The following is a 72,089-nucleotide window of genomic DNA, read 5'->3' on the forward strand; positions in this document are numbered from 1 at the left end:
TCATTTCAGAGTGCAATAAGACATTAAACTGCATAATTTTCATTAACAAACTGGAAACATTGAGGTGTGCTAAAAGTTTTGACTGGATGTCAACTCTTACAGGAGACTAGAAATGTTTGTGTTTGCAAAAAGAAATGTTCTTTTCTTACCAACCCAGTAAACTGAGAATATAAGAAAATAAAACATAAAATGAGGACAGGTCATTTAAGAGTCATGTCTCTCTGCCTGGTCTATAGTTGTGTAAACCATTCATGTAGTTCTTGTGTTATATTTGGCAACACACGTAAATATCATCCACCATTTTGCTGTGATACATTGTTTTCAGAAGTACAATAGCCAGTCCTTTCTTCCTGATATAGCTGACCATAGTAAGGCTGCCAGTAAATTTAAACTCTATGCTGTAAACCTCAGAAGCCTTGATCAGAGCAAGAATGTCTGCCTTGACCTATTGTAGACTCCGAGTTATAGTGTCTCCAGGACACACTGGGCAAGAGGAGAAAAAGTTATCGGTGATAATGTTTTGTCTTGTCATTCTGAGTCTACTACACAACGGTTGGATAGTGGTTTCCCACAAATTCTTCTAAACTAATTCCCCTGTTTATCTCCCTGTGTAAAATATTCCAAAAATGACTTAGTGGATGTGGGCATCACAATGTTCAGGCCATACGCATGTACTGTTCTTAAAGGGTGATACTCTATGTGACCCACAAAATATGTATTCCTGACAGTAACAGTTACTAAGAATCAAAATATTCCATGAAATTCCATGTGGGCTCTGAAGGAACAAATTACTGTATCATTAGACCGTGAATTTTTTTTTCAATAATAATAATAATAATAATAATAATAATAATAATAATAATAATAATAATAAAATATTATGGCTGTCAACGTTAATGTGTCCATCACAAATGACCCAAAATTCCTGAAATGTCTCTGTAAACACATTTCGGGCAGTTTGTCCAAAGTTTGTCCTTTCTGTGCTCCAGATGGGTTGATTGCGTAAAAATTTTTAATTTAATAATTACAATTAATTTAATTTTAATCGCATTAATCGTGATTATCATGTTAATTTTGAGAGCCCCAAAAATATTAAAAGATAATTTTTAAAAAGTTGAAAGGATAGGGTCTTTACTTTGTGTCTCTTGAGGACAATAATAAACAGCAGAGTCCTCTGATGTCAAGCTGCTCATCTGCAGATACAGCTGTTGTTTCCTTTGGTCATGGTAAACTGATGCTGAACTGCCGTGAGCTTAATTTCTTGCTACAACTACCTCGATCAAGAATTGTGATCCACTAAGGAATTCCCCCATTTATTAATTTTTTTGAATAAAGACACTTCAATTTGTTCAGCTTTGCTGATGTTTTGTGTTACTGTGGTATCGGGCACAGTAATACACAGCAGAGTCTTCAGGCTGCATGTTCTGTTGGTTTAAAGTCACTGTGTTGCTTGAAGTGTCCAAGTCAATGCTGAACTTGCTCTTTAGTGAATCTTTATAGCGAGAGTCCCCAGTGTATTTCATCACAATCCACTCCAGTCCTTTCCCTGCAGGCTGTCTGATCCAAGCTGTCCAGTAGCCAAGAGAATAAGAGACCTGACAGGTGATGGTCAGATGCTGGCCTGGCTGCACAATCACAGAGGCTGGCTGTGTCAGCTGTGCACACTTCACACCTGTGGAGAAAACATTGCAGACTGTAACAATAGTCTTTCTGTTCATAGTGATCACAGTGCTTCTGTTCATAGTGATCACAGTGCTTCTGTTCAGTGAGACTCACAGGATCCAGCAGCAGCAGAGCTACAGAGAACATGTTGGTACTAAAGATGCTCTGATGGGAGCTTCTCATCTTCTTCTGTGACTGACAGCATGATATCAGACTTTATATCAGCCTGTGAGGAAGTTTGATTTGCATACAAATGGATGCTGACAGATTATAAGAGAAAACAGATCACACTGTGGCATTTAGTATAAGTAGTAAGAAACAATTTTAGTACAATTAAAAGGAAATATTATTTAAAAACAAATATAGTGTTGGATTTATTTTTCTTAAAAACAAAAGTCCTTCAACTCTCAATTCAGACACAGAAGATAACAATATTTACATGTAAAAATCCACCAAAAAAATGAACTATACAACACAAAGGCTTAACAAAACCAACTTTATTGCATTTCTGAGTGTGAGGATTGAGTTAAATGTATTTTCTGTAATTTTGGGGAAAAAAACCTGAAATCAGTGTCTGACATAGTTTGATGGGTTTTTGTACTGAGTTTCTTCCTCTTGTGTCACTGTGGCTCTCGAGCACAATAATAAACAGCTGAATCCTCAGTTGTTAAACTGCTCATCTGCAGATACACCTGCTTTCTGCTGTTGTCTCTGGAGATGGTAAACCGGCCTCTGAATGACTGAGAGTTGAAGGTGATACTATCACCGTAGATCAAAGCAATCCATTCCAGACGTTTTCCAGCAGCCTGTCTGACCCAAGCTGCAGCAATATCACCGCCAAGTCCTGAGTATGTACAGGTCAGTGTGTGGGAGTCTCCAGGCCTTTTGACCACTGATTCAGACTCAGTCAGTGTTTGACCTTCAGTATCTAAAAGTGTTAAGAGTTCATTAGTGTAATAAAATTTTCCTCACATAGTTTTATTTTTCCAATTAATTTGTTTGTCCTTACCAGCCAAGAAATAAAACAGAAAAAGAAAAAATATTAAATAAAAAGGTCTGATCATTGTAACAGTTGTTGTTGTTGTTGTTCAGTCTGCAGAGTGTATGTTGAGTCTTTGTGTTTTGTGCTGCTGTATATATCAGAATCAGAATCAGAATGGGTTTATTGCCAGATGTTGAGGTTTACAACATTAGGAAATTGCTGCGGTGCTTCAGTGCAGACAATAAGAATTAAAGTGCTATGTAGAAAGAAAGATATGTGCATGAGATATACATGAGATATATACATGAGAATAAGAATTATGAGTGCTACGTAGAAAGATATATACATGAGTGCAGGTGGTGATCAGTGCCAGACATATAAACATGAGAGTAAGAATTATGAGTGCTACGTAGAAAGATATATACATGAGTGCAGGTGGTGATCAGTGCCAGACATGAAATGATGCAGTGACACAGCGTAGGGTCATGTGTTAGTGGCGGGGACAGTCATGTGGTTATTGTTCATGTGTCCAACAGCAGAGGGGAAGAAACTGTTCTTGTGGCGAGAGGTTCTGGTGCGAATGGACCGGAGCCTCCTGCCTGAGGGGAGCAGGTCAAACAGACTGTGTCCAGGGTGAGAAGGGTCAGCTGAGATCCGGGCTGCACGCCGCAGAGTCCTGGAGGTGTACAGGTCCTGCAGAGATGGGAGTCTGCAGCCAATCACCTTCTCAGCAGAGCGCACAACACGCTGCAGTCTTTGTTTGTCCCTGATAGTGGCTCCAGCGTACCACACGGTGATGGAGGAGGTGAGGATGGACTCGATGATTGCAGTGTAGAATTGCATCATCGTCCGTGTTGGCAGGTTGAATTTCTTCAGCTGCCTCAGGAAGTACATCCTCTGCTGGGCTTTCTTGATGACGGAGGTGATGGTGGGCTCCCACTTCAGGTCCTGGGTGATGGTGGTACCCAGGAAGCGGAATGAGTCCACAGAGGTGATGGGGGTGTCAGTCAGGATGATGGGGGGGAGTGGGGCTGTGTGCTTCCTGAAGTCCACAATAATCTCCACTGTCTTCTGGGCATTCAGCACCAGGTTGTTGTGGCTGCACCAAGACACCAGACGTTCAACCTCCCTCCTGTAGGCAGACTCATCCCCATCAGAGATGAGCCCAATGACGGTGGTGTCATCTGCAAACTTGATTAGCTTGACAGACTGGTGGGTGGAGGTGCAGCAGTTGGTATACAGGGAGAAGAGCAGGGGAGAAAGAACACAGCCCTGAGGGGAGCCGGTGCTGATGGTCCGGGAGTCCGAGACATTCTTTCCCAGCCTCACGTGCTGCTTCCTGTCCGTCAGGAAGTCAGTGATCCACCGGCAGATGGGATCAGGCACATTCATCTGGGAAAGCTTGCCTCGGAGATGGTCTGGAAGGATGGTGTTGAAGGCAGAGCTGAAGTCCACAAACAGGATCCTGGCGTAGGTTCCTGGGGAGTCCAGATGCTGCAGGATGAAGTGTAGGGCCATGTTGATGGCGTCGTCTACAGACCTGTTGGCTCTATATGCAAACTGCAGGGGGTCCAGGAGGGGGGCCGTGAGGGTCTTGAGATGGGAGAGAACTAGGCGCTCAAATGACTTCATGACCACAGATGTCAGAGCCACGGGTCTGTAGTCATTTAGTCCGGTGATCCTAGGTTTCTTGGGGACAGGGATTATGGTAGAGGACTTGAAGCAGGCAGGCACATGACATGCCTGCAGTGAGGAGTTGAAGATGCCAGAAAACACTGGGGCCAGCTCGTTTGCACAGTGTCTGAGGGTGGCAGGAGACACACCGTCTGGGCCGGGAGCTTTCCGAGCATTCAGACTCCTGAACTGCTTCCTCACATCTGCTTCATGAATATGAAGAGTTGTGGTCGGAGGAGGTGGTGTGAAATCCTCTTTTGTGTGGGGTGAGGGGGCGGGTGTTGCAGGTGAACAGTTTGAAGGTGGTGATGGCTCTATGGAGGGGGGAGAGGTGGGGGAATGAGTGTCCAAAGTGCCTCTATTGTTGGGGTCGTTGGAGGTGTGAAGGCTGCCTGAGGGCTCGTCAAAACGACAGTAGAAGTCGTTGAGGGTGTTGGCTAAGAGCAAGTCATCAGTGGAGTGGGGGGTTTTAGGCTTGTAGTTTGTAATATTCCTAAAACCTTTCCACACAGAGGCCGAGTCATTCTCTGAGATCTGCTGCTGCATCTTCTCAGAGTGCTGATGTTTGGCAATGTCCACTTCCTTAGTGAACCTGTACTTGGCCTCTCTGTAGCAGTCCCTGTCTCCGCTTCTGAACGCCTTACTCTTTTCCAGCCACAGCTTTTTGAGTTTAGGAGTAAACCAGGGTTTGTCATTGTTATAACTCACCCTGGTGCGTGATGGCACGATGCTGTCCTCACAGAAGTGGATATAGGAGGTGACAGTGTCCGTAAACTCGTCCAAGCTGTTAGAATATATGTTAGAATATATATGAAGTGACATTAGCAGTTTTGCATTGTCTCCTCCTCTTTTTGGTGGTTTTGTGCTATAACGTTTTAACTCATGGGGCATAATTTAAACTGACGATATCATGAACACAAAAGACACTAAAAGTCACATAATATGATGTCATAAAAACAATCTACAATTCATTCATGGTCTTAGAGCTCTCCCTCTGGTGATTTCATGGTATAACTGTTCAAGCACATTTTATGTGTGTTTTTGTTTAGGTCATGCTAAACACAGTTCTAATACAAGTAACCATGTGTAGTCTCCATGCTGTCAGTGTTTGTGCTCAATGAGACTCACAGCATCCAGCAGCAGAGCTACAGTTTTCTACAGGGAGCTTCTCTCCTTCTGTTGCAACCAAGTATATTAAATAAAGTCTTTATGTTAGTCTGGAAGGAAGTTTATTTTGCATACAGACGGATGTATAAAATAGAAAAAAGAAACTTTTAAAAGACTAACAGTTTTCAGAGGATTTTTTTTATGACTTCTTTAAAACTTTTAACACAATCATACAAAATGAATTAAAAAATTTCCACTTAAAAATAGGAAAACAGAATTAATCTTCAAAGTTCTTGATGAAGCTGTTTGATCTTTGTTGTTGTTGTTGTTGTTTTTAATGTGCTGGACATGCTTTGAATGGAAGAAAGCAAATTCTGACTTGGATGAGTTTTTGTACAGTGTTGCTTCTTCTTGTGTCACTGTGGCTCTCGGGCACAATAATAAACAGCAGAATCCTCAGTTGTTAAACTGCTCATCTGCAGATACACCTGCTTTCTGCTGTTGTCTCTGGAGATGGTAAACCGGCCTCTGACTGACTGAGAGTAGTAGCTGCCACTACTGTCACTCCAGATAACAGCAATCCACTCCAGTCCTTTTCCAGCAGCCTGTCTGATCCAAGCAGTAGCATAATCACTACTGAACCCTGAGTATGTACAGGTCAGTCTGTGGGAGTCTCCGGGCCTTTTAACCACTGGTTCAGACTCAGTCAGCGTTTGACCCTCAGTACCTACAGAAATGTTAACTTTTTAGTTCAATCACTTTTTGTTTTGTCAGTTTAAATGTTCAACAAAATGTGTCCTTACCAGCCAAGAAACAACATAGTATGTGTAAAATAACTAAATAAACAGATGTGATCATTGTTAAAGTCGTGAAAGTTGTTGTCCAGTCAAAAGCTTGTCTATTAGATTGAGTCACAACACTTACTCTACACCATATATAAATTAACTGAAAGAATGGGATTTGCATCGACTCCTCCTCCTCACTGACAAATACCAGTTTTCTCAAAGTAAAAACGTGAAAAAACAGAAAATTACAATTTTCTTGTTTTTGATTATAGTTTATTTTTACTTTATAATACATAAATTTTCAAATATTAAAACTTGAATTACATCAAAAGACTTATTTCATACCAAAGGTCTTTTTTTAAGATCTCAAACTCAGAAGTATTCAAAGAAAGTTGCCCAAGTTTTTGTGTGACTACTAATGGCAGGATTTAAGCATTTAGCAGCCAAGCCACTCCTTTACATAGAAAGCAGTATGTGCTGTGTTGTATATGACCCAAAATTGATGTTCCACTGGCAACATGCTGATGGTATTTGTGTGCATTATATGGATCCAGTCCCTGTAATTCATTATTTCTACTGCAGCACTTGTGTGTAACATGGGGACTTAGCTGTAAACCATTTATGTGCAGCAGTAGCTACTGGAAATCTTGGTTTCAAGGGCACAACAGTGCCATAAAGAGCCCTTAAAGTTCCTTTTAACAAACTGGTGAAGCCAAAAAGAAATAAAATCATTTCTGGACATGAAAAACACAACTTCAAGCCAGTCAAACTAACTGATAGTTGCCTAAATAACTAATAAAATAACATGTTTCCTTACTAATTAAAAGGTCATAATACCTTTTTTCACAACTTATTTCAATACCTAAATTTGCTCTGGAAAGTGTAATGGGGAAAAATCTAGTTAACCCTCACATTTACATTTAGGTGTTTATAACTTCACTGTAGGATTTTTGTATAACCTTTATTTGCTTACATGAAGTATGTGTCAGTATGACCTGCTGAAAAACAGCTTAGCAAAGCCTAAGGATGTTTCACGCTCAGAATGATGAACTCTCAGGAAGGCCAGCATCTGGGATATGATAGTGGGAGTCTTCCCTGTCCAGCAGCAGCCTGGGTGAGACATACAGAGAGTTTGTGTGATGTTATAAAAGGGACACTGTGACGCCCCAAGGTTAGAGCTCTTATGACTGTATAACCGTGATGTTTTGATGTGTGTGTTTGCTCTGCTGCATGCAGTAATAAAATAGCTTCACCACAACTGGTTGCAGACTTTATTAACACAAAAATCTACGACAAAAGCAACTAGTTAAGTTCAGTTACTGAATATCATATATTTAAGTCCATTTGCAGTATTTTCATTTTTTCATTGTCCTGTAAATAAATAAACAAAATCTTAAAGTACATTAGCTAAGTAAGATCATTTGGATTTCAGATGCAAAAGTTTGAAATATATATGAAGTGAAAGCTCTCTGTGGCTGGTGATTGATGATCAATTACTTTCGCCTCCAAGAAATCCCACACTGAGAAGTTAGATGGACGTTTTCTGTTACATCCGAGTGTTTTGGTCCAGAGTTAAAACTGAAAGAAGCAGGAGAACTGTGAACCTTTGTTGCAACAGTGACACCTGGGCACACAGGAAACTACAGGTTTGATGACTATCACAGTAAGAGACGTCATAGTTTCAACACAAAAAGAAACTTTGCATTCATGACTACAGAATTTGCAATAAAAAAATAAATATATTTAAAAAAAACATATGAATTTTATTTTGTATCATATTTGCTACATCCAGCGTTGTTTTGTGCAGTTTTTTGCTTTAAAATGTGAAATTTATTTAGATTTTTATTTGGGGGAGGAAACGCACTGATGATGTAGATGTCTCAAAAACACAAAAACACAAAAACTGTATGAATCGAATATGATACACTGGGCATTAAGGGGTTAAGAATTTGAGTGTTAAAACAGAAATGTATCAAAACTTAAACAAATCCAACTGAGTTGCTATCCTATTGGAAACATGTGGACCTATGAGCCTCCTCTGAGGTGAGTGTGAGTAAGGAACAACCATCGGGCTCACCAGCAGCAGGACTGGAGCAGGGTATTAGTACACACACACTGTATCACCCAAGTGCTGTAAGAATTTGTAAGGAAAACCTAACAGCACTACAGACACACTGCTTGACAGTCCCAGTATAAAATATCATTAAGATTAATCATTCACTTTCTCCTAAAAGGGAGAAGGAAAAGAATCACTGGATGTGATCAAACAAAGTCCTGTAATTAAACTCGCACAGTATGACTGAGTTTGATTTTTTTTTTTCATAAAAACAACACTTTTGATTTCAGAAAATATGTAGCATGGATCTTTAACATTATTGATATTTATGTGGCTACGTATTCTTAACCACCAGCCCAGCAGATAGTTAACAGCAGCAGTCCTGTCCTGTAGTCCATACTGTTAAACTGCATGTCCTTAACTCGCTGTCAACTTTACTGAAGTCAGATAAGTAGAAAAGAAATAAATCAGGCTTTTGCATCAATTCCACAGGAAACAGAAATGAATTATTCTAATATGCTATAAAATGTTCAAGTAAATATTAGTTTAAACCCTTATAAACTGTTCATACCATTCAAACTTTGACCAAGGTCCCATAATAAGTTTCTGTTATTACAAAATGTCTACCTGATTTTGATCTACATATCTGTTAAAACGGTGTAAATAGTCTGACCTCTGACATTAATAAATAATGATTAATCATTATAAATCCCAAAAAGTTGATTCTGTTCATCTGGACATTGCGTTTTCAGTGGACCATGGATGACAAACATTTCGTCACTCATCCATGGTCTTTGGTCAGTGGTTGTTGGTCAAAGTGAATGACTATTTCCATATAAATGATGAAGAAACTGATCTCAGAGCTCATTGTTTATCAGTGGTGCTAGCTTCAGTCATTGTGCAAATGTACTGTTTATAAGGTTGGGAAAACCTGCAGTCAGCTGAGACTGAAGATGTCACTGATGAGTTTCTCCCACTGAAAATGTTACGTCCAGATGAACAGAAACAACTTTTGGGGATTTCCTAACCTGGATGATTGAACATTTATCAAGACATCATCAATAAATGTTTCAGTGAACAGGGAGAATTTATTTAGGTTTAACAACACTTGTTTAGAATAAATATAACAGTGAGTGAGGAAGTTTGCTGACAAATTTCAAATTCAAATTTTAAAACTGGCAGTTCTAAAAATGTTTTGGTGTATGCAAAAGAAAATTATAATTCCCAACATTAGTTCTGATTATATTATTATTATTATGTTATAAAATAACATAGATCAAATGAGCACACACAAGATACAATATTTAATGATATGAGGTCCTGATAATCCCGTATTATTTCTTTCTTTCGGTGCGCTGATCTTTAATAATTTTTCAAAGTGAACTGCAGAAAGCAAACTGAGCATTGTTTTGTTTTTCTAACTTGGTTTGATGTGCTGAGTTTTTGTACAGCGTTTCTTCCTCTTGTGTCACTGTGACTCTCGAGCACAATAATAAACAGCTGAATCTTCAATCGTCAAGCTGTTCATCTGCAGATACACCTGCTTTCTGCTGTTGTCTCTGGAGATGGTAAACCGGCCTCTGAATGACTGAGAGTAGTGGCTGTCACTACCATCATAGTAGATCCAAGCAATCCACTCCTGTCCTTTTCCAGCAGCCTGTCTGATCCAAGCAATATGTCTATTATCACTGAACCCTGAGTATGTACAGGTCAGTCTGTGGGAGTCTCCAGGCCTTTTAACCACTGATTCAGACTCTGTCAGTGTTTGGCTCTCAGTACCTGCAGTCAAACAAGAATAACTAGTGACTGTTTTCCAAGCTTATCATTTCACTTTCACAACAATGTTAGTAAAACGACTGCACTTTCCTTACCAGCCCAGTAAATTGAAAGGATCAGAAAAACAACCATGAATTCAGGATGATTCATTGTCAAGGCCATTTGTCTCTGCTCCGTGTACAGTGGTGGTTAATCATGTATTCCCTGTCTTATATTCTGCATCATGTCTTCAAACATGGTAGAGATCATAGTTTGCATCAGCTCCTCCTCCTCAAAGACAAACACACATCCTCTCCTTCAAGTCAACACTCCACATTTTGAATTATTCAGGCCAACCTTCTGACTGCAGAAACTATACTTTTTCCTCAGGTCAACCATTCATAAAATTTTTAATAAGTTGACTTAACAAGGAAATAAAAACCTTAAGATCAAGGATCTCTTCTGAGAGATTGTTTTTCAGTGTTTGTCTGATATCAGACAAACACAGAATACTGTACCCAGTTATACCAGTTATTTTTTAATTTATTTTTATGTGGCTACGTCTCTTTAAACATTTTTTTTAAAATATGAAATAAAACTACATGATCTTATTTTCATTTGTTTTTTTTTATTTATAATTTATAATTTTGACTAAACATTAAGCTACGTACACAAAGCTGTGTTTGTATACGCACACTCAGACATGACTCAGGAGATGAACCCGCGGATTACTAAATCCACAACTGACTCCGACTGTTCCCCCCCCCCCCCCCCCCCCCACTAATTTCTTTTAAACTAGTACTGTATTAATATTCCTTACAGATGCAGATTTCCTTTGTTTGACCCAAAATCATAGATCTAAAATCCATCTGAACAGATAACATTCTCAATACTCTTTAAGTTTTGTTCACCCAATTATTTTATTCAAGTGTTTGTTACTCATCATTTAAACCCACCATATTTAAACAGTTATGAGACTACAACAAGAGTAAGTTTCTTAGAAAAACATCTTAAATTCATTCATGGTCTTAGAGCTCCTCCTCTGGTGGCTTGATGCTACAGTTGTTCAGGCCCTGAGAGGTTTTTGTTCAGGGGTCTTAACAGTTTGTGTTACTGTGACTCTCTGGCACAGTAATACACAGCAGAGTCTTCAGGCTGCATGTTCTGACCATTTAGAGTCACTGTCTTGCTTGAAGTGTCTAAGTCAATGCTAAACTTGCTCTTTAGTGAATCTTTATAGTAAGAGCTCCCAGTACTTTTCACACCAATCCACTCCAGTCCTTTCCCTGCAGGCTGTCTGATCCAGCCTGTCCACCAGCTAAGAGAATAAGAGACCTGACAGGTGATGGTCAGACGCTGACCTGGCTGCAGTATAACAGAGGGTGGCTGTGTCAGCTGCTCGCAGTTTACACCTGTGGAAAAAACACATTGAATGCAGTCAAATTAAAAGCGTGTAGTTTTCATGCTGTCAGTGTTTGTGTTCAGTAAGACTCACAGGATCCAGCAGCCAGCAGCAGCAGCAGAGCTACAGAGAACATGTTGGTGCTGAAGGTGATCTCCCAGGAGCTTCTATTCTTCTTTTGCAACCTGCAGCATTATATCAAGTCTGTGGGGGAGCTTACTTTGCATACAGATAGACGCTGATACATGATTAGAGATACATTGATTGTTCAAGCACTAATAGAGACTGTGTTTTTAACATTTTTAAAAGATGAAAAAATTAAACAATCTTAAAAAATAACTCTGAGGTTGAAGGGTATTTCATTCATCAAAACCTGAATTTTAAAAGGAGAATTACAACTTGCCCCGTGACAGATTATTGACCTCTCCAGGGTGAACTCTGCCTCTTTGCCTTTTGGCTGCTGGAATAAGAATGAGAAAAGCAAGCCAAATATAATTTCTGATCATTGTTTAAGCCATTTGTCTCTGCCCAGTCTACAGTGCAGACATCAATATGAGAGGAAGAGGAGAACTTCAGTAGTTACGACCTTGCTTGACTTTGTATGTTGAATCCATACAACAAGACAAAGTCTGATTTGATTGCTAATAAAATTGAAAGAAAAAAACACTTTTTGTCAATTAAAAAAATGTTATAATATTTAATGTACATGTAAATGTTACGTTCTATAAACAAGTACTTTGCACAACTTATTGGTTTATAGATTAAAGTGTACAATATAATAAATAAATACAAGCTCGCAAACAAAAATATTTTTTTAACAAAAGTATTTTATGTCATAAATTAATCAGTTTATAACAACATTGATCAGTGAATTCAGTTTCATGTATTGGCCTTTTATTTCAGAGCTTTATCAATACTTACAAACTCACAAAAGGTTCTTGCTAAGGAGTTTTAAAAAGTAAACAGAAACGACAGGAGTTTATTAGAGTCTTAGAGATTTTTCTTTCTGTGAATGTGACTGTGGTCCTGTAATACACATGAGTGTATTCGGGCTGAATATTCTGTCCATTTACTGTAGGGTCTCTCTGCTGCAGACTCCATAAATACGCAACATAACAGAACACAGTTTGCATTTATATAAAATAGCACAGATTCTTTTGAATCATTTTTCTATTCTGTTTTTATATTGCATTGAATCTGAAGGAAAAGAAAATTACTGCATCATTAGATTGTAAAATTTGTTTTTCATAACAAATAATAAAACAAAATAAATAAAATAATAATAAAACCGTTCTAACAAGTTATGAAAGGATAGGGTCTTTGCTTTGTGTCTCTTGAGGACATTAATAAACAGAGTTTTCTGATGTTAAGCTGCTCATCTACAGATACAGCTGCTTGCTGTTGTTTCCGTTGGAGATGGTAAACTGGTGCTTACAGTTTTTTCTGATTGCTTAAGCACATTTTTTGTAACTATTGGCTAATTTTGCAAAACTCTTCACACAAATAAGAAAACCTGTCACCCAATAATCAAAACATTGTAGTTCTCTTGCAAAAGCAAACACAGCTAGATTAACTCTTCACACCTTCGTAAAAATGGTGTTTCCGTATCAAACAGTACACACAAGCCATCATCTACTAAGCACACAATGCGCCAACTGCACACTGATGGTATGAATACAAAACACATCTGGCTTTTGCTTTCTCTGTGCACAAGGTAGGCTATGTCAGTTTGAGCTCATACTTCTGTCATAGATCCGTAAGCATAGAGGGATCCAAACTTCAAGTACTGGTGTTTATTCAAACACATCAAAACAAACACAAGTGTTTATTTCCAAGTATAGGATTATTTGCAATCGCCATAATGACTCTATGGGTTACTTGGTCTGCAGTGAACATGCTTCCTCTGCCCCCAGCATCTGGTCATCTAGCAATTCTGTAAAGTACAATTTCAGTATTTTTACATCAATGGTATTGGTGTGTTTCTCATTGGCATATGGCAGTGCTACAAATCTTTGTGCGAAGTGACTGTACTGACCGATTCTCATTTCAAGATGTCCTTATGGTACTTGCTACAGTGTAGCGGCTCGAGTTAGGCTGGACCCGTTGGCCAGCTACCCTCAGGGTCATTCCACGGTTGATTACATGGTCCACTATTGTAGCTCTGATGTCATCAGCAATTCTATTTCTTACTCTTCCTACCCTTCCTCTCCCCCCTCCTCATCTTCCTCTCCCCCCTCCTCGTCTTCCTCTTGCTCCTCCTTGTCCTTGTCGTCCTCTTCATCCTACTTCTTCACCTCCACGTCCTCTTCCTCGGCCTCCTCTACTTCTCACTCTTTCTGCTCCCTCCATTGTACTCCGCACACACAGCTTACCTGTATTATAGTGCTTAGGCTGATTGCAAAGTGAACTAATTATCTAAAAAAGTTTTCACATGTGAAAGTGTGCCAGACAGTTGGCAAATTAGTGTTAATGATAGCCATACATGTGTATACTTTTGCTAGGAGTGTGTTGGAAATTTGGTAATTGAGTGTTGTGCAGTGAATTGTGCCTACAGTTTTGCAAAGTGTGTGTTACAAAATTGCAAACTGAGTGCAAAGCAGTTTTTGTGCTTTTAGTTTTGCAAACTCAGTGAGTGGTTTTGCTATAAGTCTGAATAGTTTTAGAGATAGTGCTACAGGAATCACAGTTAGGGTTTAAGCATTCAGAAAAAACTGTAATATATATTTTTTGAATGTTGTTAATTATCCATGTAGTTTTTAAATTATGTTTTATTTAACAATAGCAAAAAAAGGAAATAACATTATTATGTTTTATTAAGATGTTAAATTACAGATATTTATTTCCTAAATTGAACAAAAAAAATACTTTTTTTGGTTGACTGTTAAGCTTGATTAATTTCTGACAGTGGAGTCATGTGTACCAGCTATTTCCAAAAAACAGGTTTTTGACAGATTTATAAATCTTTTTTATGACAAGTGCTGTAATAAATATTTTAAGCACTGTAGTATTGATTTCTTTATAATGATAGCCTGAATACTTGCCGAATGCTAAATTTCTGTGACCTGGAGTGTGGTTCTCTTTGAGGAGGAACACATGCAAAATTATATCCTCCATCTTTGAATATGTGTCACAGGATAAAAAACAAGGACTACATGATTGAATCACACCAATGTGAACTGGGCAGAGACAAATGGCTCCTACAATGAACCATCCAGCGTTGACGGCTGTTATTCTTGTCCTGTCAGTTTACTGTGTTGGTAAGGACAGAAGTATTTCTTTGACAAACATTATGACTCAATGACAAATAATATGCTTGAAATACAAAGGCTAATTATGTTTTTATCTGCAGGTACTGAGGGTCAAACACTGACTGAGTCTGAATCAGTGATTAAACAGCCTGGAGACTCCCACAGACTGACCTGTACATACTCAGGGTTCAGTGGTGATGACCATTATGTTTGGATCAGACAGGCTGCTGGAAAAGGACTAGAATGGATTGCTTATATCAACCCTGGCAGTAGCAGCATCTACTACTCTCAGTCATTCAGAGGCCGGTTTACCATCTCCAGAGACAACAGCAGAAAGCAGGTGTATCTGCAGATGAACAGCCTGACAACTGAGGATTCTGCTGTTTATTATTGTGCTCGAGAGTCACAGTGACACAAGAGGAAGAAACTCTGTACAAAAACTCAGCACATCACAAAAGGAACAATTTACTTTCTTCTGTTCACATTTATAGTAATGAACTGCAGTTCAATCTCATTAACACAAGAAGAAACAACAAAGGCACAAGAATCTCCAAAATATTTAACAATATCTGTTGGGATTAGTCATCAATTTGATAATCTATTTCAAATATTTACTATAAATTGCATTCAGCATCTTGTTTGGTTTTCAGACCACATGCATTAATCTTTAATAGTATCTTTCTTAAACATACACTTATTTATCATTACTTATTGCTGCCTGCAGGGAAAGGACTGGTATAGATCTGAATATAATCCTGGTGATTCATTCAGCAAAGATTTAGTAAAGAATAAGTTTAACATCAACTTAGACTCTCCCAGCAAAGCACTGACTGCAAGTGGACAGATTGTGCAGACTGAAGACACTGCTGTGTATTACTGTGGAAGAGAACCACAGCATCAAAACATCCGTAGAGTTGAACAAAAACCCCTCAGTGCCTAAACAGTTATAACATGAAGCCACCAGAGGAGGAGCCCTCAGACCACTGATGAATTTAAGATATTACATTATTCAAGGGATTTTATTATGTAACTCAATGTGAGTTACATAATGCTAGAAGAATGACTGATGTGAAAATACGTGAGTCAGTAGATATTCCTTTATTATATTTCACTTTGACATCTACAAACTAAAACTCTGCACAGATACTTTGGGGCTACTGTGTTTACCTCTGATTGTTATTAAATAAGCAAACTCAGAATATGTCTGAGGGTGTTTTTATTGTTGTTGTTGTTGTTTACTAGCTGTCAGAAATCCCATTTAAAAATTATTTTAACAGACTTTGCACTGTTTAGAAAACAGGTTAAATAACATAGTTAAGACTAAAATTATTGACATTTTAACAATTTTATTGTACCTTTGCTGTTACACCCTATCTTGATTGTGATGATCCATTTATAAGCAGTATGTTTGTCACTGTTATGTTGTCATGTTATATTACAGTTCAAACAAGTGTGTATCACGTGCCTGTAGTGTGAAGTGGAAGTCTAGTTGTGTAATTATGCAATATTGAGAAAATATAGATGTTTGTTTAAAGAACTGTTTTTGTTTGTTTGCACATATCATTGACAGTCGCTGAGAGCAGGTTAACCAGCGAATATTCATAAGAGTAATTTGATTAAATGACAAACAGTTTAAACAGTTTAAATCTAAACATAAACACTGTGTGATAAATTAAGATCTGATAACTGTAAAGATTTCAGGAACTGAAAATATAACTTTATTGCATGCAACCAATGTACATATTTTTTCATGTTCTTGATAACTTGATAGCAGAGGATTTTATTGTTTATTACTGTGCTGGAGACTCACAGCGTCACAGGAGTGAGAAACATCATTTTCTCACAGAAGTTACAGAGATTACATTTAACTCATCAACATACTGGAAGATTGAGTAAAGCTGCTTCACTGTGAGATTGTTTTTGTGAAGACTCTATCTCCAGTTTTACATTAAATATTTTGTCTGTCCATGTGTACATGCCAATGTGACTATTTTCATCGGCCTTGTCTAAATAGAGTTTTTAAGGAATGAAAAACACATCAAACTTTATATTTGTGTTATAAATAATATTTTTATTGGAATTATCTCCATTTTTAAATTGTTATTACTGATTGCCACAGTGTGATCTCTTATAATCTGTCAGCATTCATCTATGTGTAAAGCAAACTTCCTGACACTCTGCTATAAAGACTTGAAATCATGGTGTCAGTTAAAGCATAAGAAAAGTTCTCATCAGATTATCTTGAGTACCAAAATGTTCTCTGTGGCCCTGCTGCTCCTGCTGGCTGCTGGATCCTGTGAGTCTCACTGGAAAAAAAAAAAAAACACTGACAGGATGATCACAGCATACTGACTGTTACTATCACATAAAACATGTTTTCTCTACAGGTGTGAAGTGTGAGCAGCTGACACAGCCAGCCTCTGTGATTGTGCAGCCAGGTCAGCATCTGACCATCACCTGTCAGGTCTCTTATTCTTTTAGCAGCTACTGGACAGCTTGGATCAGACAGCCTGCAGGGAAAGGACTGGAGTGGATTGGGGTGAAAAGTACTGGGAGCTCTCACTATAAAGATTCACTAAAGAGCAAGTTCAGCATTGACTTAGACACTTCAAGCAAGACAGTGACTGGAAATGGACAGAATATAGAGCCTGAAGACACTGCTGTGTATTACTGTGCCAGAGAGTCACATTAACACATAACATCAGCAGACCTGAACAAAAGCCCCTCACTGCATGCACACATTTGAAACATGAAGCCATCAGAGGAGGAGCTCCAAGACCAATAATGAATTGAAGGGAAGTCTGCTGGACCAGATGGAGTGAGTCCCCTTGTCCTCAAGACCTGTGCCCCCAGCTGTGTGGAGTCTTTCATAAACTGTTTATGCTGAGTCTGAGTCTGCAGAGGGTCCCGGTGATGTGGAAGACATCATGCCTCGTCCCTGTACCAAAGACGCCACGTCCCAGTGGCCCCCAGGATTACAGGCCCGTGGCATTGACCTCCCACATCATGAAGACCCTGGAAAGGCTCATCCTGGACCAGCTGCGACCCATAGTAAGACCACACCTGGATCCCCTTCAGTTCGCTTATCAGCCTCGTCTCGGAACTGAGGACGCCATCATCTACCTGCTCAATCGTGTCTACACCCATCTGGACCAGCCGGCGAGCACTGTGAGGGTCATGTTTTTTGACTTTTCCAGTGCTTTCAACACCATCAGGCCGACCCTCCTGGGTGATAAGTTAGCAGCGATGCAGGTGGATGCTTCTCTGGTGTCCTGGATTGTTGATTACCTGACAGGAAGACCACAATATGTACGTCTCCCACAGTGTGTGTCTGACAAGGTGATCAGCAACACAGGGGCACCACAGGGGACTGTCCTCTCCCCCTTCCTCTTCACCCTCTACACCACAGACTTCAGCCACTGCACAGAGACCTGCCATCTTCAGAAGTTTTCTGATGACTCTGCGGTGGTTGGATGCATCAGCAGGGATGATGAGACAGAGTACCGGGCTGTGGTCGACTCCTTTGTCACGTGGTGTGAGCAGAATCATCTGCAGCTCAACGTGGCAAAGACCAAGGAACTGATCGTGGACTTCAGGAAGACCAGGAAACACTTGACCCCTGTTTCAATTCAGGGGGTCAGTGTTGACATTGTGGAGGACTATAAATACCTTGGAGTACACATTGACAATAAACTGGACTGGGCTAAAAACACCACAGCACTTTACAGGAAGGGCCAGAGTCGTCTCTATTTTTTGAGGCGACTGAGGTCCTTCAACATCTGCCAGAAAATGCTGAGGATTTTCTATGAGTCTGTTGTGGCCAGTGCGATCCTCTATGCTGTTGCATGCTGGGGGAGCAGGCTGAGGGTCGCAGATGCCAACAGACTTAATAAACTAATCCGTAAGGCCAGCAATGTTGTGGGGATGGAGCTGGACTCCCTCAAGGTGGTGTCGGAGAGGCGGATGCTGAATGAAGGCGGATGGATGGCGAATGAATGGATGAATGGCGGATGAAGAAACTGATCTCAGAGCTCATTGTTTATCAGTGGTGCTAGCTTCAGTCATTGTGCAAATGTACTGTTTATAAGGTTGGGAAAACCTGCAGTCAGCTGAGACTAAAAATGTCACTCTGATGAGTTTCTCCCACTGAAAACGTTACGTCCAGATGAACAGAAACAACTTTTGGGGATTTCCTAACCTGGATGATTGAACATTTATCAAGACATCATTAATAAATGTTTCAGTGAACAGGGAGAATTTATTTAGGTTTAACACCACTTGTTTAGGATAAATATAACAGTGAGTGAGGAAGTTTGCTGACAAATTTCAAATTCAAATTTTAAAACTGGCAGTTCTAAAAATGTTTTGGTCTATGCAAAAGAAAATTATAATTCCCAACATTAGTTCAGATTATATTATTATTATTATTATTATTATTATTATTATTATTATTATTATTATTATTATTATTATTATTATGTTATTAAATAACAGAGCAATTGAGCACACACAAGATACAATATTTAATGATATGAGGTCCTGATAATCCCGTACTATGTCTTTCTTTCGGTGCGCTGATCTTTAATAATTTTTCAAAGTGAACTGCAGAAAGCAAACTGAGCATTGTTTTGTTTTTCTGACTTGGTTTGATGTCCTGAGTTTTTGTACAGCGTTTCTTCCTCTTGTGTCACTGTGTCTCTCGAGCACAATAATAAACAGCTGAATCCTCAGTTGTCAGGCTGTTCATCTGCAGATACACCTGCTTTCTGCTGTTGTCTCTGGAGATGGTAAACCGGCCTCTGACTGACTGAGAGTAGTAGCTCCCACTACTGTCACTCCAGATAACAGCAATCCACTCCAGTCCTTTTCCAGCAGCCTGTCTGATCCAAGCAGCATGAATATCACTGCTGAACCCTGAGTATGTACAGGTCAGTCTGTGGGAGTCTCCGGGCCTTTTAATCACTGATTCAGACTCAGTCAGTGTTTGGCTCTCAGTACCTACAGACAAACAAGAATAATTAGTGACTGTTTTCCAAGCTTATCATTTCACTTTCACAACAATGTTAGTAAAATGACTGCACTTTCCTTACCAGCCCAGTAAATTGAAAGGATCAGAAAAACCATAAACATCGGATGATTCATTGCCAAGGCCATTTGTCTCTGCTCCGTGTACAGTGGTGGTTAATCATGTATTCCCTGTCTTATATTCTTCAACATGTCTTCAAACATGGTAGAGATCATAGTTTGCATCAGCTCCTCCTCCCCAAAGACAAACACACATCCTCTCCTTCAAGTCAACACTCCACATTTTGAATTATTCAGGCCAACCTTCTGAATGCAGAAACTATACTTTTTCCTCAGGTCAACCATTCATAAAATTTTTAATAAGTTGACTTAACGGAGATCACGTGACCCGTCGGCAGGAATGCCAGCGTAGTTTTTAGCTCTGCACACATTGTCACTGTTTATCACTATCCTGTCATATAAATTAGTTATCTCGACGCCGATCCCACTATGGACACCTCTTCAACCAGAGACTCACGGAAAAGGGAGATTGCTCAGTCTCCCTTAAAGAAAAAGTTTAAAGATTCCTCCGTCACTAAGGAAGACCTCGACGAGGCTATTGCTAACGGTGTGAAGCTAGCACTTCAGGAACAACAAAAGTCCCTCGATTCAGTGGTTGCCTCGGCAGTCAGGGAAGCTATGGACTCTATCTTGATTCCTGCTCTGCGCGACTTACGCACAGACCTTCAAAAGACCAATGAAGTGGTATATAATGTTAGCGGGGAAATCGAGAGGGTAGCTGCGATGGCTAAACGCACTCAAGACCGAGTGGACTCAGTGCAAGCCGCCGCGCGTGAGGACAGACGATCGGTTATCGATCTGAAGAAACAACTCGACCTTCTCACGACAAAGCTTACAGATCTGGAGGACAGGGGTCGCAGGAATAACATCAGGCTTGTTGGCTTACCTGAAATGCTGGAGGGCTCGGATACAGTTGGCTACATTAAGGCTAATCTCCCCAAGTGGATTCCGTCGTTGGAGGGGCGCGACATCGACATCGAACGAGCGCATCGGGTGTACGACGGCCGCGATACTAATACCAAGAAGCCTCGCACCCTAATCTTCAGATTATTACGGTGGCAGGACAGATCGGCAATTCTCAAAGGGGCACGCAAAGCATATCCAGTGAAGCATGCCACCAACACCACTCTTCTTTTCTTCCCTGACTTCAGTCCGACTACAACAGCAAAGAGGAAGAGTTTCTCTCCTGTCATGAAGAAGGCTACGGCTATGGGCCTGGAACCATTCCTCATTTACCCCGCCGTGATGAAGATAGAGCACGGTGGTAAGAAGATGGCATTCGAATCCCCTCAACTGGCAGAAGATTTCATTAACTCCCTGCCGCGAAAGCTGAATCCTGCAACGCCGCAGTGTGTTGATGAGGCCCCCGCTTTTCCTCCCGATCTAAACAGCGCGGCCAACGACGCTGGCAATCAGCATGCAGGAGAAGGCAACTTAGTGGACATGAATGACTGAACGCCGGTTAGTTGACCTGTTTTAGTTGCAGCAGGCCTCAACTAGGTTGACGGCAGGATCACTTTCATGGGTTAAGGTTGGTTACATTTAATTTAGCGACTTGCTTCGTACTTTTTTTTTATTTATTTATTTTTGTATTTTATCTTATCTTATTTTGTGTATGTATGCATGTGTATGTATGTATATGTGTATGTGTGTATATATGTATATGCATGTGTATGTGTATGTGCATGTATGTATATATTTATATATATGTATTTTTATTTTTTTTTTTATTATTTATTTTACTTTTCTTTGAGCTTATCATGGTCACATATTTGCTGGCTGTTGTTACTGTACGTATATAAGATACATTTGTATTATTTTATTTTGTTTTTGTTGCAAATATTCATATTTTATATTCTTTTTTTTTTTTTTTTTTCTCTCTTCTCGCTAAATAAGATAATTTCACTCAGTCGGGAGGGTGTGGGATATACTTACCCACTTAATTTCCGTTGACTATGTGTGCACGTCTGACCCTCAAGTTTTTTGTGTTGGAGTGGAAGGACCGGTTACGAATCAATCAGAAGTTTGTGTTTTAGCAGACCTATGGAGGGAGCTCTGTGCGGTCTGCACCAGTTTTTGTATATAGTTTTTTCCTCCCCTGTCCCCTCCCTTGCAGACATATCTCTATGCAAAGTTATAATTCCAGTAGCATTAGTGAAACATTGCAGTACCTGGCAGGGGTATGGTGGCCTTGTATTTTACTACACACTGACGTTCCTCTCTTGCTATCTTCACATTGGGACCATTCTTGGACACTTGCCGTACCGATGCTACCATTGATTATTCTGTCACTTAACGTTAATGGTCTTAACTCCGCTATTAAGCGGACACGTGTCCTTGAGTACCTATACCGTAAAAACGCTGACATTGCTTTAATCCAAGAAACACATCTGAAACAAGGTGATGTGGCACGTTTTCAAAACAAACACTACAAACTACTAGCTTCGTCCTCTGCCCCAAATAAAACCAAGGGTGTCTGTATCTTGCTGAAGAGAAAATTCGACCTTACTACCAGGTATAGCACGAGTGATGAAAACGGCCGGCTGGCACTTGTAACTGGCAGTATCTTAAACCATAAACTGGTATTCGTATCTGTATACTGTCCAAATGAGCCAGACAGGGACTTTTTTACTTATATTGCCAATACACTATTAGAATACAATGATTATTCCATAGTGTTGGGTGGAGACTTCAATGCTGTCGTCAACCCCGTTTTAGATAAATCTCATCCAGATGCAGTAGCTAATCTCTCATCTTCTCTGTTGAATACACTTATAAAAGATCTTAATCTCATCGACCTTTGGCGGATGCAGAATTTCGACATTAGGGATTATACATTCTTTTCTAATAGACAAGACATTCTCTAGGATAGACTACGTTTTTGTTAGTCCTTCCTTAGTTTCAGGTGATACATCTATTTCTATTCAGCCAATCTTGATATCGGATCATTCAGCTTTGTTATGCTCTGTCGATCTGCCCAATTTAAAGAATAGGGCCCCCAGGTGGCGCTTTAATACGTCCCTATTAACAAACTCTACCTTTCTCAGCCTGCTTAAGCTCCAGCTGAAGGATTTTTTGGATATCAACGCTAATGAGGATATCGACCCACAAGTCTTATGGGAGACTACAAAATGTTTCATTCGTGGCTTTTCCATCTCATTCTCCTCCATGTTGGCAAAAACAAAACGTGCTCAGGTGTCCAATCTAGAAAATCAGGTGGAATCTTTACAGAATCTGCAAAAACTAAGCCGGTCAGACGATCAGTCTACACTCCTAGCTTCACTAAAAGAAGAATATGATGCAATAACCTTGTCCAAAGCAGAGTTCATCTTGCATAGAACTAGACAGAAGTACTATTTTGAATCAGAGCGTCCTAGTCATTTGTTGGCACTTATGCTTAAAGAATGTGAAACAAGGGCACATATTCCAGCTATAACAGCTGCAAACGGTAAAATTACGACAAATCCCTAGTCCATTAACACCACTTTCTCGTCATTTTTTGTAAATCTGTATAAATCAGATATCAATTTTAAGGATACTATCTGTAATAGCTTTCTCGAGAATCTGGATCTACCTCATATTCCACAAGCAGATCAGGATGAGCTAGAGGCCCCATTAACTCTAGATGAGCTGCATAGAGCGCTGAAAGACCTTAACAAAGGTAAATCACCTGGACTGGATGGCCTTCCGCCAGAACTATTTCTAGAACTTTGGGATACAATAGGCTCGCTCATGCTCGGCTCATTTAATTTTGCAATCCGGAACGGGTCTTTCCATAGAGACCAGAAAACAGCACTTATTACCCTTCTCTTAAAAAAGGGAAAGGACCCTCTTGAGTGCTCTAGTTTCAGACCGATATCTCTGCTCACAACTGATCTTAAAGTATTTGCAAAAGCTCTCGCATTGCGCCTGGAAAGAGTTATCCATGTTTTGGTCAATGCAGACCAGACAGGATTTATCCGAGGGCGGCTTGCATCTGATAACATAAGACGGCTGTTGCACATAGATGCCGCTAACAGCTATCAAAATCCATGTGCAGTATTTTCACTTGATGCAGAAAAAGCCTTTGATAGGCTAGAGTGGGACTATATGTGAATGGTATTGAAACACTTTGGGTTTAAGCAGAAATTTGTTGCTATGATTCAAACACTATATCACTCACCTCTTGCTAGTGTCTTAACAGGGGACCTGGTCTCTCCCCCTTTCACGCTGCAGCGTGGAACGAGGCAGGGTTGCCCTCTCTCTCCTCTCCTGTTCTGCCTCTCTCTAGAGCCCTTAGCACAAGCCATTAGACAGTCCACGATTTCTCCCATAAGAATTGGTGGTCATAATCATATCATATCTCTATATGCGGATGATATTATTCTGTTTTTGGACAACTATGAGACGTCCATCCATCCATTGATTAAAAACTTTGACCATTTCAGCTCTCTATCTGGCTACAAAATAAACTGGTCGAAATCTGCTTTGATGCCTTTGAACGATAAAGCTACGAAAGTTTCCTTACCCGGTTGTGTTCAGATCAAAAGCACTTTTACTTATCTGGGCATTTCAATTCATAATAGTATTCCAAAGATAATCAAGGAGAATTTTACTACTATGCTAAATAAGATCAAATCCGACTTTCAAAGGTGGGACAATTTAAAAACTTCGCTTCAGGGTAGAATCAACACAGTAAAGATGAACATACTGCCACGGCTTAATTTCCTTTTTTTTATGTTGCCACTCTCTCCTCCTCTAACTTATTTTAAAGACATACACTCTGCGGTGTCTAAATTTATTTGGAATGGCAAAAGGCCTAGGATACGTTTGTCAACATTGCAGCGGCCCAAATTGTTTGGTGGCCTGGCAGTACCAAACTTTGAGTTTTATTACTGGTCATTCCAAATCAGGGCGCTTAGTACGTGGGTCAACCCAGAGACTACTACTGCGTGGAAAATGATCGAATCCGCCAAGGCAGCACCGCATAGACTACAAGATCTTCTGTTTGCTAATGTTCCCACCAATACGCTCTACAACAACAACGAATTTGGACCTATTATTGCCAACTCTATACAGGTATGGAGGAAGATAGAACGGCGGCTGGGTGCTCCAGTTAAATTTTGTAAAAGCTCACCACTCTGGCATAATTTAAACTTACTATGTGGCAGCCGACCATTTGTTCAACCCTCTTGGTTCTCACTCGGGATAAACCTTTTTGATGATCTATTCAACGCCCAAGGCCTTTGCTCATTTCAGGACTTAAGGACACGTTTTTCTCTTCCTGCATCTTCTTACTTTGTATATCTGCAGCTCAGATCGGCTTTAAAAGCATACGGTGTCCCCTGGGACTCTCCTCTTCCCTCTCATCCCATGTTGGACTGGATCCTGCCTAAATCTGGCAGACCCGCTGTTTCCAAAATCTACAACAAATTAGCTGAACATGGTATGAAGTCCCTGCCCATTGAATCTATTTGGGTCAGGGAACTGGGAGAACTACAGGTTAATATAGACTGGGATACAGTGTGGTCTAATCTGAGTTTGACTTCTAAGAACCTGGCGCATCAATTAATTCATTTCAAAACCATACACAGAACATACATTACGCCCTATAGGAGGTTCCAGATGAAACTACAGGCTACGTATTACTGTCACATCTGCAATGATTCATCACCTGGCACGTTTTTGCACATGTTTTGGGACTGTCCTGTGGTATCCGATTTTTGGGTCTTTGTGAACTCTGTGTTATCTGAGGTACTGGAAGTTTTTTTATGTTCCCAATCCTGGTCTTTGTCTCCTTAATGATACCTCTGAAATCTCCTTAAAACAAATTCAATGCAAAATGTTGTTCGCTGGATCTACATCCGCAAAGAAGACTATTACAAAGCAATGGTTCTGTCCTGACATTTGTATGGAATCATTCTGGAGACGATGTCTTATCCGTGTTATTGGTTTTGAATAGGGCTGCTCAATTAATCGAATTTTAATCACGATTACGATCTGGGCTTTCAACGATCATTAAAAATGACTGAGCCGATTATTAGCCCCTCCCTCGTTTATCCGCGACACCTTAAAGGCCGGTCCGTGAAAATATTGTCGGGCATAAACCGGTCCGTGGTGCAAAAAAGGTTGGAGACCGCTGATTAAGAGGACCCGAGGGAAGCTCGGAAAGCTAAGCAGAAGTTATTTGGAGAGGAGAGTGACTGCCGTTGGTTGAAAAGAGAGGTAAAAAAAACTTCAGTGGTGTTGCACACTATTTTATATTATTTTTTTAAAGTCATTGTTAAATAAATATCGTCAAATCGTGATCTCAATTTCAGTGAAAATAATCGTGATTATCATTTTTGCCATAATCGAGCAGCCCTAGTTTTGAACATACCACAGCAAAATTAAATAAAGCTCGACCCACGACTGTTGACGCTTGGAAAATCTTCTCATCCAGAGTTATCTCCTGGAAGAGGCAATAATTGGTTTTAACTTTGTGTTTTTGTGTCTTTTCTTTGCTGTCCCTATGCCTTGTTTGCTAATGTTTGCTTTGCTACTGCAGTTTACAGTTGTGCTGTATATGTCTGTACCCCCCCCCCAAACCCCATTTTAAATCAATAAAATGTTGATCACAAAAAATAAGTTGACTTAACAAGGAAATAAAAACCTTAAGATCAAGGATCTCTTCTGAGAGATCGTTTTTCAGTGTTTTTCTGATATCAGACAAACACAGAATACTGTAGCCTACCCAGTTATACCAGTTATTTTTTAATTTATTTTTAAGTGGCTACGTCTCCTTAAACATTTTTTTTAAATATGAAATAAAACCACATGATCTTATTTTCATTTGTTTTTTTTTATTTATAATTTTGACTAAACATTCAGCTACATACACAAAGCTGTGTTTGTGTACATGACTCGCACAGTGTCACTGCTTAATATTCCTTAAAGTCAAAGTCAAAGTCAAAGTCAACTTTATTTGTCGATTCTGCCACATGTACAGGACATACAGAGAATAGAAATTTCGTTACTCTCAATCCCTAGATAAATAGCAAATGAACATTTAAATATATTTAAATATAAAAGTGATTAAAATGCAAGTAAAATAATTAAAAAGTAAAAATTTAAATAAATACAATTTTACATATAACAAGAAAGCTATACAATATAATGGGTAAGTGACATTGAGTGTAAACCAGGCAGAGTAGTGCAAATAGGCAAATAGTGCAAATGGAGATTTAGTAGTGTACGGTAAGAGAAAGTGTAACAACAAAGTCTTGTGAGGTAATGGCAGTCCACAAAGTGACTGGTAACTGGTGCAGACCAGTGAGTGAGTCAGAGAGTGTGTGTGTGACAGAGTTCAGTGAGACCGTGGAGGAGAGAGGGGAGAGGGGGCAGAATCGGGAGGGAGTTAAGCTTCCTGACAGCCTGATGGATGAAGCTGTCCTTCAGCCTGCTGGTCCTGGCCTGGAGACTCCGCAGTCTCCTCCCCGACGGCAGCAGCTTGAAGAAGCTTTGCATTGGGTGCGTGGGATCAGCCGCTATGCAAAGGGCTTTTTTAGTGAGACGGGTGCTGTAAATGTCCTGGAGGGAGGGGAGAGAGACACCAATGATCCTCTCTGCAGCTCTCACTATGCGTTGGAGGGTTCTATGACAGGACGCATTGCAGGCTCCAAACCACACAGTGATGCAGCTCGACAGGATGCTCTCGATGGTGCCTCTAGAAAGTGTACATGATGGGGTTACAGATGCAGTTTTCCTTTGTTTGACCCAAAATCATAGATCTAAAATCCATCTGAACAGATAACAGTCACTGTTGCACCATTTATAGTTATTACATGTTTTATTTTGAAAAGCCTGAAAACGATATGGTGCTTTTGTTGTGAAAAGTTTGTGAGAAATAAAACAAGCGAATGGCGGAGTGACACGATGGTTTTACCGTCGTTGTGGCACAAACCGACGCGTAAAACAGCCTCTTGTCCATCCAGACTCTTATTTTAGATATAAGAGAAATAGAGAACTCCAAGAAGAAACAAAGATAGCCATTACATTAAGTAAAACCATCATGCTCCCGAGCAAGACGTCTGCATCGCTATGAGATCGTGCAAAGTTCGATACAGCAAGTCAGTTAAGTGCACAGAGCTGTATGCATGAAGAATCTAAGAAAAGAAGAAATAAGCTTTCATGGATAAAGTTTTGGACTATGATAAGCTGCTAAGCTACAAGTCGTGCTAAAACTGAACAATTGCGATTCTCAACTTCTTACAAATAAGTCAGTGACAGTGTTTTTGGTCTTAAGAAGATGACACTAACTACGAAAGCCTCAGCTTTGTGTCATAGACCATTTTGTTTCATGAACACTTGTTGAATAAGAAGTTGTGTAAAAGGAGCAGAGATGGCAGATAAAGACCCGCAAGGTTCCAGGCCCAGGGCACAGAGCTGCAGTAGCGGGACTGGCCACAAGAGGGCGCAAAGGTACACGAAAGAGGTTTGGAAGAACAGCTCGGCAGGCACAAAAACGCAAGAAGGTCCAAGCTGTCACAATTAACTTCAAAAATGAATAAAATTAGCGGACTGATGAAAGAGAATGAAAGCCTTGACATTGTTGATGAACATTTAAGTAACTTTTCAAAGTTGCATGAAGAATTCTTACGGGCAAATGATGATGTACTGTCGCTGTTGCCAGAAGATGAAAGGAATGTGGACCAGATGCTCTGATTCAATCCAAAAAAGGAGCAGTTTAGTCCGTTTATGACTGAAGTTGAGAATTGATCATCGTAACAAGACATCAGCATCAAGATGACGTGAGCCCAGATGACAGTGTGTCAGTGACTGCTAGACTAACTGCAAAGAAATCAGGTACCAGCGTTGGAAGAAGCTCAGTCAGTAGCCGCTCATCAAGATCATCCAGAGCTTCTTCGGTATCATCTGTACGGCAGAAAGAAGAAGCAGAGCGCGCTGCTCTGCTCGCACGAGCCGCATCCTTGAAACAGAGACAAGCCTTGGACATTGAAGGCAAGAAGAGAACAGCTTGAGATCGAGACAGCTATTGCTGCTTCTACAGCCAAAATAAAAGTGTTAGAGGACTGTGAATATGACAGCTGTAAAAATGATGTGGAACAGTGTGAATCAGCTGTTAAGCACTTCAGCTTCCAAGAGCCAAAGGTACAAGGTGAACATGATGGGCAGTCAAAGGTAAACAGTCACAGTGTAAAACAAGAAGATGACTTGCACCAAACTGATGCCAGTGTTATTCCAATGAATCTATGTGAAGTCATGCTGAAACAAAATGATATCACTGAGATGTTAGTCAAACAACATAGACTGTCACATTTGCCTCAAAGAGACATTCCCATCTTTAGTGGTGATCCACTTGAGTTCATACCATTTATAAGAGCCTTTGACCATACAATTCATGATAAAACTGACAGTGACAGGTTATATTACCTTGAACAGTTCACCAGAGGTGAGCCCAGAGATTTGGTAAGAAGTTGTCAGCACATGAATCCTCAACAAGGCTACAGTGAGGCAAGGAAGTTGCTGTTTTGTCATTATGGTAATGAACTGAGAATTGCAACTGCCTACATGAACAGAGCATTCAATTGGCCACAAATCAAAACAGATGATGCAAAGGCTTTTCATAGCTATTCACTGTTTCTCACTGGTTGTAACAATGCAATGCAAGACATCAGTCAAATGCAAGAGGTGGAGATCCCCACGAACCTCAGAATTATTGTCTCTAAACTGCCATACAAAATGAGAGAAATGTGGAGAGTCTCTGCCTTTGACATTCAAGAAACAAGTGGAAGGAGAGCAAAGTTCTCAGATCTGGTCAGATTCATAAATAGACAAACAAAAATAGCAGCAGATCCTTTGTTTGGTGACATTAAGGATGCTGAAGACAAAGCAAAGTCATCTGCAAATGTGAGAATGACTAGATCATCCAGGCAAAGGGGAAGCACATGCTACAAGTGTAAAGCAAGCTGCAAATGAAAGGTCACCTGAAATTAATAAAAGTGCTTCTTGTCACACTAGCAATGCCTTCCAGAAACCATGCATATACTGTGAAAAACTCCATACACTGGCAGAATGTCAAAAGGTCAGAAACCAGCCTTACAAAGAAAAACTAGAGTTCCTTAAAGCAAAGGGTCTGTGCTTTGCATGTCTGACACAAGGTCATCTGAGTAAGGACTGTAAGAAAAGATCATTGTGTGAGTACTGCTCTAAGAGACATCCAAGTATGCTTCATTGGACAAAGGAGGAGGACAGTAAGGCAGATGATTGCATCCAGAGAAATGTCTCAGACATTCCCACAACAAGTGATGAAACACACACTTCAGGCAGAATTTGTGGAGCCACAGGGGCCGGAAAAGGCATTCATGTGTTATCGATCGTTCCTGTGTGGGTTAAGTTAAAGAAAGGCAATAAGTTGATTGAGACTTATGCATTCATGGACAATGGGAGCCAAGCCACGTTTTGTTCAGAAAAGCTGATGAGACAACTGGGTGTAGAAGGTAAGAAGACAAAATTCATGCTTCGCACAATGGGACAAGAAAAGATGGTGACAAGTTACCACCTGTCAGGATTAGAAGTGTGTGGTTTAAATGAGAACACCTATATAGATCTTCCTGACATTTACACTCATGCAGACATTCCAGTGTCTAGAGAGAACATCCCTACACAGGATGACTTAAAAAGGTGGCCACATCTTCGGCAAATCAAGTTCCCACATTCAGATGCAGACATTGGACTTTTGATAGGATGTGATGTGCACAAGGCTATGGAACCATGGGAGATTATTCATAGTAAAGATAACGGTCCATATGCTGTTCGAACAGTCCTGGGTTTGGTTATCAATGGCCCTCTCAAGAGAGATTCTTGCTCTACTCCTTCTGACAGAGAGCTGAGTGTTTCAGTAAATCGCATCTCTGTCACTAATGTTGAGAACCTTTTGATGCAACAGCTCAACTATGATTTTCCAGAGAAAGCTTCTGAGGAAAAACAGGAAATGTCACGAGAAGACGTCATGTTTATGGATTCTGTCAATGGCACAGTTGAAAGGATTAATGGTCATTATAGCATAGGTCTTCCTTTGAGAAACAAAGCTGTCAAAATGCCAAACAACCGCAGTGCAGTAATGCAGAGGGCAGAGAATCTGAAAAGAAAATTAATCAGAAACACAGAGTTTCACAAGGAGTATAAGAGCTTCATGTCTGACTTGCTGAATAAAGGCTACGCAGTTCAGGTACCAAACACAAAGACTACCCCTGAAAATGAGAGAGTTTGGTACATACCACTCCGTGTAGTTTGACTGTGCAGCATCCTTTCAAGGGAAATCACTGAACGAAGAACTCTTGCAAGGGCCAGACCTAACGAACACACTGATTGGAGTACTAACAAGGTTTAGGTGGGATCACATTGCCTTGATGTCAGACATAGAAGCTATGTATCACCAGGTGCGAGTACCTCCAGAGGACAGTGATCTTTTGCGTTTTCTCTGGTGGCCAAATAGGAACTTGAATGAACCTCTGCAAGAATACAAAATGATGGTGCACTTGTTTGGGGCAACATCCTCCCCAAGCTGTGCAAACTATGCACTAAAAAAAGCAGCAGAAGATGCTAAAGAAAAAAATGCCACTAGCAGCAGTTAATGCTGTTCTGAACAATTTTTATGTAGATGATTGTCTTCTGTCAGTTTCAGATGAAACAGAGGCATGTACTATGGTCAGGGACCTGACTGCATTGTGTGAGAGTGGAGGATTTCACATAACAAAGTGGATGAGCAACAGCAGAGTTGTCCTTGCTTCCATTCCTGAAAAGGAAAGAGCAAAAGAGATTAAAGATTTGGATTTGAGACATGATGCACTACCAGATGAAAGAGTCCTAGGAGTGAACTGGTGCACAGAGACAGATGTATTCAAGATCAGGATAACTGAAAAACCTGTGCCAAAGACTAGGCGAGGCATCCTCTCATTTGTAAGTGCAATATATGACCCATTGGGCTTTTTGTCTCCTGTCATTCTGCCAGCAAAAATCATCCTGCGAGAGCTATGTGGCAGGAAGATTTCATGGGATGAGGAAATCCCAGCTGAACTGGCTCAAAGGTCACAAGTTTGGCATTCAGAGCTTTTAAAACTTCATGGCTTTACCGTCAACAGGTGTTTGAAACCTGCTGGATTTGGAGTGGTCATATCTACACAATTGCACCACTTCGCTGATGCCAGTGAGAGAGGTTACAGAGTCGTTACTTACCTCCGTATCACAAACCAGAAAAGAGAAACTCACTGCTCATTCATTATTGGCAAGTCCAGAGTGTCTCCTCTGAAGCAGATAACAATTCCACGTCTCGAGTTGACAGCAGCCGCAGTTGCTGTAAAAATGGACAAGCTCATGAGAAAGGAGCTGCAAATGCCACAAGAAGAATCTGTGTTTTGGTCTGACAGTACCACTGTTTTAAAGTACATTTCCAGCAAAAACATCAGATTTAAGACATTTGTAGCAAATAGAGTGTCACTTATTAGAGACAACACAAAACCAAGTCAGTGGATGTATGTAAACTCTGAATTAAACCCTGCTGACCACGCTTCAAGAGGAATGAACACAGACACATTCATGAAGTGTTCAAACTGGATTGCTGGGCCAGAGTTTTTGACAAAAGATAAAAACTGGCCAGTTCCACCAGACATTAAAGAAATACCAAAAAATGATGTCGAAGTCAAAGAGGTGATGAGTGTGGATGTTACAAAATTACATGAAAATCCAGTGAACAAACTGATCTCTCACTATTCAGACTGGTACCGTCTAAAAAAGGCAGTTTCCTGGATACTTACGTTCAAGCAGCTGCTTGGCAGGTTAAGTGCGCATCGGAAGCTTCTCATGTCACAAGCAAGTGGCTGTGAAAGCAGCAAAAGGAAATCTGAAAAGGTTGCAGGTCAAATGCAGCAGTTCAAAACATGTATTAAGGGATCTTCACTTACCACTGCAGATGTTGCAAAGGGAGAAACTGAGATTGTTAAGTTTTGTCAAAATCAAAGCTTCGCAGAAGAAATTGCAAGTCTTCAAAAAGGTGACAAGCTTAAAAGGAGCAGTCACATTGCGAAGCTGGATCCTTTTGTCCAGGAGGGACTTTTAAGGGTTGGCGGTAGGTTGCATGAGTCTGCACTACCAGCCGATGTTAAGCATCAAGTGATTCTCCCTAAAGGTCATCATGTTTCTACTTTGATTCTGAGAGACATTCACCAAGAAACAGGCCATGGAGGAAGGAATTACATATTATCCAGGCTGAGTGTTACGACCCGGCTCAAAAGCCGCAACATAAAAACGGAGATGAATAACAGAGTGTGGGTGAGAAGAAGTTTCATCTTAAAACGGAAAACCAGGTTGGCTCAAATGGCTGGTACCACCAAGGCAAAGACTAGTGAGCTCCCCGGGAAGCTTGCCTAAGGTATGCTTTTATCCACACTGACTAGGTGTGGCCAATTAGCACCAGCTGAACACACTGAGCAGATTAGAAGCTGCAGAGGGACGTAACACCTCCTCCCTTAAAAGGGTTCCTCTAGGACCCCTAAACAAATTAAAAGTCCCTCTGAAGCCTTGATCCCTCAAAAGTAAGTTGGCATCTTTAAGCATGGATGCCCCTACATGAGGATCTGAAGTTGCCACACTGAACACACAAAAAGTAACATGTGACCAACATAAAGGAGCACAATAGTCAAACCCAAAATGATTACCTGATCTGCTACAACACAAAACCAAAAGTAGCAACAAATAATCACAAGTGATCTGTTGTCTCCACCACACAAACAGTCACATACAAGTGGCCCTATACCACAACAAGTTACTTTAATCCAAAAAGTTCAGTAAATCAAGCACACTAGTGACCAACCACAAAATGGAGAGCTACGGCCACACAATGATCACATCAAGGGTGGCTCAGCACCCCACAGTGTTATTGCCATCACCTGGCCAACAACACTCGAAAGTGATCCAACAAAATAGCCATATTCCCCACAACACTAAAGGTCACAGCACAAAACACTCACCTCACGAGGATCTCATTAGCATCCATCAACACTGACATATGCACACACATGGTGTACACACAATGCCAACTTAAAAACAGCCTACCTTCCTCAGCTACAGACCATAATCATGAATGGTCTCAAACCTCCTACCAAGTTTGGTGCCACTGATTTACTATGTGTAACTCCCAGCCTAAAACACTAAAAACAACAAAACCCTTACTTTTCCTACCCTAGTCTTCAGTGGTGTACCAGGCTCGAGGCAACTTTAAACGCGAACTCGAGAGCAGGCAGCAGACCAGAGATACAGTCTCCTACCAAACTCTGAAGCGTACCCCCACCCAGGATAGCCACCAAACACAATAAACTAAAACAATAAAGCAAAACAACAAACAAGTGCTTCGATGGAAGGGCAGCACAGCCACCCAGCTGAAACACACTTACTAAAGGGAGTTTGCTCAATTACAGTGAACACCATCACTCACCCACTTAAAACCAAAACAAACTGACATTCAGTCTCCACTAAAATGTCCAAATATCCCGGACGAGCCCCCACTTATGTTACGACCCGGCTCAAAAGCCGCAACATAAAAACGTAGATGAATAACAGAGTGTGGGTGAGAAGAAGTTTCATCTTAAAACGGAAAACCAGGTTGGCTCAAATGGCTGGTACCACCAAGGCAAAGACTAGTGAGCTCCCCGGGAAGCTTGCCTCAGGTATGCTTTTATCCACACTGACTAGGTGTGGCCAATTAGCACCAGCTGAACACACTGAGCAGATTAGAAGCTGCAGAGGGACGTAACACTGAGAGAAAGATTCTAGATTCCACAGGCAGATTCAGCAATAAGAAAGATCCTGTCAAAGTGTGTAACATGTAGAAGGACATCTGCAAAACCTGGTGAACAAAGAATGGCAAACTTGCCACAAGATCACCTGATTCCTGACAAACCTCCATTCACAAATGTGGGCGTAGACTATTTTGGACCTTTTGAGGTCAAGCATGGGCGCAGCAGAGTTAAGCGATATGGTGTATTGTTTACATGTCTTGCTGTTAGAGCAATACACATAGAAGATCCTAAAGCAGCAACCTCTGCATGATGAATGCTTGCGGACATTGCTATGTGAAGTTGAAGCAATTGTCAATGGCAGGCCAATAACAAGAGCGTCTAATGACCCCAATGATTTAGACGCACTTACACCTAATCATCTACTTCTTCTTAAAGGGCAGCCAGTACTGCCACCTGGATTGTTTCAAAGAGAGGACTTGTATGCAAAAAAAAGGTGGAGACAGGTGCAGTACCTGTCAGACATTTTTTGGAAGCGTTGGACTAAAGAGTATTTGCCGCTTCTACAAGAAAGACAGAAGTGGTTAGTGACTAGGAGAAATCTGAGACCAGGAGATGTTGTTCTCATAGTTGATGACAGCGCACCAAGAAGTTCCTGGTTAATGGGAAAGGTTGAGAGAACAGTTCCAGACTCACATGGACTTGTCAGACGTGTGTTTGTCAAAACCAAAACTAGCGTTTTGGAGAGGCCTATCGACAAGTTATGTTTGTTGCTTGAAATGGAGGCAACAGTTTGAATCTCAGCCTCATGTGTAACAGATATATGTTCAACACATATGACTTATGTTTCATATAATGTTTGGTTAAGCCAGTTAGATTCTGAGTGTTGATATTAAATGACGCTTTATGGTGTTAATATGTAATTGTTATGCCTTAGCAGTAACAATTAGGGGCCAGAATGTTAGCGCCATTTATAGTTATTACATGTTTTATTTTGAAAAGCCTGAAAAGGATATGGTGCTTTTGTTGTGAAAGGTTTGTGAGAAATAAAACAAGCGAATGGCGGCGCGACGCGATGGTTTTGTTGCACAGCCTCTTGTCCATCCAGACTCTTATTTTAGATATAAGAGAAATAGAGAACTCCAAGAAGAAACAAAGATAGCCATTACAGTCACATTTGACCCAGAAAAGAACAAAAACATTCTCAATAGTCTTTATTAGTAGTAGTAACATCAGAGTGCTTTTATACACACTCCTTTTGTTTCTGTTCATACTGCTCGCACAACTCATCAAAACAGCTGTACTTTTATCAGTTAGAACTCTAGAGCTCTCACTTTCCTCTCCAGAATTTTTAATGTTTTCAGTCAAATTACTTCAAACTATTTTCAAATATGTATGAGAGACTATATACAATAACACACAGTCAACAGCAGCAGTGAAATTGCTCTTCAGTTGAAAGCAAATATAAACAGATGTTCTCAGAACAGGTTTAACTGCAACAAATCTTCTGCTGTTGCTCATCTGCTGAAAGGTTCAGATGTTCTTCTGCATATCTTGGTTGTATTGAGTGGTTATTTGAGTTACTGTTGATTTCGGCTCAAAGATGTCTGGAAATGTTCCTCTGATCTCTGACATCGGCGAGGCCTTTTCTCCTGCCACTCACTGAATATTTTCTCTTTTTCAGACCATTCATGGCAGATCAGCAGTTTCTAAAACACCTAATAAAATGGCCGCTTAATGCAATTTATGTGATGTGATTGGACTATACGGTAGCTGTTGCTATAATCTCACATTATATCTGAGCATTGATTAATTATTGATTACCTTGAATAACAGAAGTAAAGACAAGGAGTCTTTAAGTTTTGTTCACCCAATTATTTTATTCAAGTGTTTGTTACTCATCATTTAAACCCACCATATTTAAACAGTTATGAGACCACAACAAGAGTAAGTTTCTTAGAAAAACATCTTAAATTCATTCATGGTCTTAGAGCTCCTCCTCTGGTGGCTTCATGCTACAGTTGTTCAGGCCCTGGGAGGTTTTTGCTCAGGGGTCTTAACAGTTTGTGTTACTGTGACTCTCTGGCACAGTAATACACAGCAGAGTCTTCAGGCTGCATGTTCTGTCCATTTAGAGTCACTGTCTTGCTTGATGTGTCCAAGTCAATGCTGAACTTGCTCTTTAGTGAATCTTTATAGTAAGAGCTCCCAGTATATTTCATCCCAATCCACTCCAGTCCTTTCCCTGCAGGCTGTCTGATCCAAGCTGTCCAGGAGCCAAGAGAATAAGAGACCTGACAGGTGATGGTCAGGCGCTGACCTGGCTGCAGTATAACAGAGGCTGACTGTGTCAGCTGCTCACAGTTTACACCTGTGGAAAAAAACGCATTGAATGCAGTCAAATTAAAAGTGTGTAGTTTTCATGCTGTCAGTGTTTGTGTTCAGTAAGACTCACAGGATCCAGCAGCCAGCAGGAGCAGCAGAGCCACAGAGAACATTTTGGTACTCAAGTTAATCTGATGAGAACTTTTCTTCTGCTTTAACTGACACCATGATTTCAAGTCTTTATAGCAGAGTGTCAGGACGTTTGCTTTACACATAGATGAATGCTGACAGATTATAAGAGATCACACTGTGGCAATCAGTATTAACAATTTAAAAATGGAGATAATTCCAATAAAAATATTATTTATAACACAAATATAAAGTTTGATGTGTTTTTCATTCCTTAAAAACTCTGTTTAGACAAGGCCGATGAAAATAGTCACATTTGCATGTACACATGGACAGACAAAATATTTAATGTAAAACTGGAGAAGACAGTCTTCACAAAAACAATCTTCCAGTAAAGCAGCTTTTCTGAATCGTCCAGTATGTTGATGAGTTAAATGTAATCTCTGTAACTTCTGTGAGAAAATGGTGTTTCTCTGTGAGTCTCCAGCACAGTAATAAACAATAAAATCCTCTGCTATCAAGTTATCAAGAACATGAAAAAATATGTACATTGGTTGCATGCAATAAAGTTATATTTTCAGTTCCTGAAATCTTTACAGTTATCAGATCTTAATTTATCACACAGTGTTTATGTTTAGATTTAAACTGTTTAAACTGTTTGTCATTTAATCAAATTACTCTTATAAATATTCGCTGGTTAACCTGCTCTCAGCGACTGTCAATGATATGTGCATTTTGAAAATCTTTAAAATTTTACTAAAAATATCTAAAATGTTAAAAGCGCCAAAACAAGAAACAAAAACTGTTCTTTAAACAAACATCTATATTTTCTCAATATTGCATAATTACACAACTAGACTTCCACTTCACACTACAGGCATGTGATACACACTTGTTTGAACTGTAATCAGGGCTGGACTGGGACAAAAAATCGGCCCAGGCATTTTGACTAGAGACCGGCCCACCAGGATAAAGATTGAAAATGTGACGTCATTCAGGGGTAAAACCGCAAAGGATTCTGGGAACTTGTGGCAAGAGGTACTAGCGCACGCAGGCGTTCAATTAAACTCAGTTACACAGCGATAAAAAAAAAACCCAAAAAATGGCAAGAAGCTGTTGTATTATTAACTGCAATAGCCGGTCGCATGACAGCCACGGGAAGCCGACGGGTAAAGAGATCTTTTTTTTTTTATCGGATTACGTTGTTGAAGAGAATTTTTTTAAGCCATGTTTCCGAAGTAAGAGCCGACGGATGGTCTGGATATACCAAATATAACGTCTCAGAACACTCCAGCTCACATGTTAGTCTGCTCCAAGCATTCCCACAAAGGTCAGAGCTTTGTAGTAGTTAATACGTCATTTTTCTTAACATAATTGGTGATATAGGTTACAAGCAAGTCTTGCGCTGAACAGAAATTGTCGCGCTATGCTCCTTTATTTATTGTGCATAAATAGTGAATTGTCCTGACACAATATTGCGTTTCGCTTCTGTTATTACAATGGTACATTGACAAAACCATATACTTTTATTCACAGGATAAAACAGTTGTTTTGTATCACTAATTGTCCAGTACAATTACAGCATACAGTATTATTGTCACTGCTACATTTCTGTAATGCAACCAGAAATTATTTCCACTACTAATTAATTACCATTGAGCTCAAAGGTTATATTAATAAACGGTTAACGAATGTGTATTTATGACAACGATTTGTGAGACTGGTAAACTTACCTTTGTTCGTACGATGGTCTTTCGTTCTACACGGTGCATTTCAAGGTCCTGTACCCATCCATCGGTAAACTGTACCTGGGCTTGTTGCAGTGACCTGAAGTTACTAAACTTCAAGAGTGCATGCACTCACTCCAAGAACCGTATAATTATAAATCTGAGCGTGGTGAAAGTTGGGCAGCACGCTAACATCTTTTGTCCACTCTGTGTGCTCGTAAGGGTCTGACCCTTTCACTCCTTGGATTTTTTCCTCGTATCTTTTCTTTGTCTTTTCGTCGAGTCTGTCTTTGTACGGCATTGTTCTCCTTTTGTTTTGTACATTCCTTTTTTGTGCGGCAAAGAAAAAACAAGAAGGTATTGGAACCGGAGAATGAACGTTTTGCGGTGCTGCAAATGCATTTGATGCGGTACTTGAATTGTTTTGCCACGAGTTCCCGGCATGCAATGCGCGAAAATCACGTGATTGCTAAACAAGGGGGAGGGTGCATCCAGCCTCCTCGGCTGTAATTGGTCCAGCCCAGAGTCGATCATGACCAATTGGCCAATCCAACACCTTTCATTATATATACCCTTCCTAAAAAAAAAAATCCATCGGCCCATAAAAACAAAAAATCGCCAGCAAATGCCCGGTATGCCCGATGGCCAGTCCAGCTATGACTGTAATATAACATGACAACATAACAGTGACAAACATACTGCTTATAAATGGATCATCACAAGATAGGGTGTAACAGCAAAGGTACAATAAACTTGTTAAAATGTCAATAATTTTAGTCTTAACTATGTTATTTAACCTGTTTTCTAAACAGTGCAAAGTCTGTTAAAATTATCTTTAAATGGGATTTCTGACAGCTAGTAAACAATAACAACAACAATAAAAACACCCTCAGACATATTCTGAGTTTGCTTATTTAATAACAATCAGAGGTAAACACAGTAGCCCCAAAGTATCTGTGCAGAGTTTTAGTTTGTAGATGTCAAAGTGAAATATAATAAAGGAATATCTACTGACTCACGTATTTTCACATCAGTCATTCTTCTAGCATTATGTAACTCACATTGAGTTACATGATAAAATCACTTGATTAATGTAATATCTTAAATTCATCAGTGGTCTGAGGGCTCCTCCTCTGGTGGCTTCATGTTATAACTGTTTAGGCACTGAGGGGTTTTTGTTCAACTCTATGGCTGTTTTGATGCTGTGGTTCTCTTCCACAGTAATACACAGCAGTGTCTTCAGTCTGCACAATCTGTCCACTTGCAGTCAGTGCTTTGCTGGAAGAGTCTAAGTTGAGGCTAAACTTATTTTTGCTAAATCTTTGCTGAATGAATCACCAGGATTATATTCAGATCCATACCAGTCCTTTCCCTGCAGGCAGCAATAAGTAATGATAAATAAGTGTATGTTTAAGAAAGATACTATTAAAGATTAATGCATGTGGTCTGAAAACTAAACAAGATGCTGAATGCAATTTATAGTAAATATTTGAAATAGATTATCAAATTGATGACTAATCCCAACAGATATTGTTAAATATTTTGGAGATTCTTGTGCCTTTGTTGTTTCTTCTTGTGTTAATGAGATTGAACTGCAGTTCATTACTATAAATGTGAACAGAAGAAAGTAAATTGTTCCTTTTGTGATGTGCTGAGTTTTTGTACAGAGTTTCTTCCTCTTGTATCACTGTGGCTCTCGAGCACAATAATAAACAGCAGAATCCTCAGTTGTCAGGCTGTTCATCTGCAGATACACCTGCTTTCTGCTGTTGTCTCTGGAGATGGTAAACCGGCCTCTGACTGACTGAGAGTAGTAGATGCTACCACCATCATATCGGATCCAAGCAATCCATTCTAGTCCTTTTCCAGCAGCCTGTCTGATCCAAGCATAACTGTTATCACCACTGAACCCTGAGTATGTACAGGTCAGTCTGTGGGATTGTCCAGGCTGTTTAATCACTGATTCAGACTCAGTCAATGTTTGACCCTCAGTACCTGCAGATAAAAACATAATTAGCCTTTGTATTTCAAGCATATAATTTGTCATTGAGTCATAATGTTTGTAAAAGAAATACTTCTGTCCTTACCAACACAATAAACTGACAGGATAAGAAAAACAGCCATCAAACGGTTCATTGTAGGAGCCATTTTTCTCTGCCCAGTCCACATTGGTGTGATTCAATCATGTAGTCCTTGTTTTTTTATCCTGTGACACATATTCAAAGATGGAAGATATAATTTTGCATGTGTTCCTCCTCAAAGAGATCCACACTCCAGGTCACAGAAATTTAGCATTCAGCAAGTATTCAGGCTATCATTATAAAGAAATCAATACTACAGTGCTTAAAATATTTATTACAGCACTTGTCATAAAAAAAAATTATAAATCTGTCAAAAACCTGTTTTTTGGAAATAGCTGGTACACATGACTCCTCTGTCAGAAATGTCAGAAATTAATCAAGCTTAACAGTCAACCAAAAAAAGTTTTTTTTTTTTTTCAATTTAGGAAATAAATATCTGTAATTTAACATCTTAATAAAATATAATAATGTGATTTCTTTTTTTTGCTATTTTTAAATAAAACATAATTTAAAAACTACATGGATAAGATCAGTAATTAACAACATTTAAAAAATATATATTATTATAAGTACTTTAGGGTAGCTGTGTCATAAACCTTACACTGGGTGGTGGTCTATTACATTTATTAAAGCATCTATGGGGTTTTTTGTCTGTTTTTTCTGCTCAGAAAGAATTTTTGTACTGATATTAACCAGGAAAAGAAACTCTTGAGATTCTGAATCTCTTTTGACTCTTTTGAGTATGTAGGACCGTTCAGAGTGATGGAAACAGGAATTCATAAACTATATGATGAGCTGTTGTTGTGTGTACCTGTATGCTTTATTATTCTTTATTTCTATTGAACACACAAATGTACAGTATTTGATAGCACACCACAGGCATAAGTGCACACCAGATGGCTTGGCTATAACTTGCTTTTCTCAGCAACAAACTGTGTCACTATCACATTGCCAGGGAGGGACCTATTTATCAGAAAGCCACACACACAACTTCAAATGAATTATTGTTAAAAATGGTAATCCTGAATGTGCAAGTAATCAAATGAGATGTTTTCTAAGAAGTGGATCTATTTTAACATCTTGTTTTATATAAAATAACTTAAAAATGTAAATTAATCTGCAGCTTCCTCATATGAAATACATTTTATCTAATGCAATGTTTTTTGTCCTTTAATTTCAGTTTATCTTTCTAAAAAATGTTTCTAGAAAATGTTTTATATATCAAGAGTGTTTCATTGTCTTGGTGTATTAATACAGGCCAGGTTTCTATAAACCTGCAATGGATTAGAACATAGGTGTCAAACTCTGGCCCGCGGGCCAAATTTGGCCCGCAGCCTAATTACATTTGGCCCACGAAGCCATACCAAATTACTATTAGAGCTGGCCTACCGGTATTATACAGCTAATATATATATTGTTTAGTATTAAGCTTTGCTTGTTCCATATTCAGTTTTCCAGCAAAACGTATTTGAGTCCATAAGAAAAGATTCATTCTTGTATCTGGAGGAAGATTTTTTTTTTTCAATAAATATTAATGTTAGCCCGCGACTTTGTTCCAGTTTTGAATTTTGGCCCACTGTGTATTTGAGTTTGACACCCCTGGATTAGAAGAACAAAAAAACACTCCCCTTGAAACATTTTGCAATTCAATCTAAAAAATTTAAATTTTTGTGCTTTCCCTGAATTTTATATCAATTTGACTTTAAATAAAGTTTTAAAAAAATATTTATTTAATATATAAATACTGCAAAACAGAAGTGGACAGTATTTTACTTTATTTTTAACTGGAAAATTTCAAAACTCTTTGCACATTCATGAAGATACACAGTTAGAGTTTTGCCATAGCTGCTCATTAATAACTTTTTGATTCTGAAAATGTTGTTTCCACTTTTTAATACAGAATAGCATTGTATGCGACATGTGTATTACCACTTAGCATCAGAGTACATTGAGGAAAATTTCATCTCGCATTTCTAAAGAAAATGCCACCTTTTTTGATAAAATTCAGTATTCCACGTTATTGGTAAATAGAGGAAGTAGTTTTTGTATGACTCTCCTGTTATTGTTTCTCACTGTGTCTGTCGGGCACAGTAATAAACTGCTGTGTCCTCAGTCTTCAGATTGTTCATCTGTAGATAGACTTTACTGCTGGAGTCATCTCTGGAAATAGTAAATCGACCCTGGACTGACTGGGAGTAATAGAAATGAGAACTGCGTGTGTGTACAAAAGCGATCCACTCCTGGCCTTTTCCAGGAGCCTGTCTGACCCAGTTCATAGGGTAGCTGCTGAATGTGAATCCAGAGCCTGTACAGGTCAGTCTGTGGGATTCTCCAGGCCTTTTAATGACTGGTTTAGACTCAATCAGAGTCTGACCAACAACACCTGTCAACAGCACCAAATCACACTGAGTTAAATAGTTTGTTGAGAGAAACAAATGTTGTGTAATATCAGGTCTATGAGTATTTTCACCTGCCCAGCAGATAGTTAACAGCAGCAGTCCTGTCCTGTAGTCCAGCGGTCCCCAACCCCCAGTTGTTTGGTTCCGGGCCGCGAGACTTGAGGCTCGGGTGTGAAATGTATGGTTTTCAGGGTTTTTATTGGTTTTCAGTTATTTTGTTATCATTTTTATCGTTAACTCGGTTTTCCTGGGTCTTTTCACGTGTGTTATGAATAAATCTTCTTTTTTTCGGTACCGGTGCTAGTTTTATTTTGTTGTATTTATCCGCGACACCTTAAAGGCCGGTCCGTGAAAATATTGTCGGACATAAACCGGTCCGTGGCGCAAAAAAGGTTGGGGACCGCTGCTGTAGTCCATACTGTCAAACTGTGTGTCCTTAGCTTCCTGTCATCTTCTCTGAAGTCAGATTTATAGAGGAGGAGCAGCATGCAAAAATATTGTGGTTTTGCATTCATCCCACATTTTTTTAAGACCAGTCACAATTAGCCATGTAGTTAGGATATGTAATATATAAATCTGTTTTAAAGTCAGCCACTGATTATATCAATAGAACAGGTCAAGGTGAAGATTAATGACGATTATTGATTAATACTTATAAAACACAAACATGATCATATGAGTAATAAAAATATTGGATAACACATAAATGAAGAGTCATGGGAACATTAACTGCAGTGCTCCAGTTTTATAATTAATATTATAGATATTTTAATGATTTCTGTGGAAGCAAAAAAAAAAGGATGATGAAGTATTTCATGAAAAACTTTGGTCTGCATTTTGAGTATCTGCACAGGTTTTTGGAGGTCTGTGGATGATGATGATTTCTCTTTACAGATATATTATATTAATTCATTAAATAAGCATTTCTTCATTTTGTGTCACTGTGACTCTCGAGCACAATAATAAACAGCTGAATCTTCAATCGTCAAGCTGTTCATCTGCAGATACACCTGCTTTCTGCTGTTGTCTCTGGAGATGGTAAACCGGCCTTGGACTGACTGAGAGTAGTACTTGCTACTACCACTGCCACTATCGATATAAGCAATCCACTCCAGTCCTTTTCCAGCAGCCTGTCTGATCCAAGCATAACGGTCATCACCACTGAACCCTGAGTATGTACAGGTCAGTCTGTGGGAGTCTCCAGGCCTTTTAATCACTGATTCAGACTCAGTCAGTGTTTGACCCTCAGAACCTACAGAAATGTTAATGGCTTATTATTCCAAAAAGTTTACTTCATAACAATTAATTTGAACAAAAAATGTAAAAAACGTCCTTACCAGTCAAGAAAAAAAACGAAATCAGTAAAATAGCAAAATAAACTTTTCTGATCATTGTTAAGGTCAAATGTCTTTGTCTAGTCTGCAGTGTCTCTGGTAGATTGAGTACCAAGATATATAAATCTACTGAAGGTATCAGTTTTACATAGACTCCTCCTACAAAGTAAACTCAGCAGTATATAAAGAACTTAGTAAATATTTTTAGCAACTAACAGATGAATAGAATGATATGTTATAATAGCTTTCTATAAAAAGTAGAGCGTGCTGCCCAGACTGCTAGTTTGAGTAAATGACCTGAAATGTTTGTTGCACTGGCTGCCCTGTTCAGCATGTAGCACATAATTTATTTTGGGGTTTTTTCTGCTATGATCTTCAGCCGGTCCCTGTCATTCCTGATGAGGAGCAAGCCACTGGACATAATGGGTTTCTGGGCACAGCAGTGCTGTCGTCACATTGTATCTGAAGTGCCCTTAAGATTTCTTTTAAAAAGCCAGATGGCCCAACCTAATTTCCAGGCAGCCAGAAACACAGGGTCATTAACTTTTGCATCTTTTCTGATGATTGAAACAGAGAAAACATGCAAACTGCAAAGCCTGAAGATTAATATCAGGATATCAATGGGAGGACAAATATATGGGAAGTGACAGATATAATTTTACTGTATATTTTATAGTTTTTTTTAAATTAAATTAAAAACATGTTTTTATTTGTAAAACTTTGACTAAACTTTGGTGAGGGGAGGATGTTAGTAAAGCTGACATCCATCATGAACAACCCACATCACCCACTGCATGAGTATGTGAGTGGGCTGAGCAGCTCCTTTAGTCAGAGACTGAAACACCCTCGCTGCAGGAAGGAGCGCTTTCGCAGATCATTCATCCCAACAGCAGTTAGACTCTATAACTCCTCAATCACGATGTCATAAGTCACTGGACACTGTGAACATCCACGGTCACCACTTCATGCATAATGGACCTTCCATGTGTATGGACATGTGCAGGTATATATGTATGTATATGTATACATATGTATATTAAGTGTGTACATGTGTATGTGTACATGTCTATAAATAGGAATAGTAGTGGTACAATAGCTATATCAAGCTATATAGTTTATGTCTTCCATATTTCCAACTATATCCATAATCACATACTGTGTATGCTACCATTGTATATAGTGTATTATCTTACTTTTTTTCATTGATTGTACTTATTTGTATTTTTGTATTTCCTTCTGATATCTGTACCTGAGCTGAGGTGACGCAAAAATTTCCCCGTTGTGGGATCAATAAAGTCTTATCTTACCTTATCTTATCTTATCTTAAACAATAAACAGTAGGCTTCTCTCATCTACCCCTGTGATGACTTAGATAATGTGCATATTTCAGGAATATTGCTTTGTCCTCAGTTCGCTCTATTTTCTCTCTTTCTATCCTTTGTGCTGCTTTTGTGTGGAGGTGGGACACATCTCAGGTTATCCGTGCACACACCTGTCCCTCATGTACTTCTCTGCAGCCACTACTTGATGTAACGTCAGATCATCAGTCTTTGCTGGATCATTGCATTGCATCGGTTAGCAAAACTTGGCTCCTAGACCTTTGTCCTTCTCAAAATTTCTGCTAAGGAGAGGAGAGCTATTTGGTGTTTTTATGAGAGAATCTGTATCAGTGTGGATTTGTGGAAAAGTCAGCCCTGTCCTACTGGGACCTTCATTAGTGCCAAGGTTTAGTTTGTATTTTAATTCACTTTAAATAAATTCAGTGAACTTTAGCATGAGTCCTGCCTGCTTAGTGATCATTACATATTTGTATTATTTTAGTTTTGCAAATAATGAAAACCAACAAATTCTAACCTTCATTACAGGTGGTTTAACACAAAGGTTTAGCTGGAAAAACTTATCATATAAATGAGTATCAAAATATATTATTGTCACTTAATTACAGAAAAAAATGTCAAATTGAGCAAGTTACTAAGGTTGAAAATGTAAAACTTTATTCATAACTATAACTTCAAAAAATATATATTATCATGTCAATCTCCACTGCTAAACAGCGACATGCAGCAGATAACAGTGTTCTGTAGTCTGGGGGCTCCTGTACTGGTGGAGGATGTTACACATGTTGAAGCTCTGAGGGGTTTGTGTTCAGCTCCACTGATGTTTTGTATTACTGTGACCCTCTGGCACAGTAATACACAGCAGTGTCTCCAGGCTGCATATTCTGTCCATTTAGAGTCACTGTCTTGCTTGAAGTGTCTAAGTTGATGGTGAATTTGTTCTTTAGTGAATCTTTGTAGTATGTGTTGTGTCCATAATGTGCACCTCCAATCCACTCCAGTCCTTTCCCTGCAGGCTGTCTGATCCAAGCTGTCCTCCAGCTGCTTAGAGAATAAGAGACCTGACAGGTGATGGTCAGACGCTGACCTGGCTGCACAGTCACAAACTCTGGCTGTGTCAGCTGTTCACACTTCACACCTGTGGAGAAAACATGTTTTATTTAACAGTAACAGTCAGTATGCTGTGATCATTCTGTCAGTGATTTTTTTTTCAGTGAGACTCACAGGATCCAGCAGCCAGCAGGAGCAGCAGAGACACAGAGAACATTTTGGTACTCAGGATAATCTGATGGGAACCTTTCTTCTTCTGTTTTAACGGGTGGCATGATTTCAAGTCTTTATAGTCGACTATCAGGTGGTTTGCTTTGCATATAGATGGATGCTGACAGATTATAAGAGATCTGAAGAGATATAAAGAATTGTAAAAAAAAAAAAAAGTGGTTTTGTCAAATCAGTTCAGACATTCTTTAATTCATTTCTTGTTTTAAAAAAATAAACAGAAAAACAGAAAATAAACATAAACAGGAAATAAAAGATAAAACTGACATTTCAAATCTTATTCTAAAATCACAAAGATATACAGTTAGACCCGTGCCAAAAAAGTTCCCTTTTTTTCAGTTCTGTTGTTTTCAGTATTCAGTGAGTTGCACATTTAGTGAGTGCACATTTAACAAGGCAAGCTGAGACAGCTTCTCCAATTCTACCTTATTTGACTCATAAAAAGGTAAAACTGCTTACATTGCCAAAGAAAAAGTTGAAATAGGAGGTGCTTTTTTAATCCACTCTGAAATGACAGTAATATTTGCCAACACTAAAACAGCCCATATGTGACAGAAAGGAAAGCCTTTTGATGAAAACTAGTTTTGCTGACTGTGTCGTGGCTAGATCCTTTCTCTCCAACTCGTACGTTCTGTTGGCGTCCCTTTAAGTAGTCCTCATATACACACATCTCTCCCAACACATCATACACAAACCCACAGCATGTATCTGCTTCAGCACAGTAGAGAAGACAGATTAGAACCTTCTCCAGACCACAGTGCTCCTCATCTGCACCCGCCTGATAAGCCCTGGAGAGACCGTTTGCTACAGCAGGAACAAGTTGAGAGATTTCTGCCCGAAGCTGGCACAAGTGAAACAAAATATCCGGGAAATTTACCTAACAAACAGTATATCTGCTCATTAAAGGCTCTTGTAGTCGGCTGACTTCATATGCCTTGCTTTTAGCCTTGAGGTTAGAGAATATCTGCTTATTCTGAAAAGTCAGTGGCCTGGAACGGGGAGGCAGAAGAAATCGAATATTGCAGGCTACTTTGAAACCCCCTTGGTGCTTGCTCCCATTTGTTCTGGGGCCCAGTAAATCAGTGGTTTGTTGTGGCCTTAACCTCTAGAACTGCCAGCAGAGCAATGAGGGCGGGCAGGTGGGTTACTCCAGAGAAGGGTTATTGTCATGCAACAGTGAGAGGCAGTCAATAAATTTGATAGAGTTCAGCCCCCTGGCACTTTGTTCACAATTACTCTCCTCCATACAGACAACGTGAAGCAGCAGACGCTGTGCTGACTTTCTGTCTGCAGCACAAACCTGGAGTATCACGTTGTAATTAAGTACTGAGGACCGCGAGCTCTGTCTTAACAATCTGCCACTGTGATTCAGCAGGTAGGAAAAAAAGATAATGCGACACCCACGTCAACCAGAAGACGCACTTAAGTAGGTATTATCTGTTGGGCTTAATGATGGTTGTAGCGATAGCCAATTAATTAAAATGACTGAATGATTAAATCAGAGGATCATAATTGGGTTCATCATCAGTCCATTTGTTTTATTATAGACATGTAGCACTCGGTGTTCATCTTATCACTTTCTTGATGGTTTATTGTGTAATTCTGTCGATCAGCAAAGCCTTTCTTGACATAAACAAAGGGTCCATAATGATGGTTTTGGGAAGGAGCTCTACACAGCTGCGTAACTGATCGTAGATGATGATGTGATGGTGATGATGATGACGTCTTTACTGTAATATTTGGGAAACACTGCTGAAAAAAAGAAAAAAGAGAAAAGAAAAAGAAAAGAAAAAAAAAAAACGAGGCAAGCTGTGACAACTTTTCACATTTAAATGTTTTTGAAAAAACATTGAATATCACTGTAATAACAGTAACACTTAATGTGCTGTGATCTTGCTGTTAGTGTCTCGACTTCAGTGAGAGTCACAGGATCCAGCAGCAGCAGAGCTACAGACAACAGGATTGGTACTCAAGGTGATAGCATGGGAGCTTCTGTTGTTTTAATAAATGTCTGATAGGTGGCAATCTTTTTTTTTTTATCCATGTCCATTATTTTCAATATTTGCTTTTTTTCTAAATAATGTTTCTTATTACCATTATCATCTCTTTTATTAAAGAAATTTCTTACAATTATCTCATCAGCCGGTGTCCCTGTTTTTGAGGAACAACTGCTTCCTTTGGGATCTTCTAAAAGTAGATGGCAGGCTGTTTTTGTAAAGCCTCTTCAGCTGCTTTAACCACTGTGTTTCTCTTTAGCACAGTAATCAATAGCAGAATCCTCTGGCCTCAAATTGGAATCAAACCAAATCAAATACACCATGCTGTTGCTGTCATCTCTGCTGATTTCTACACGTCCTCTCAAGCTGCTTGCATAACTATTTCTGCTGGAAGTTGAAAAAGCCGCTCACAATCAATTCCAGTGGTTTTCCTGCAGGTTCTCTGTCCCAGATCAGATAAGACCAGATAACACAGCAATGAAAACTGAAGCCTGATCCTCTACAGGAGAAACTGAGAGTCTCCCCAGGCCTTTTCTCTGACTGGAAGGAATGGACTCCATACTCTGACCTGTAACATTTGATGAGATGATAACAGAGAGGAACGAGTGAGACAGATAAAATGTTAAGTATCATTAACTCACCATCAATCAGTGTGTCCTGGTACATGGTGAAATAGTGAGCAGCACAGGAACTCGGGGGAAGCAAAAAAGCAATCGATGAGGTACAGCACAGATGCTATGGCAAGGACGAGGCAGGACGTCAGGTCATTCATATGTGTTCATTCATAGTTATGATGCCTTCAGTGAGAATCTACAATGTGAATAATAAATGAGAAGGTGTGTCCTGGTAGTGTATTAAATACTGATATTTCCAATGTTAATAAATGTGTTTTTGTTATCGTGAAAATATGGGATAGTCTGAAAGTGCAACAGATCACTTCAGAGGTTGCCAATAGTAAGCTTTAGTGTGTTTAGTGCTCTCCCTGCCAGTTGTGAATTCCTGTAAACCCCCAAAGTACACAAATGCATTTCATTCAAAGACAGAGAGTGTACAGATTTACAAGGACACTACATGTGTTTGCAAAGAAGAAGAGTTACAACAACAGTCTTTGTGCTTTCAAATGACTGCACCTCTTCATAACACCACTGGCATACTAACACATTTATCGGCATCTTAAAATCACAACATTAGTAGTTTTTTTTTTTACTTAGAGGTGGAAACTATATTGCTGCTTCTGCACATGGAGCTTTGTCTCACTCTTGTGGAAAATCTGAGAATTACAATATCTTGGAGCACGAAGCAATTTTCTGAAGGATAAACATGGTGTTTATTATTATTATTATTATTATTATTATTATTATTATTATTATTATTATTATTATTATTATTATTATTATAGTAAAAATGCCCAGTATAATTTAAAAATTGGACTGGAATCTTACTTTTAAACAATCAAATGACAGGCACTTATCTTAATCAATGTAACTATGATACCATATAAGGTGGTGATGATAAAAAAAAACAATGAGGGTGAAGCATATCTTCCATTTGGTTTCACCTGCACAAGTGCCAAGGTAGGTCTCCCCTGCAGAATTGGTTTTCCCTGTGTCGGGAGCGCGCGCTGGGCTGTTCAAATCACGGAAAACAGTATCCCACATTCTTGATTTTTAGTACTTTGGACCAGAAGAAGCTCCACTAAAGTGAAACAAATCAGAGCATCAATTAATCTATTTAACAGAAACTATTAAAGTATAAATCAACAAAGTTAAATCAGCTGCCTAAAAGGGAAGCAAGAGTAGCTTGTTACCAAAAATATAGCTGGTAGAGTTTGACTATAAACTTATTGACTTTGCAGGTAAACTTTCTGTCTTTTTTCCAGTACATCTGAGGGACTGTGAATTAACTACTGATTAAAAGGAGGCCAGCGCCTTCAGCCTTCAGGAAAATCTTTTTTTTTTTTTTTTTTTTACTTTAATCACCATTGACTTGTAAGGTGATGTAGAGGTCACATGAGGACAGTTTTTCCCTTCAGCAGATCTGGGCAAGATCCTGATTTCTATGGAGTTTGAACTGGAGGACAATTTTAAAAAAAAAGCAAAAATATTATTTAGGTCCTCTTTGGTCATAAGATGCCTGAATTTCCTGTAATCTTAATATCATCTTACCTGCAATATTTATAGTCTTCTCAGCAGATGTGACACACGTTTGCTCTCCTCTGCATGTTAAATGCTTTACTTGCTTCCGCCAACTCAAAATCTTTTTTATACTTATAATAAGAGTTGTGTTTTACTCTTATTAGCTGTTTGTGGCGCTCCATTAATCAGCCAGGAGATCATGGCATCAAAATTAGTGTGGACCCAACATGTTCCTTGCACATTAGAGTCTGACGCTAAAGTCTTAAACTTGGGAATCTCCACATGAATGGAAGGTGAATGTCTGTGGAATTAAAGAAAAAACATGCTAATTAATAAGCTTTATCTTAAGACTGTTTTTAATTTGCTTTACATATTCCTGCAAATGTGCATGTTGAATATGTGCTTTGAGACAGTAGCTGTACATACTCACTGTGACAAATGCTCATTGTCTTCTTATATTCAGTATAATTGTGATTAGCTTTGCAGGTAAAAGTTGATCCTTGTCCCCACACTGAGAGTTTGCTGCTCAGGCTGAAGGTTTTCTGCTCTGTCCCTTCACTTTCTAGCTTCGTTCTGCTTGGCTTCTTGTTTTGACTCAGTGGTGATTTGTCCTAAAACCACTCCAAAGCCAGGTTGTCTGGAAAAAAGCCATTTAGCAGATGAGCCTTACTGGTGAGATTCCAAATTCCCCTTCTGAGACTGGGTACAATGTGATGTTTGGCGACACAATCCATGGCACTGAAATAAAGAAGAGATTAGTTTGATTTACATAACTCATTATAAATATCATGTGTGAACACAACAAGGAAAAACATTAATCTTATCTAAGTTATACATACCTTCAGATTCTGGTAAATGCAGAACTCTTCAATTTCAGTTGTCATTAAGTTATGTTAGAGTTGTACTTTTACATTGTTTAGTGTTGTTCAGCAAGGCGAAAATAGGGCAGGAAGTCTGTTGCACAGTTGTTATGCATGATAAGACAGAGTGATCAGGGCAAGAAGCAAGCGGAAGCATTGAGTAACAACCAGGTCTCAAAAAAGTACCAAAACACAGAAGTGAAAGAATGCAAAGAGCAACGGAGCATCACAAACAGCAGGTGTGAGGTGTGGTTATGCCAGTAAGAGAAACAAAGTGCACATTTAAATTTCTCATATCAGTTTGCATGTGCACCACATCCATATTTTCTTATCAATTTGCCAAAGATTTTAGTTCTCAAATCTTGTAATAATAGACTAAAATGCAACCAGTTTTAAAAGCTAACATTTTGCATTTTTGGTATCACATGGGCTGCTGATCCCAGCGCTGTGGATGTGGATTGGCCTGTATTTATCTAATAATAAGAACTTTTAATGCTTTTTTTTTTTGTCTACTATATTTTAAGCATCTGTGTAAAGCATATGAATTATTCACTGTTGCTCTTTTCTTAGTGTTATTCTAGCAGCCACTGTCAATATCTGATCTAATATCTGCTCTGATAAATTATTCTGTAAATCTGATGTGAAGTTTTTTACAGAAGAAAGATTGCCAAGTGTGATTAGCGTTTATGCCACATGCAGTTTATTTTTCTGAATCATGTGTGAGTTTTAAACCACAGTCTGAAAGTTTTTTGAGTTACACAGTGGATCGCTGTGGTCCTAACCATTCCTCTGTTTGCACTACCATTAAGACCCAATTTAGCTGCTCTCTCTTCTTGTCTTTGGAAATTTGTCACTCTACAGGTTATAAACGGAGATGATGTAACAAAAATACATCCCTCAGTAGATAACTCACGCAACAACAGTCTACAATGTTGAATGTTTTTAAATATGTCATTTTTACACTGACTAAAAATTGGGACAAATAATTTATTGTGTATTATTTTGTACAAAAATTCAGAGAATGAGAAAAACTAAAATATACAACTGATTATCAGATACATGTAGACAGGATAAAGACTACTGGATTTTGTACAGCTGTTTAAGGAACTTAAACAGCTTAGGGTGGAGTGCCCACTCTGATTCAGGAATGAGTTCCTGCCCCAAGTGGAGGAGTTTAAGTATCTCAGGGTCTTGTTCATGAGTGATGGGAGAAGGGAGCCGGAGATCGACAGACAGATTGGTGCAGCGGCCGCAGTGAAGCGGATGCTGCACCAGTCTGTTGTGGTGAAGAGAGAGCTGAGTATAAAAGTGTCATGGTCCGACAGATCTGCCTGAGAAGTTTTGCTTTGTGTTCTTTTTTTTCCTCCTCTCCCTCTCTCTCTCCCTCTCTCCCCCTGTTGCCTGGGCGGAGTTCATTGTGGGCTCCCACCTTTGGCCTACATACCTGGGAGATGATCAACACCTGCGTCTCATTAACTGGCCTCTACTAAAGGGAAGAAGTGACACTGCTCTTCGCTGGATCGTTGCTTGACCTGTGTCAGTGAAATCCTGGCTTAGACACTACAGTCTAGTTCCCGCGTTTCAGCTTCTTGTGCTAACGTTTTGTTTCCCTGTGTACAGACCTCTGGGCCTGCCCTTGTTCCCTACGGAGTTTCTGGTCCGAGAGAGGAGTAAATGACTGGTGAGATGCCAAGAGAGACTGAAGAGGAGTGAGAGTGTTCCCCTGCTTTTCCCCGTGGATTCCCTGGAAGCTTGATCCCCGCACGCTTGTACATAGCACTGAGTCACTGTTACACATTTCACCTGGTGTTTGTAAATAAAAACCCTCTGTTCTTCCTTTAACCCTTTGACTGCCTCACCAAGAAAAATACAATGAAAAAATTATTTGTTCATATTTTCTATTCCTTTAGGTCAATAATGATCACAATCAAAAAAAAAAATTATACACACCTTATAGTTTTTTAAATATTACCCTCTACCAAACGGTTGAGATGTCTCTCTATGGTACAACTACATAAAGTTCTACAGACATAACTGGTAGAAAAAAGTAAAGGTTATACTCATTTTGCAAAACAATAACTACCAAATTTTGTGTTTGACCCACTTTGTTGTGGTAGTAAAACATCAAACATTGTTGGATTCCATTTCAACAGTGGGCGTTATAATAACAAACCACAAAATGTATAAAACACAAAAATATTGTAAATTTGATCAAAAACTTGATCTGCAATTACCGAAAATTCATAAACATACAAATTCACTTTTGACCTGTTGTTAACATAAACTTTTCACTGTAGTGTTGGAACAGCACTAACATTTTTTATTTTATTTTCCAGAAAATTCTGGTGGTATATTATATACCATTGCCATTTTGCACTGAAAAATTTGAGAACACACTGAAACAGTTCTGGCTCTTTTCTTTTGCCGTTCATGCAACTTCACCAATACCCCTTGATGATTAGATCTTCTGGTGGTACACTGCAAAGCATTCCTGACTGGCATTCAAGCACAAGAAAACATTGCATTTTTGGCATTTCCATCTTGAGACGCCCTTTGGACAGTAATTGCATCGGCCTCGCTTGTCACAGTGAAGTGGCCAATGCCCAAAGCAGTCATATCGCACATCTGGCTGTGGATGTGAGGGTCTTGGGGTGTATCGTTTCTTTGGTGGTGGTGGAGAGCTGATTGATGGTCGGCCAACTTTGGATGCTGGCTTGTTGACTTGTTTCAAGCTATGCGCAACTGCCAGGCGGAATCTTTTGAGTGTGATTGGTTTCTGGTTTAGTTGTCCACATTCCCTCTTGTAGACCAGCCAGGAATTTGCAATGGACAGATCAAGCATGTAACCAAAGAGTGGCAGGTACCATCTTGTAGACTTGGCTGGGGTCTTGGAAGATGGGTCTAATGTATCCTCTGCTTCATCCAAGGGAACTGTTTTTAGGATAGGTTTCCCTTTTTTGCTCATTTTACGCGAAAGTTTATTAGATCTACTTGTTGAAGGAGCATCTTCATCCAGGGAAACATCAAAGCAGCTTTCATCACTATCATCTGCAAAATTGGGTTGAAAATCTGGATCCTCTATTGGGTCATCATCACTCAGTTCACCATCGGAGTCCTGAGAATTTTCAGGTACAAGGGCCAGGTAGGTGCGTTGTCTTGCTCCATAAAAGGATTTGCAATCCATCTAATAAACATTAAAAAAAAAAAAAAATTGTAGAAATATAGTTGGTTTGATTTCCATGTGTCATTTAAAACTGTACTTTAAAAAATAATCACAGAAAGTGAGTAAATCTTTAAAAATTAGAACATTTTGTAACATACAGTATTTGTCATGGAAAAATTTAAACATGTCATATTTACATGTATAGATCATTAAATTATTTATATTCAATAGTAAATAGTCAATTTCATATGTTAAAACAACAGTTCTAAACATTAGCTAAGTTTTGCTACTCTTACCATCAATTGACAAATCAACCGTTTGGTTGAGCATGTTTTTAAAAAAATATTATGGATTTATTACAGCTATTTTCTGGTATCAAATGACATAATCATGTTCAGTAAAGACTCTGACATGTTTATACTGCAGAAAAATGTACTTACCTTTAAAATTTTTAGCCAAAACAGTCCATGTGTCCAGAGTGATTTTTTGCTTTCTGATTTCCTGGTTGGAGGGTGGCAGATGAGGCCTGCCATATCCTGACACAGTGCCATCTAGTGTTTTTTTTTAGGATAACATAACTCAACCAAGTGGTAGAGATGGCTCAATAAGGTTGAGTTAAGCCAAGTACTCCAGTTCATTATATATAGTCTCTCAAAATATGCTAAACCAAATGGTTGAGCAGGCAGTCAAAGGGTTAAGCAAGGAGTCCTGCGTTTGAGTCCCCCCTGTGACCGTAACAGAACGATCCAGTCAGTATGGACTCAGCGGACTCGGAATTCGTGCCACAGCCAGATCAGCCTGCTGTTTCGCCTGAAGTCATACTGGTACGGCACGAGCAAATGTTGCAGCATATCAACCAACAGCTGGCAGCTCTCACTCCGGCACTGGCCCAGCGCACAACGTTGCTAAGTACATCCCACAATCTCCTCTTTCGCAAATCTTTCGCAACCAGCACCACCAGCGCTTCCTGAACGACCATTCCCAACCCCCGAGCCTTTTTCTGGTGGATTGGAAAACTGTACAGGCTTTTTAACTCAATTCTCTCTGCCCGCCAGTAGAGAGGGGAGTACGGGTGGGCGAACTTTCTTGTAGAGATTCTCCCTCACACCTTTTAATCCCCACAAAAATCACTGTGTTCGACTTCTCACGCGCTCCGTGCCTTAATTGACTCCGGAGCAGAGCAAACATTTTATTGATGCAGCTTTAGCCCGCCGATTAAACATTCCAACTGAGCTCCTTCCTCACAGACTTAAAGTTACGGCACTCAATGGGCAACGCCTCCCTGACGTCACCCATATCACTGAGCCTATTTCTTTAACACCCTCCGGCAATCATTCCAAGACCCTGCGCTTGTTTGTGTTTAAAGCTCCGCTCACGCCATTGGTATTAGGATTTCCTTGGTTGCAACAACACAATCCCACACTAGATTGGAAGACAGCTAAGGTTTCGGGGTGGGGGGAGGGGTGTCACATGACCTGCTTAAAGGCCGCTATATCGCCTATCAGTTCTTCAGATCCAGGCTCTGCCCCTGATTCTCCTGATCTCTCCTCCATCCCTCCCATCTATCATGATCTCCTGGAGGTGTTTAGTAAAGACCGTGCATCTTTGTTGCCCCCTCACAGACCTTATGACTGTGGTATTGACCTCCTCCCCGGCACTCCCCTTCCTACAAGCCGTTTATACAGTATTTCTCAACCTGAACGTGAGGCACTGGAAAGATACATCTTCCTCTCCTCTTACGGCTGGGTTTTTCTTTGTAGAAAAGAAAGATAGAGTTTAAGGCCTTGTATTGACTATCGGGGTCTTAATAAGATCAATGTGAGAAACAAGTACCCACTGCCTTTGCTAACATCTGCCTTTGAACTGCTTCAGAGAGTCTCCATCTTTACTAAGCTGGACCTGTGCAATGCTTATCATCTGGTGAGGATAAGGGAGGGAGATGAATGGAAGACGGCCTTCAACACTCATCTTGGTTACTTCAAGAATCTAGTCATGCCATTTGGGTTAACTAATGCTCCAGCTGTTTTTCAGGCTCTTGTCAACGACGTCCTCTGTATTTTGTCTTCGTCTACTTGGACGACATGCTCATTTTCACGAACGTCATGTAAGACAGGTCCTTAAGCATCTCCTGGAAAACCGCTTGTTTGGCAAAGCTGAGAAATGTGAATTCCATGTCAGCACTGTGTCATTCCTGGGCTACATCATTGAACGGGGAAACCTTAAGGCTGACCCTGCTAAGGTGGATGCAGTGCTGAACTGGCCAGTTCCAGTCAATCGTAAACAACTCCAATCGTTCCTGGGCTTTGCAAACTTTTTTCGACGCTTCATTCGGGATTATAGTAAGATTGCTGCTCCCCTAACCTGTCTCACCTCCCCTTTCTGTGGGATGGGCCAGCTCAGGAGGCCTTCACACAACTGAAGAAGCCTCTGCTCTGATTCTCTCACAACCAGATCTTAACCAGCAGTTCATTGTGGAAGTGGATGCCTCTGATTAAGGGGTAGGAGCTGTGCTTTCTCGACGTAGTAAAGGTAAACTCCACCCCTGTGCATTTTTCTCCCGCCGTCTCTCCCCAGCAGAACAAAACTATGACATCGGGGACCGCGAGCTGGTGGCCATCAAGCTGGCCCTGGAGGAGTGGCAGGACTGGCTAGAAGGAAAAGTCCAGCCTTTCATCGTCTGGACTGATCACAAGAATTTAGAGTACCTCCGGTCTGCAAAGAGGCTCAACGAACGTCAAGCCAGGTGGGCGCTGTTTTTAGCTCCCTTTCATTTCACCATCACTCACAGACCGAGGTCTCGCAACGTCAAACCAGACACACTTTCACAACAATTTACTGCTTCCGGGAAAGTGACATGCGAGTCTCCCATCCTTCCCCCATCCTGCATCGTGGGGGCCATCTCTTGGGAGATCGAATCTGCCATTCGGGAGGCGCAGCGCACTGACCCAGACCCGGGAACCGGGCCTCCCAGACTACTCTACATCCCTGCCGCACTCCAGTCGCAGGTACTACACTGGGACACGCCTCTAAATTCACATGTCACCCCCTAATCCATTGCAATGCCTCTTTTATCCAGCAATTCGCTTGGTAGTCAAAGATGTCCGTGAATATATTTCCGCCTGCTCCATGTGTGCCCAAAATAAGTCAGCCCCTGCCAACCCCAGGCCGCCCCTGGTCTCATATAGCGGTCGACTTCATCACTGGCCTTCCTCTCTGCAGGTAACACAGTAATTCTATTAATTATTGACCGTTTTTCCAAAGCTGTACATTTTGTTGCTTTGCCCAAGCTTCCCAAAGCCTTAGAAACCGCCCGGTTTCAATCCACGTGTTCTGGCTCCATGGAATTCCGGCCGACATCGTCTCCGACCGGGGACCACAGTTCACCTTAAATTGGAATTCAAAAATGACTTTACAAATGCAGAATTTATTCTACAAGTCATTTTTTAAACACAGAATTCTTTATTTCGATGCGCATGGCTCTTGTGGTCCTCCATAATTTAGCTGATACTATGTTGCAGAAACACCAGCTAAACACCTCCGCTGAGGTGAGAGAGAGGGGCTTAGCAATTAAAGATACCAGATCACACTACTAGTCAGCACCAGCCAGTCCCATCCAATTTTTTTACTAGTGTGTGAAAAATATATAAATAATAAAAAAAAACATGAACCCAAAGTTTTTATGGCATTTTTAAAATGTTTAATTAAAAAAGCTGTTTCATTGTTTCATGATGAAGTCGTTAATGGCAGAAAGCAAATTATGACTTTGATGTGCTGAGTTTTTGTACAGCGTTTCTTCTTCTTGTGTCACTGTGACTCTCGAGCACAATAATAAACAGCTGAATCCTCAGTTGTCAAGCTGTTCATCTGCAGATACACCTGCTTTCTGCTGTTGTCTCTGGAGATGGTAAAGCGGCCTCTCAATGACTGAGAGTGGGCAGTGCCACTGCTAGGGTTGATATAAGCAATCCATTCCAGTCTTTTTCCAGCAGCCTGTCTGACCCAAGCAGCATAAATATCACTGCTGAACCCTGAGTATGTACAGGTCAGTCTGTGGGAGTCTCCAGGCCTTTTAATCACTGACTCAGACTCTGTCAGTGTTTGACCCTCAGTACCTACAGAAATGTTAACAACTTATTCGTTTAATCACTTTTCTTCATATCAGTTGTTAAATTAAAACAAAACAAAAGAAAACAAGTCCTTACCAGCCACGAAAAAAAAAAGAATAAGGAAAATAACTAAATGAACAGGTCCGGCCATTGTAAGAATCAGTTGTTTTGGTCCAATCTACAGTGGGTATATGAGATTGGGTCCCTGACTCGTATTCTTGAACATTTATAAAGTTACTGAATGTTGGAGTTTTGCATTGACTCCTCCTCCTCAGTAAAAAATACTGCTGTTTCACAAAGTCAAAGCTACAAAAGTAGAAAATTATCATGTACAATTTGCCAGTTTTTTATGATTTTATTATATTATGTTTGTAATTCTAAAAAATAGAATATTTATTATTAATTAATTTACATATTAAAACTGACAGTGTATTAAGACAGTCACTCACACACTACTAGTGCTGGCCACTATGCTTTACCTGTACTTCATCATTTTTTGTATACACTCATTGGGTTTTTTTTCTGCTCACTGTTATTCTTTATTTCTACTGAACACACAAATGTACAGTATTTGACAGCACACCACAGACATAAGTGTGTCTCAAATGGCATAGCTGTGACTTTGCTTGACTCAGCATCAAACTGTTTGTGTCTGGCACGTTGTCATTGCCTTGGTGGTATTAACTGTGGATTAACTTTCCTTTTACTTAAGTAGACCAGAGGCAATGTATTGCTGGAAGCATCCAAGCTGATGGTGAACTTGTTCTTTAGTGAATCTTTGTATGATGCATTGTATCCATAATGTGCAATTCCAATACACTCCAGTCCTTTACCCACAGGCTCTCTGATCCAATCTGTCCACCAGCTGCTCACGGAATAAGAGACCTGACTGGTGATGGTCAGATGCTGGCCTGGCTGCACATTCACACAAACTAGCTGTGTTAAGCCAGAAAATTACCTTAGTTGGAAAGTCACATTCCAGAGCACTATTAGGTACCTTGTTCTAACCGCCATGAAGTAATCAACCTACTTATGAAGTGGTTAGGCCCAGAGTCTTCTGAACATGCCAAGAGATTAAAAGCAGTCCACATAAAGCATCCACCTGCCGGTCTGAAGATAATATGGTTGAGACTAGAGGAACATTACGGCTTACCAGAAGCAATAGAAAAGCTCTCCAGTAAAGAACCACAGAAGCTTTGTGACCTGTCAGGTCTACTGTGTGAACTCCAAGCTGCAAAGCTATATGGTTATTTATCTGATTTAAGTTACCTTGACACAGCTAGGGGAGTACATCCAATTGTGGAGAAGCTGCCCTTCCATCTTCAAGGGGTCAAAGTTTAAAGAACACCACAATGTTAGCCTCCCACCATTCTCAGTCTTTGTTGAATTTGTAAAATGTCAAGCCAAAGCAAGGAATGATGCAAGCTTTACCACACCTTTAAACACAACTCTTTCCTATGTTAACCACATGTACAGAAAAGAAAAACCGTTAAGCAACCACAACCAAAGGTCATCAGTTACAGTGCACAAGACAGACATATCATCCATCTGCTGATCATCCATTCAGTTTCACACTTTTTTGCATGAAATCCTGTCCAAATACAGCACATGCCTGTTCCTTGGAGAAAGTGATGCAAGAGAGAGTTTAGCTGGATGTGAATCTCAATATAGGACACGGGGTCACACTGGGTGCAACAGTACAGACTTTTTTGCTCAGGTCTCCTAATTGTTTGTGTTTCAGTGTCTCTGTCTTGCCACCAGGCTGCACATTCTGTCCATTTATTTTCACCCTGTTGAACTGTATACCTGCTCAGAGAAATTGATAGGTAACATATAATCATGAGACTGTACACTCACAGAGGCTGGCTGTGTAAACTGATCAAACTTTTTCACACTTGTGGAGCAAAACAAGTTTAAGTTTATTGTAGAAATCTTAACAGTATGTTGTGGTCATTTTATCAGATTCTCTGCCTTAGTGAGGCTCAGAGCAGTCAGCACGCAATGCCTCCAGCCAAACTTTCTTCTGAAGGAGATCCGAAGGAACAACTTACTTAACATCAGAGTCTGAATTTTTTTTCATAATAATATTAATATAAACATTTTAAAAGATAATAATAAAAAAGTTCTAACAGATTATGAGAGGATCGGGTCTTTGCTTTGTGTCTCTTGAGGACAATAATAAACAGTCCTCTGCTGTTAAGCTGCTCATCTGCAGATACAGCTGCTTTCTGTTGTTTCCTTTGGACATGGTAAACTGGTGCTGAACTGCCGTGAGCATAATTTCTTACTACGACTATCTCGATCAAGAATAGTGACCAGTCAGGGCAGTCTGCTTCTCCCCACCGCAGGGAAAAGGGTAACACCACCTGGGTCTGGGTGCAGTTCCCCCCTCCAGGGGCAAGAGTACCTAGACCCGGTTCGTAGAGTACGCTTGGGAGTGTGATTGTGTGTACACCGTCTCTTTATGTCTGTCTCCACGTCGGTTGAGTGTGGAGTAATTGCCTATGAGAGCATGAGGGTGGGAATGGATGTTTGTATCTGTGTGTGCCTGTATGTCTGTGTCTATATGTCAGGTTGGGTATCAGACGCCACCTCTCTGGGGACATCTCAGGCCCTCCAAGGTTTGGAGGCCTATCTCCCCCCACCACTTCCCCTGCCGGTGGCGGACTCCCTCAGACATCGGTGCGTTGGTGTTTCTTTGTGTCTGGGGATGGGCGTCCAGGTACACGCCGGCTCACTCCTTGGCGGCTGCTTATCGGGGCCTGGGGCTCGCTCGGGCCACTTCGGAGGTGGGGTCAGGCACAGCTGGCTGCCGGCGGAGCTCACGGGCACGTCACTGCAACCCCCCCTGGCTTCTGCTCCGCAGCTGCTGAGTGACCCCTCCTCTGGGACTCTCCTCAGCTCTTTCTGGGACAGTGGCGTGGCTGCCCCTCTGTTGGTCTTCCTTGGTCTCTTGTGTTCTGGGGGCCTCTGGATGTCTGGAGTTTTGATCTCCTCCATACCTGCTTCATGCCCTGGAGGACGGGGCTGTGGCTCCCCCCACACCCTCTAGCGGATCATTACATGAAGGAACCTTTTAAATACAAGCGCGTCCATGCTCACAGGTGTACACACGGGTGCTCACACACACAAACTACACCCTTTTTGGCTCCTACCTCAAAGCACACTGTGCGCTGTCGATCTTACGTGCTGCACAATAATATTTAATATGTAGCACCCTCAAGGATTGACGTATGCATGATGTAGTTATAAAACAGGGTTTATTCTGGTCTTGGCAACCCGTGAGAACTGCTCATATTCCCATATATCATTGTGATGTTGTTTATTCTATTACTCTCGTTTTCTTCTGCTTGTTTTCTTTTTTCTTTCTCAACAGGTGATCCAGGTGATCGATATATGTATTTTTATTTATTTTTTTGTCTGCTTATTCTGTTGGTTTTTGGTTTTTGCCCTTCTCCCCCGTCCCTCTTCTCAGCTGTTTTTCTTTCCCTCTCTCTTTCTCCCCTTCTTTCCCCCAGTCAAGTCTGTCCCGTATTCAGCAAGTGAAAATAAAATAAACAATAAAAGGTGAATCAAATGGACCATTTGGTAAAGTAAATCCGTTGGGCATCTTTCTTTGCCTTTAGATAATAATTCTGATGGCAAAAGAGCCAAACGGGACAGGCAAAAAAAAAAAAAAAAGAATAGTGACCAGTAAGGAATTTCCCAATTTATTTTTTTGAGTAAAATCACCCATCAATTCTTTAGTGGTCTTAGAGCTCCTCCTCTGGTGGCTTCATGCTACAACTGCTCAGCCACTGAGAGGTTTTTGTTCAGGTTTGGTGATGTTTTGTGTTACTGTGACTCTCTGGCACAGTAATAAACAGCAGTGTCTTCAGGCTGCATATTCTGTCCATTTAGAGTTACTGTCTTGCTTGAAGTGTCCAAGTCAATGCTGAACTTGCTCTTTAGTGAATCTTTATAGTAAGAGCTCCCAGTACTTTTCACACCAATCCACTCCAGTCCTTTCCCTGCAGGCTGTCTGATCCAGCCTGTCCACCAGCTAAGAGAATAAGAGACCTGACAGGTGATGGTCAGACGCTGACCTGGCTGCAGTATAACAGAGGGTGACTGTGTCAGCTGCTCGCAGTTTACACCTGTGAAGAAAATGTGTTGAATGCATTTAAATTAAAAGTGTGTAGTGTTCATGCTGTCAGTGTTTGTGTTCAGTGAGACTCACAGGATCCAGCAGCCAGCAGCAGCAGCAGAGCTACAGAGAACATGTTGGTGCTGAAGGTGATCTCCCAGGAGCTTCTGTTCTTCTTTTGCAACCTGCAGCATTATATCAAGCCTGTGGGGGAGCTTACTTTGCATACAGATGGACGCTGATACATTATTAGAGATATACTGATTGTTCAAGCAGTAATAGAGACTGTGTTTTTAACATTTTTTATAGATGAAAAACAAAAACAATCTTAAAAAATAACTCTGAGGCTCATTAAAAACTGAATTTTAAAAGAAAAATTTAAACTTGTCCTTGTGACAAGTTATTGACATGTCCTGGGTGAACTCTGCCTCTTTGGCTTATGCAGGCTGGAATAAATAAAAATGAGAAAAGCAAGCCAAATATAATTTCTAAACATTGTGGAAGCCATTTGTTTCTGCCCAGTCTACAGTGCAGATAACAATATTAAACGAAGAGAACTTTAGAGGTTATGACCTTGCTCGACTCTGTATGTTGAATCCATACAACGTGACAAAGTTTGATTTAATTGCTAATAAAACTGAAAGAAAAAAAACACTTTTTTTCATTTGAAAAAAATGTTATAACATTTACTGTACATGTAAATGTTATGTTCTATATTTCTGTATATAAATAAGTACTTTGCATAATTTGCATTTTATTGGTTTATAGATTAAAATGTACGAAATAATAAATAAATACAAGCTCCAAAACTAAAATATTATTTTAATGAAATCATTTTATGTCATAAATTAATCACTTTATAACATGATTGATAACTGAATTCAGTTTCATGTACTGGCATTTTATTTTAGGGCTTTATCAATACTTACAAACTCACAATAGAGTCATTGCCAAGGATTTATAAAAAAATAAATAAAGAGACACAAAAAAACAGGAATTTGTTAGCAGTCTTAGAGCTTTTTTTTCTGATGCTGGCCCTGTAATACACAGTTTTCAGGCTGAATATTCTGTCCATTTACTGTAGGGTGTCTCTGCTGCAGACGGCACAATGTAACAGAACACAGTTTGTAGTTATATAAAATAGCCGATTTTTCAAATTTTTTAATTCAGTTTTTTTCTCTTTCATTGAATATAAAGGAACAGATTACTGTATCATTAGACTGAAATTGGTTTTTTCATAATACATAATAAAAGAAAATTAATAAAATAATAATAAAACAGATCTAACAAGTTATGAAAGGATTGGGTCTTTGCCTTGTGTCTCTGGAGGACAATAACAGCAGTGTCTTCAGGCTCCATATTTTGTCCATTTAGAGTCACTGTGTTGCTTGAAGTGTCTAAGTCAATGCTGAACTTGCACCTTAGTGAATCTTTGTAGTAAGTACTCCCAGTACTTTTCATCCCAATCCACTCCAGTCCTTTCCCTGCAGGCTGTCTGATCCAAGCTGTCCAGTGGCCAAGAGAATAAGAGACCTGACAGGTGATGGTCAGATGCTGACCTGGCTGCACAATCATAGAGGCTGGCTGTGTCAGCTGTTCACATTATGAGAGAAAACAGGTCACACTGTGGCATTTAGTACAAATAGTAAAAATTTTAGTGCAAATAAAGGGAAACATTATTTAAAAAACAAATTTAGTGTTGGATTTGTTTGTAGTTTTGGAAAATAAAATCATCCTAATTCACACATGACAGATGAAAACATTTACATTTAAAATATTTATTGTAAAACTGTACAACACCAAGGCTTCACAAAACCAAGTTTATTGTAGTTTTGAGTGTGAGTGAGTTAAATGTATTTTTCTTTAATTTGGGGGAAAAACCTAAAATCAGAGTTTGACGTAGTTTGATGGGTTTTTGTACAGCGTTTCTTCCTTTTGTCTCAGTGTGCCTCTCGAGCACAATAATAAACAGCTGAATCCTCAGTTGTCAGGCTGTTCATCTGCAGATACACCTGCTTTCTGCTGTTGTCTCTAGAGATGGTAAACCGGCCTCTGACTGACTGAGAGTAGTAGCTGCCACTACTGTCACCCCAGATGACAGCAATCCACTCCAGTCCTTTTCCAGCAGCCTGTCTGATCCAAGCATTATTATAATCACCACTAAACCCTGACTATGTACAGGTCAGTCTGTGGGAGCCTCCAGGCCTTTTAACCACTGATTCAGACTCTGTCAGTGTTTGACCATCAGTTCCTACAGAAATGTTAACAGCTCATTAGTCCAGTCATATTTTTTCACATGCTCATTTGTATACCAGAAATATATGTCCTTACCAGTCATGAAACAAAACAGAATCAGGAAAACGACTGCATAAAAAGTTCTCATTATTCTAAGAGTCAGTTGCCTTTGTCCAGCCTGCTGTGTGTATATTAGGTTGAGTCCCTGAGTCTTACTCTCAAACCCATAAAAAGCTGCTGAAAACATCAGTTTTGCATTGACTCCTCCTCCTTAGCAAAGCATATCTTAACCTGAAAAAACAAATAAACTGAAAAATTGTGACTTTATTTTATTCTGGTGGTAATTTTACATTAAATGAGAATTTGAACAGAAATGTCATTATTAAATCATTGGATTATATTGTATTACATAAGCAAACATACAGTATATTTAGGCGTTAAACCAATACTGAACGATGTGGTAATCAATGTAAAATTTTATTTGTAGATACATTTGAATAATGTTTAAGCCGCATATTTTTGGCCCTGCCTAATAAAATCCAGGTGGCAGACTCTGTCCTTTTGATTTAAAGCTCTTTGCTCACAGCTTCATTTTCAACATGATGTTCAGACTGTCTGTCCTGCTGACAGTTGTCTGTCTGCCCTGTGAATTGCTTCACGTTGCAATGCATCAATTATTATTTTTATTTAGATCATTTGTTTAAGTCATTATTTATCCCTGATTTTCATTGATCTGTTTTTTCTTCTGGTTGTTCAGCAGGTTTGAATGGTCAGGCTTTGGAGTCCATTCCCTCCACTCCAGTGTTTAAAAAGCCCTCAGTCTTTCCTGTAGAGGAACCAGTTTCAATTTCACACACGGGCTTGACACTGAGACAAGAAGATATGACTGACTGGGGAGACAGAGGGAACATAGTCTGGACACAGGACGACACAGGGTGACTAGACATGAAATGTGGAACACAGGTAAGGCACAGTAACAGAAACCTTAAAAAAATAGGAACTATGGATATAACATATGCAGAGAACAATAAGGAGAACAAAACCATGAATAACAATAAATCAGAGAATATAACTTAAACTAGAGTTAACACACACTGGATCACAGACCCAGTACCATGACAGAGTACCACAGTAACCTCAGCAATTTACTTTCTGCTAATCACACTCTGAGGATTCTCAAAGATATAAATAAACTGAATAAAAATATTTTGAGATTAAAGCCTTAATGATGTTCCTAAGCATAAATGAACACGTGAATTTATGCTTAGGAAGTGTAATGTAAATACATTCACATTTTTTGTTAGATTTTATTCCAGCTATTTTTATTTTTCATCTAAACGATCACAGAATTCAGGTGGAAAAGAGCAGGATTTTTATTTCCATACAAAGATTTGTTCAGATGTGAAAGTGTTTTTAATAACAGTCAATGAATAACCTTTCCCTGCAGGCTGTCTGATCCAAGCTGTGTACCAGCCAAGAGAATAAGAGACCTGACAGGTGATGGTCAGACGCTGGCCTGGCTGCACAATCACAGAGGCTGGCTGTGTCAGCTGTTCACATTTCACACCTGTGGAGGAAACATGTTGAATGCAGTAAAAGTAAGAATCAGTGTGCTGTGATCATAGTGTTTCTGTTCAGTGAGACTCACAGGATCCAGCAGCAGCAGCAGAGCTACAGAGAACATGTTGGTGCTCAGTATGATCTGATGGGAGCTTCTCATCTTCTTCTGTGACTGACAGCATGATATCAGACTTTATATCAGCCTGTGAGGAAGTTTGATTTGCATACAGATGGATGCTGACAGATTATAAGAGAAAACAGATCACACTGTGGAAAATTATTAGTAAGAAAAAAGTTTTTTGCAGTCAGTTGTTTTCAGTGGGAAAGATCTAAAACCTAACAGTGATTAGCACAATGTTTTCAACTGAGAAGTTCAATGAATTTAACAGCTCCTTTTAGTCCCCTTTATGAAGTGGTGAGATGTTGTGGAAGTTTTCCATTTAAATAAAGCCTGCAGATGAGCGGTGAGCTGTAGCTAACATCCTTTAATCAAAACACACAAAGAACAGACAGCCAAGCTTGTGGAGAGCCTACATGACCGCGGGGCAGACGGTCAGCAGAGTCTCCCGAGCCTAACATGGCTCTCAGTTAAATACCTTCTTCAGGAACAAAAGGCAGTACACAGCTGTTTTACACCTTAAGGTTCACACTCCCTTGCTACCTCCCAGAGTCCTCAAAGAGACAAAAGATTCTTCCTGTGGAGTTGTCTGCTTCCTCCCAACGTGCTTACTAGACCCCCACCATTTGTCTTACTGTATGGATGTGAAACATGTTTAAATCCAGTGGCACCAAGGCATTATACAATAAAATAATGTGATTAATACATAAATAAAAGAAATTCCTATACAGAGACAATACAGAATACTTCAGAAGTAATTGTTATTTAATCAAATGAAAGAAGATTTAATACTGAGATTATACTAATATTTGTCTTGCTCAGCAGGACAAATATCAGTATTTCAATACCAGTTAGATATTGAATATCATTCATTTATGTCCTATTTCAGTATTTTTAATGTTTATATTTCTTTTAAAAATATTTTCTAATCATTTTGACAAAAAGTTAACTTTTCATTGATATTAAGGAACAGAAAATCAGCTACTAACCTTTAATGTCATTTGTCTGTGAAGGTTCTCAGTGGAGGTGGAGGTGGCCTCCACCTCCACCTCCACCTTAAGACAACAAAAATCAGCTGTGATCACTGTACTGGCATTAAGAGTGGATGTACTCTTCAAAAGAACTCATATTTTAAATAAGATAAACTTGACATTACACAGTGACTTTCTGCTGTTGAGTCTGGAGTCCGGCCCCTGACTGACTCAGAGTGATAGATGCTGTCACTGTTATGGCTGATAGTAACAGCAAACTGCAGTCCTTTTCCAGGAGTCTGATCCAAGCGTTTCAGTGATGGCTACTGAACCCTGAGTACGTACAGGTCAGTCTGTGTGAATCTCCAGGCCTTTTTACTAGGGGTGCAACGATACACAAAATTCACGGTTCGGTTCGGTTCGATACTTTGGTGTCACGGTTCGATATTTTTTCGATACAAAAAAATGTTCATGCCTTTTTAATTTGTCAATTATTAAAATTTTAAATATATATTTTAACTCAAAAGTACAGTTTTTAAATTTAATGTTGCTGAAACAACAAAATAATAAAAATAAATAAATCTATCTGATCGAGGAATCACTCATCTTTGGAAAAGAGAGTTTATTACAGAGAAATGGCTCTTTCTGAAATAAAAGCTATACTATACCCTTCTTCTGGGCTATATTCTCAGCAGCATATTAAACATATCAGGTCCCCATGAAGAGAATCATGTGCTAACGGCTGTCTAAATGACGCGGGTAAAGTTTGTAGCATGTGTGCTTGTTGTTTTTGTTTGCTTCCACTTGTCTTTGCACTAGGATGATGTCGGCGTACATGTGCAGTCATATTCATTGTGTTCCCACTAGTGCTGTCAGCGTTAATCTCGTTAAAATGACATTAACGCCATAACACGGCAAATCTCCATTAACGAGTTACCGCGGATCGCCCGTGCGTGGGGCTGGACGGCGTCAACACGTTAACAAGCTAACTGCGCTAACGCACTAGTTCCCACCAATTGAGCATTGCGTGGCACATCTGACATACTGTTTTACTTTTGTCCATGACGCGCTTACCATCAGGGTCATACGTCACATGAAAACCAAAATAGTTCCAAAGGCCAGATCTGAATTAGGGTGGGGGAGGTTCAGTTTCGGGTAGCGTTGAGGCAGTTGCCATGTTGCAACGAGCTTAGCTTCTGTCTTGCTAGCTTGCGCTGCGCTCAGTGGATCTGCACTCGACAGTGCAGCCTGGGCAGAGTAGTCGAACGTAGATCCACTGAGTGATCAACACAGACAGCATCGTCAGAAGAAAAGTTGATAAAATAAATTAAAAAATTTGTATTGTTCGATACATATGCGTACCGAACCGAAAGCACTGTATCGAACGGTTCAATATCGATACGAGTATTGTTGCACCCCTACTTTTTACCACCGCCTCAAACTCAGTCAGCGTTTGACCCTCAGTACCTACAAATAGTCATCCAGAATTATCTTCTGTAATTAAAACATGTATCTTTCAACATTTTTTAATCTGTTCTTACCAGGCCTGTATATTAACAAGAGAAGAAAAACAACCATGAACTCATGAGAATTTATCATCAAAGCCATTTTCCTGCCAGTCTTCAGTGGTGCAGCTCAATCTTGTCATGTCCGTTTTCATATTCTGCAGCACATATTCAAAGATGGAAGCAGTCTGAGTTTGCATCAGCTCCTCCTTATCAATCAATTTAACAAAAGAAATGTTCAAGCTAACCAAACAAACATATATACAAGTAATATGTATGTTCATCAGGGTTCATCATGTATGTTCAGCAGAAAAAGAAAGAAAATGATTTTTAGTGTTTCCTGGTTTTAGTATTTCCTGACTTTACCCTGAAGTAAATTTGAAAAAAGGTATTTATTTATTTATAAGTTCAATTATTTAAGTACCATGTTTTTCTTCATGACCCTTTGTTTCTGCTTCAGTGACCTTTTTTTAGCGTTTTATCCTTCAACAAGAGTTTCACCAAGTTAACTCAGAATAAGTTTAAATACATTAACTCAGAATTTAAAGAGAATTAATTAAAACATTATGATATGTTCATGTGAAAAGTAGTGAAAATATTTATTTTTCTACACATCCTATATTTTCATTGATATTTTCTTGTTTTCTTCTTTAAATTGTGGTTAAATGTTTATGAATTTTATTTTTCACATTGTTACCATAACATGTTTTTAGATTCTGTGTGTTTTACTAATATTTATTCACAGATGGTACAGTCACAGGTGTTATTGTGACAGTGAGTTGAACATCATATTCTTGGTCATCTGCTGCCCCCTGTAGGTTCCTGTGAAACTGTATGTCTGAAGGTTTTTGTAAAGCCTCTCTCATTACTTAAACCACTGTGTGCGTTTGGCACAGTAATACACAGCAGAGTCCTCTGGCTTTAGGTTGGAAAGGCTCAGATGCACCATGCTGTTGCTGTCATCTCTACTGACTTCTATTCGTCCACTCAGACTGCTCACATATGTGTTTCTGCTGGAAGATGAGTAGCCAATTCCTATCCATTCCAGTGTTTCTCCTGGTTTTTGTCTTATCCAGTTCATAGTACAGCAGCTAAACGTGAAACCAGATCCTCTGCAGGAGAGACTGAGAGTCTCCCCAGGTTTTTTCACTACAGGACTGGAAGGAATGGACTCCATACTCTGACCTGTAACACCTGAGGAGTTAAAAAGAAACCAGTTAGACAGACATCTGCAAAATGTTCTTATAGCACTCGTTATAAGAACATAAACAATAAGAAGCAGAAGAACTCACAGTGAAGCAAAGAAGCAACCAGCAGCAGAGTGAGTGTCTGTGTCATTGTGAGTCTAGAGATTGTTCACTGCTGCTCCAACAATCAACACTCAGCACAAGACAAGTGAGCAGCACAGAAGTACACTGCACACAGTGAAGATTTGCATCAGGATATTATGGCGAGGGAGGGGCTCTTGTGCTGGCATCTCTTATGATTAATAAGTCAGACTTTCATTGTAGCATTTATTATTTGAAACAACTTCTTCATCATGCAGTATAATAACCAAAAATAATTAAATAATTGCTGAATATGCCATTCATCCAAAGTCTTAAGGATAAACACAAGTACTATATAACTATTATGTAAATCTTTAAAAACATATGAATCTGAATGATTTTATTTGTTCTTCATTCTTTATTTTGATGAAGTCATTTCTTAATTCATTTAAATTACACAATCAGCTGTGCTTCCTTAATTAGATAAAGTCTTACATGCTCAGAAGTTCCCCAATCCTTACTGTTGGTATAAATCCAACAGTGTTTTAGTAATTATGGATTGTCTCTTTAGTCTAATATATGTTTAAAAAAGCACAGAGGCTGAATGTGTTCTGTGAGGAAAATGCTGAATTTTAACCTGTGCAACATTTAAAATCAGAAGTACAGAAAATTAAAATATCGGTGTTGGTGGTTTGTGTTATTATGACTCTGTGGCACAGGTATATGCAGCACATTAGATACAAATCCACCCCAGTCCTTTTTCCTGCTGGCTGGCTGACTGAAGCTGTGAGGCTCACAGGATTCAGTATCCAATAGCTGCAGAACTGTAGAGAAAATAAAAGTGGCCTGATGGGAGCTTCACTTTTAATGCTGAAACTGACATGATGAGGTCAAGTCTTTATAGAAGA

General features: G+C 39.7%; 3 long non-coding RNA genes across 12 annotated transcripts; all 3 read right to left on the bottom strand.

Annotated features, from left to right (window-relative positions):
- Positions 1-11,001: 11,001 nt before the first annotated feature.
- LOC309705090 lies at positions 11,002-39,281 on the bottom strand. Of its 2 annotated transcripts, XR_014276499.1 has the most exons (4): positions 38,715-39,281; positions 11,827-11,883; positions 11,517-11,608; positions 11,013-11,433 (listed from the first exon to the last, which is right to left on the bottom strand). It is a non-coding gene; the product is annotated as an uncharacterized lncRNA (long non-coding RNA). The 2 variants fall into 2 exon arrangements; XR_014276498.1 differs by having other exon boundaries at positions 11,002-11,433; positions 11,517-11,883.
- On the bottom strand, positions 31,305-34,542 carry LOC309705438. The gene is made up of 4 exons (XR_014276549.1): positions 32,698-34,542; positions 32,551-32,613; positions 32,006-32,090; positions 31,305-31,532 (listed from the first exon to the last, which is right to left on the bottom strand). It is a non-coding gene; the product is annotated as an uncharacterized lncRNA (long non-coding RNA).
- Positions 39,282-46,494: 7,213 nt separating the features above from the next.
- On the bottom strand, positions 46,495-52,400 carry LOC309705086. 9 transcript variants are annotated; one of them, XR_014276482.1, is made up of 8 exons: positions 52,109-52,398; positions 51,700-52,007; positions 51,300-51,570; positions 51,114-51,204; positions 49,776-50,829; positions 49,546-49,702; positions 47,084-47,259; positions 46,495-46,997 (listed from the first exon to the last, which is right to left on the bottom strand). It is a non-coding gene; the product is annotated as an uncharacterized lncRNA (long non-coding RNA). The 9 variants fall into 9 exon arrangements; XR_014276485.1 differs by having other exon boundaries at positions 49,546-49,944; positions 50,577-50,829; positions 52,109-52,395; XR_014276486.1 differs by having other exon boundaries at positions 49,546-49,944; positions 50,693-50,829; positions 52,109-52,393.
- Between the last annotated feature and the right edge of the window lie 19,689 nt (positions 52,401-72,089).

Source organism: Aulonocara stuartgranti (assembly GCF_965226115.1).
Source record: "Aulonocara stuartgranti genome assembly, chromosome: 4".
NCBI classification, from domain to species: domain Eukaryota; kingdom Metazoa; phylum Chordata; class Actinopteri; order Cichliformes; family Cichlidae; genus Aulonocara; species Aulonocara stuartgranti.